This window comes from Perognathus longimembris, chromosome 21 (assembly GCF_023159225.1).
Source record: "Perognathus longimembris pacificus isolate PPM17 chromosome 21, ASM2315922v1, whole genome shotgun sequence".
Lineage (NCBI taxonomy): Eukaryota > Metazoa > Chordata > Mammalia > Rodentia > Heteromyidae > Perognathus > Perognathus longimembris.
The window spans coordinates 19,359,177-19,431,265 of NC_063181.1; the positions used below are offsets into that span (position 1 = coordinate 19,359,177).

The 72,089-nt window shown below is 35.3% G+C and overlaps 1 protein-coding gene across 1 annotated transcript; it reads right to left on the reverse strand.

Moving 5' to 3' along the window:
- Positions 1–11,996: 11,996 nt before the first annotated feature.
- Aga (aspartylglucosaminidase) lies at positions 11,997–21,666 on the reverse strand. The gene is made up of 9 exons (XM_048330710.1): positions 21,473–21,666; positions 19,540–19,693; positions 18,880–18,992; positions 17,898–18,010; positions 17,577–17,691; positions 16,460–16,535; positions 14,970–15,077; positions 13,766–13,899; positions 11,997–12,229 (listed from the first exon to the last, which is right to left on the reverse strand). Exons 1-9 carry the CDS (start codon positions 21,597–21,599, stop codon positions 12,129–12,131), a joined length of 1,041 nt encoding a protein of 346 aa, XP_048186667.1. The 5' UTR covers positions 21,600–21,666; the 3' UTR covers positions 11,997–12,128.
- Between the last annotated feature and the right edge of the window lie 50,423 nt (positions 21,667–72,089).

Sequence of the window (72,089 nt, forward strand, 5' to 3'; positions counted from 1 at the left end):
AGGCCATAGATATATCCCCAGCCTCTCAGTTGACTTTTTAAGCTTTCAACCCAAGATGCCATGTAAAATTTTGCCTATGTTTTACTTTAGAATGGAGGCTTGATTTTGAATGCTGGCTTTACTTTAAATTGAGTTTACAAACCAGCAGTGTAAAACTTCCCTGGCATGTATAACAGCAGAGAAAATATTTAGACTTGAAATAATAATAGTTTCCTCTGTTATGCCCAAGTCATGAGAAGACCACCAAGAAGACCACCGAGAGCCAGACGTTCCGAAATGCAAAAGCAAGGCTTTATTCCGGCGAGCTGCAGATTGAGCCTTGTCCTACCCACCCACACAGCGGAGGTTAGGAGGAAGGCCCCGAGCTGAGATTTCACAGGGCTTATAAAGGCAAAAAACCAAAGTTACAGCCATCAGGTGTTCTCAGGGCTAGAGATATTCCGGGGTGATTAGAGTTAAGCATTCCCAGGCAGTTAGAGTTAAGCAGGGAGTTTCCTGACTAGCTGGGTCCTAATAAGCTCGTTCTGCTAGCCAGGATAATTGGTGGCCTGGGTTTGCTCACAGGGCCTGCTTATCTCAGGTTCACGTAGTAAAGTGGGGCCTGACTTCAAAATGGCTTTAGTCTGGCTCTTCACCTCCATATCATATGTGAGTTTTGTGCAAGTTTTAGAAATGTCTTTCTTTTAGTAATGATTAAGTAAAATTCATATTAGCAAATGGGGCCTTTTGAGGATGCATGGTAAAGTCCAAGAATTAGTGGCTCCTGTTCTGAAAGCAGTATTGAGAAAGGATTGAGAAACTACTTATAAATGTGATAGGGATGAAAGAGAGTTCAAGAAGTGATTTTAAACTAGGTCAATATAAACTTATCCACAAATTCTCTGAGTCTGACAAATATCTGGAGCTGAGGAAAAAATTGTGTCCATATGACAACTATGTGTGTGTTTATTCTTTCATATTGGTGAAATAAATTGTTGCATAAATTTGTAAGATGACAGAGGAAATCCATTGGTGGCTCTTGAACATGATACCCTCTATTGGTTGATGTCCTGCTAAATGACTAGGAGAATTATTTTGATTTCTTTATATGTATTTATTATAATTTTAAGTAGTTATATGAAGGTGTTTCAACTCAATTTATCATCTTGTGAGTACAATATATCTTGATTAATCTCACCCCTTTTATCATTCCTCCCCAACTCTGCCAACCCCAGGAGAATTAGTTTGTTAAGCAAAGATCTCCAATTGTCTTTCATCTACCAGTTTTGTTAGAATTATAAGAAAAAAATTCAGTTTTATAAAACTAACCTGTTCTAGAATATGACTACTAATGGGATACTTGAAAGCCCCTCTTGTTTTGACAAGCCAAGTTCAAAGAGTATTTGTGGGTATGAGAACATCGTTTGTTTTCATCTCTATCCAGACACCTCTTTCCTTAGAAAAGTTTTGAGCCATGAGTTTTTTTTTTTTTTTAAAACGAAATACTGTCTGGAGTTTTGACAGTGTTTTCTGCTGATAATCCTTAACCAATTAAAGAGGACCCACCAGGGATCTTGTTCATAAAAGATTTACAGAAAAGTCACAGTGTAGTGAATTCAAAATGAAGAGTGTAAAGATAAGTGAGCAATTTTTGTATAATAACGTATTCAGTAAAAGACAAAACCTATCACCTCAAAATACAATGGAGGAACATTGAAAAAGATATCTTGGGAGATGTTTCTCTCCCTTAACAACTCTTTAGAATAAATAGATTACTTCAGGGTTACTTTGAAACACTATAGCACTTAATAGGTAATTGGGTCGACAATTGCCCTGTTTTGAGACAACACTCCAGGGACCCACACATCTTGCCACCAAGCAACAGCATCATTTTGATAATCTGCAAAACAAAATGTTTCTTTGATTGTCTCTAGCTAAACTGACAGTAGTAGAAGCAACTAGTTTATTTATTTATGAAGGGTTTGAACATCAAAGTCTGGATTCATTCCCTCTGTTGCTACCAAAATGTGATTCGTTGTATTTTTTTAAGCAATGTGATGTTACTTTTGCAAGATTTGTACTTTATGCATATTTTCTTCTTAAACTAGGGACATCTGCAATAGGAAATGAGGTCTGTAACAGGAAATGAAAGTTATCAAGTTATAGACTATTGGTCATACAAGAAAGAGGGAGCAAGGGAATAGAATTAAAATGTACTCAATTTCTATTGTATAGCATGCATGGTGTGTAGGAGATTCATTATTTGCAAGCACAATATCAGCCTTATAAAGCATATATTAATATTCCTCCTTTGGCCAATGTGAAAAATGGCAAAAAGGAAAAAGAAAATGCATGTACTTGTCCAATGGCCCCCAAACAATGCAGTAGAGTCAAACGTGTATTTATTTAAACTACTTTTGTGCAAAACACTGACTCCTTACTGGGCCCATAACTAAAAACGAGAGAAAAGCTTCACAGCCCTGATGCCATTTCATGTCTGTCTTTGCTCTAAGCCACTCACTTTGTAGCCACCAGGAAAGTCAAAATAACATCTTTATAAGAGGGGGTAAAAGATATTGTCCCCACAGAGAGGAAGAACAGAATTCCTCCTCAGGACAGCATAGTTGCCAGGCAATAATGACTCATTCATTCGGACCAGTGAGGACAGGATAACTTCTCTGACTACCTCGATGGGAGTAATTTAATAATTATGCATATTAATATCACTCTGTCTCCAATTCCTTGTCTACTTAAACCTAAATCTCATGTCTGTATCCCTGAAGATGTCTGAGGCTGGGTGGAAATGCTACTTTGTCTCTTCCCATGGCTGCCTGTGCCATCCTTATTTTTCCTGCCTTTCACACATGACCCATCTCTTTATTTGGTATGTTGGGAAGAGTAGCCTGCCCTGGCAGAACCCTAGGACTTTGGCCTATTGTCCAAAACTCCAGATTCAGTAGCATAAAAAGTATTCCCGGTGATGTCTGTCAAATTCTACCACTGTGCTCTCTGGAATTCACAAGGCTGATTCCTCAGGAGGACAGCCTGACAGCTTGTGGGTCAGTGCTACTCAAATTCTCAGGAGTATGTGCATGATCTGAGGGATTTTGTGAAAATGTATTTATATTATTTTATAAAGGTAAATTCTTCCCCACATTTCTTAGTGGGGTGGTAAGTACAGGGTCTCTCTGTTATGCAACCCAGACTGACTTTGGATTGAATGCTCTGATTGCCATTGTGTGCCTCTCCGTCTTGCTGAAAATGTACACTCCAACTCTGGATTTGGAAAAGGCTGAGATCTTGCATTTTTAATAAGCCCCCAGATGATATCAGTGATGATTTGGTAATTTAGAAGAATTGACAGACCCAGGCATACCCTTTTGTACTGAATTGTAGAAGCCTAAGATCAGAACAAAAAGAGAGGAAGATCCTTTAACTAGTAAGTGGTGGTGCTGAGTCTGAGCTAGGGTCAATGCCAGAGGATGCTCTATTAATCCCCCAAGCAGACCTATGAAAATATGCATGTACTTCCTATGCAAACTCAGTTACAAGAATTCCCTGGGCCTTTTTCTCACTCAAATTGCTATCCTCTTTCATCTGAAATGCTGAAATTGCCAGGACTGTGATCCTTAGGCTCTGATTTCCATTCATAGCTCTTTCTACTATTGGTCAAACATCACATCTAAAGCAGGAGGTATAAAGGAGTAAGGGATGAAGCCATTACCATTCCTCCTCTGCCAGGGCACCAAACTTCATTGTTCGTGGCCAAGCAAGAAATGTGAAGGAGTAAAGCAGGATTGATCACAGCTCTGGATGATCCCCAGTGTATGAAACCTAATGTCAATGGACTGATCTTCCAGGTGTCCAGGGAAGTTGGAAATGTGCTTTAGTTTGTTTCCTAGTCAAAAGACTTTTGTTTTAGACATGGTTTTCATTTCATGCTAACATTGGGCAGAAGGTACAAACTATTCCCATACTGCCTCATTGTCTCATTTTGTCTCTTCCACAGTCAATATCTCATACCAAGTAGAACTTCTGCTGTGATCTAGGAATTGAAAATGATAATTCATAGCACCTGAAGTTCATAATTCACATGAAGGCTAACTTTGGTAATGTGTATGGTATAGATTTTAGCAAGTGTATAATGGATGGCATGTATTCCTTGATGCCAGAGAGTAAAAATGGTTTCAATGCCATCAAAGTGGTCTGTATTTTGCATAGCCATGTCTCCCACCATTAACCACTGGCAAACATTGATCTTTTTACTGTCTCTACAATTTTGATTTCCCAAAATATTATGCAGTTGGGATTATATGGCATTTAACCTTTTTAGATGGTCTTCTTTTACTTAGTAATATGCATTTAAAATTCTACCATGTCTCCCCATGCCTTGAAAAGTCATATCTTTTGGCCCCTTGAGAACAGTTCATTGTCTAGCAGGACTATGGTGTATTTAACCATTCATTCACTGAAAGACATCTTGGTTGCTTCCAGTTTGTGACAACTATAAATGAAGTGGCTATAAGCACCCATGTGTTGCAATTAACTAATTTGCCAAACTATTTTTAGCCATGATTAGGGTAATAGTAAAGTCGTTTATATTCAGGTATTTGCTACACTGAAATGGCTAAGGTTATGACTATAGTGTGGGCACTATTTTAGTCCAATACAGCCTTTTAGTAGCTAACTTTGGTGGTAAGATGCAGTACAAATGGATCTTTATAAATGTGAGGTTTTCAGAAACTACTGATATTGTAATAAATGATATAGGCAGCTCAATGCCATACATAGTAGAAGAGAGGAACATGGGATATGGCCCTAATCAACGATTATTACTTGGAAATTGTTATAAGAAACAGACTTTTAGTTTCTGGCTCACATTTTCTCTTTCTCCTCCTCTTGCTCCTTGTCCTTCTCTTCCTTTTGCATTCTTCCTTTTTTCTCTCTCCTCCTTCCCTTCTTTCCCTGGTATAATACATATAACCTAGAATTCATTCAATAAATGAACACTTAACTGTTATTAAACTACGATCCACAATAAGTATTAACCATTTAAAAATATTATGCCTATTAAACAACTAGTCTTCCTCCCCACAGACTTTAAATACTCCTCTGGCTTTATGAACTTGACTATTTTTCTAGGTACCTCATATTATATAAAATATTTGTCTTTTAGAGACTGGTTTAGCCCACTTACTATGCTTATTTCAGATTTTCCTCTGTGTGTGTGTGTGTGTGTGTGTGTGTGTGTTCATGCACACATGCTTGCACCAGCTCTGGGGCTTTATTCACTCATAGCCAGTATTCTTTCACTTGAGCATGTTTCCGGATTTAACATTTTGCTGGTTAAGTGAAGGCAAGAGAGTTACTCCCCTCCTTTCCTGCCTACCTCCCTCCCTCCATCCATCCTATCTGGCTGTATCCATCCTGAAGCTTTCATATCTCAGCCTATTGAATAGCTGGTATTAAGATACAATTTAATTTCCAATGAAAGTGCTTAGGAAACACAATGATACTACAGAAGCCTGGCTTTCTTTTCTTGCCAAGGAGATAGTGAGCAAAGCTTACATGCATGTACTAATGCACAGGTAGAGCTGAACTACCACAAGAAGTGGTATGCTAATGCAGTTTCCCATAGACTGGTGAACTGGGAGAAGAAAGATTCAATATGATACAAATGGTGGCTATCAAAATATACAATATACCACATTACCTCACTCAAAGGCCATATTTAGGTTCTGATTTTCTTTCTTCAGTCTAAATATTACTAGCTAGCATTTCCTTAGCATCTACTGTGTACCACATACTGGTCTAAATTATTTAGGCATGTATCCTAAAAGGCAGTTTGTTGTGTTAGTCTTTTTGGGCTGCTGTAGCCAAAATACTTCGGATTCCAAAATTATAGACAATAGAAATATATTGCTTAAAGTCTGCAGGCTAGGAAGTCCAAGATCAGGTTGATCTGTCTTGTGGAGATTTATCTTTCTTTTCTCTTAAACAAATGTATATTTTGTGCATTCCCACATGGCAGAAATGGGCAGAGGAAGGAAGGGAGCTCATTTGACCCCTCCTTTCAAGTGACCTTAAGCCTACTAAGGGGGGATGGGGCGGGGAGGGGGGGAAGAACCCTCTAACTTAATCACCACCCAAAGTGATTTATAATCAATACTATAGCAAAGGGTATTATATTCTATGTGAATTTAGTGGTGGGAAATGACATCAATACAATAATATCATTTTGCAGAAAACTGAGCTATTTCTCCAAGTCACATAGCTAATAGCTGATAGGGTTTGAAATCAAGTGACTAAGTTCTAAAATTCCTGTTAAGTTAGAAGGGTGTGTGTGTGTGTGTGTGTGTGTGTGTGTGTGTGTGTGTGTGTATAAAACATACATTATATTTTCAAAACTAATTCCAAAGAAAAATAATTCCTAATTCATGTTTGCTGATAATGTGCTGGGTAAGTACTTCACCATGGATGATTTTGCGGGATTACCAGATAAGTTAATTGGCTCTGTTGGTATAGGCTCCATACAACACTGCTTTAATCTCTAACTACTGAGTTAGCTTTGCTTTTCTGATATTTCTTTTATTCCAAACTTTTTTTTGGCTTTATCATCAACCAGTTTTAATTACAATGACTAGAACAAATAAAGAAAGCAAATAATGTTGGTTTCATTTAGGCATTTAGGATGCTCTAGGGTCTTGAATAGGTTAAAAAGAAATGAGATCAATTATTAGAAATTAGAAAGGAATTTCAATTTGTATGTTTACTTTACCATCTGATTTTCTTATAAAGATTATGTCACCATTCACATTATAGGAATCAGATTTTAATGAAAGAAAATATATGAACAAATACATCTAATGCACTGCTTCGGAAGGTCATAAGTTTAAATCAGTTGACCAAAGTTTTATTTCACTCTTCATGCATTAAAACTATACATAACTTCCCTATCTCTGTAACTCAGAAATAAACAAGTTGATCACAAAAGCTTTAACTGAGATTAAGGTCATTATGAACATTTTATCCTTCAAATGGATGTATTATTTGAAATAACTAAAATATGATACACCTTTACTCACTGACCCTTGACTAATTCATCATATAGTGTGACATATCCCAGGAAAATAAACAATTCATATTTGTGTGGACTTCATTATCTTTTAAAGGTAACATAAATAAGTCTTAATTATTATTAAATTAGGAAATATATTTATGTCACCTGTAGTCTTTACTCAAACAAATTTAATTACACTATTAGAAATTCCAAATGAGCAATTATGTCCTTTAGTGTTAAATTCCATTAAGCATCAAAAGGAATGGCATTTTAAAAAGAAGTTATTTAAAAATTATTGGCTTTGGGGGCTGGGAATATGGCCTAGTGGCAAGCGTGCTTGCCTCCTATACATGAAGCCCTGGGTTCAATTCCCCAGCACCACATATACAGAAAACAGCCAGAAGTGGTGCTGTGGCTCAAGTGGCAGAGTGCTAGCCTTGAGCAAAAAGAAGCCAGGGACAGTGCTCAGGCCCTGAGTCCAAGCCCCAGGACTGGCAAAAAAAGAAAAAAGAAAAAAAATTATTGGCTTTAAAAGTATATCAAGTATAATCCTAGCTACTCAGGAAGCTGAAATTTGAAGATCATAGTTCCGAGCTAGCCATGAAGGTCTTATCTCCAACTAATCACCGAAATGCCAGAAATATGGTGCTCTGGCACCAAGGATGGATAGAGCACTAGCCCTGAGCGAAAAAGCTCAGGAACAGTGCCCAGGCCAGAGTTCAAGTCTCAAGGCCAGCCAAACTAAATATAAAAAAGAAAAAGGAAATATTTTATGTCCTGTACAATTTATCAATTAACCATATATTATATCTCAATTGATATTTTTATTTCTGTGTATATAGCAGAAATAAATATTTAAAAGCACTTCATCAGAATTTTATAGAATATATCAAGCTCTACTAAAAATAATCCAACATAAAGGTCTTGCATCTAAAATAAACTTAAGAGATATAAAATTTAAGCCCTTCCAAATATACCTTCCACAAACGACCTAATTAATAAATTGGCTAAAGCCTTGAAGAGAGACTTCTCAGTAGTATCAATGGGAAATAGAAACATGAAGAAACGTTCAACATCTGTGGCCAAAAAAGACATGTAAATCGAAACAACACTGAGATTCTACCTCACACCAGTTAGAATGAATATTATCAAAAACACTGACAATAATATGCTGGCAGGATGTGGCCCAAAGGGAACTCTACTATATTGCTGATAGGAATGTAAACTTGTTCAAGCACTCTGGAAAGCAGTATGGAGGTTCCTCAAAAGATAGGATTCAGTATTCCACACCTGGGCATCTATCCATCTGACCACAAACAAGGCCACACTAAAGCTACCAGCACAACTATGTTCATAGCAGCATTGTTTACCATAACTAAGATATGTAATCAGTCCAGATGCCCCTCCATGGACAACTGGATCAAGGAAATGTGGTATATATACACAACAAAATTCTATTACTCCATTAGAAAGAATGATATTGCACTACTCATAAGGAAGGGGACTTGGAAAAATACATATTAAGCATACTAAATTAGACTCAAAATACATAGGTTGCATGCTTTCCCTCATTTGTTGTAACTTGAATGTGCCTATACAACTACAAGTAAATACATTGGATGGTTAAAGACAAGAAATACACTGGAATAAGATAAATTATGCACAATTCTAGACATTCACAAAGTGAGACAAAATGAGGATATTTTTTAGGAGAGGATCACAAGGGATCAATAACTAGGTACACATGATCACATAAAATAATTATTGAAATGAAGTCCAATGGAAACAAGGTTTTATTTTCTTTGTTGCTGTTTTTGTTTTCTGTACCTTTTGTCTTGACTGCAAGTTGATCTGTTTTGGGGAGGATATATGGGGGCATAGAAATGGTGAGATAAAGTGTGAACAAGTACAGCAGTAATACTAGATAATATGTTGAAAATGCACTATTCAACTTGTGATTGGGGATGGGAGGGAAAAACTAGGAATGAGCGAGAGAAGAAGTGACACGGCTCAAAATGAAATGTACTCATTACCTGACTTATGTAACTATAACCCCTCAGAACACATCACCTTTACAACCACAATAAAAATATAAATTAAAAAATCTAGCAGATTGGGGCTGGGGATATAGCCTAGTGGCAAGAGTGCCTGCCTCGGATACACGAGGCCCTAGGTTCGATTCCCCAGCACCACATATACAGAAAACGGCCAGAAGCGGCGCTGTGGCTCAAGTGGCAGAGTGCTAGCCTTGAGCGGGAAGAAGCCAGGGACAGTGCTCAGGCCCTGAGTCCAAGGCCCAGGACTGGCCAAAAAAACAAACAAACAAACAAACAAAAATCTAGCAGATTAAATGTTATTACATATATTTATTGTTATGCAGTATTTTATGTGCTATCTATAAAGCTTGAGTTGCATTAGCGACTATGTGACTATATCATTCAAAGAAATGAAGTTAACATTAGATGTTTTAGATATTCCTAAAGAAATATTTTGACATTTTATCTAATTCGAATTTTATCCTAATTTAAAAGTTTTTGTTGGAGCTATGTATGAGAAAATCTCAGAAAACCGTTCTTGGGCTTGGTCAAACTGCTCTTTAGATTTTAACTTATAAAAAGATAATTTTCATTTTTGTCTTTGACTTAGTTACAGGTCTGCAATGTTTTACCACAAATATGTAAATTTTATTTCAAATATAACATACAAAATAAAATATATATCTGTGGTAAATATATATGTACATATCATATGTATTATATCCAACAATGTGGAGCAAACCTGCTATTATCTGCCACGAAACACTAGAACTTGAATACATTTGTTAAGGTTCTCTGCTCAAGTTGCTTTCTTGCATTCTCCAAGTCTTACTGAATCATTTGAAAGTTCAATTTATTTGTGATTGGCTTTTATCAATTCCTATACTGTGCTATTTCACTAGTTTCCTAGGTCTTCCCTACAACTTCAAAGAACACAGATACTAAAATATCTGAGACATCAGTTCCCTTTAGATGTATCATCACCGAGAACAAAGTAATTTTATTTTTGAAAATTAAATGACAATACAGGCAGCATTTAAACTGCAGTATTTAAAATACTATATTCAAACCTAGAACCTTAAAAATATATTTCCAAAGCTAATTCTATCCTTCCTTCATTCCTCCCTTTTCCTATTTTCTTCCTTCCTTCTCCTCCCTCCTCTCTATTCTTTATCATCATCATCATCATCATCATCATCATCATCATCATCATTTTGGCACAATGTCTCATTATGTGGCTCAGGATGGCTTCAATCTCGTGATATCCTGCTTTTGTCCCAACTACTAAGATGGCAGGTGTATGCCAACACACCTGGCTTTCATTTCATCTTTGCCGATCTACTTAGATCTGGAGGAACATTATTTCCATCAGGATGGATGTGAGTAAAGAGGATATGTTTAAAAAGACTGTATGTGAATTGCAAAGCACAGTGATTCATGCCTGTAATCCTAGCTATATTGGTGGCTGAAATCAGGAGAATTGTGATTCAAAGTCAGCTTGGACAAAAAAATTCCCAAGACTCCGTCTCAATCAACAAAACCTGTTATCACAGATATACAGCAGCACAGATAGAAGGATTAAAAAGCAAGTTGGCCCAGGCAAAAAGAGACCCTGTTTGAAAAATAATGAAAGCAAAAAGAGTTGATTGGAGATATGACTAAAGTGGTAGAACAGCTGTTCATTAAGTGCAAGGCCCAAAGTCTCTAGTACTGCCAAAAAATATAACAAAGAACCTAAAATTATGTGGGTTATCTTGTCAGATTCCCCATTTGTGGGAATGTGACTTGATAGGATATAGGATATTTTAGAGGCTCTTCCGACAATACTGAAACACAGCTTCTATGTAGAAGGTGACCTTCATCATTCTCAAAACTAAAGCTGTCTATTCTAAATTATAAAGATCAGTAAACATCAAGGAGAAAGAACACAGCAGAGTACTAATGTTTGTAGGCAATATTGAACATTTAGCTTTACTAATGATGCCAATTTTCAAAACGCATTATTTTGAAGTAAAGATGATGCTGAGAAATGAGACACAACTTTCTTATTATACTTGTCAGTCAGAGATAGGTAATTCAGAAGTTAGGAAAAAAATACCAAGCTAGATAAGACTTTTGACTTTCTAGTTGCTATCCCAGCCTCTGCAATAGAGGGTAAAACTACAGTACAAATGAAGTTACTCAAATGAATTAAAAAAAAAAAAAAGATCACTACTGAATATCAGTAGCCAAATGCTCCAAGATTTTTGTGCTTTAGGAACTTTCACATATTGAGAGGGCTGGGAATGTAGCTTAGCAGTAGGGTGCTTGCCTAGCATACACGAAGCCCTGGGTTCCATCTCTCAGCACCACATAAACAGAAAAAGCCAGAAGTGGCTCTGTGACTCAAGTGGTAGAGTGCTAGCCTTGAGCAAAAAGAAGCCAAGGACAGTGCTCAGGCCCTGAGTTCAAGCCCAGGACTGGCACAAAAATAAAACAAAACAAGAACCTTCACATATGGAGGACCGCACCAGAGAGAAAACAAATATACATGATAGCTCATCAGAACATTGCTTAGTTTGTAAAATGTACAAGATAAAAAGCATCTATATTAATAGCATTCTTTCTGCTCTGAGCTATTAGGGAACAAGATAAGAACCCAATAATCAGTGATAAGAGACATATCACTGTAACAGGCTAAAATTTAATCAGGACTAATATGCTGAGACTTCGTGTTACATTTTCTCTGGATTTAAAAAGCTTGTAAACTCTAATTATTTTAGGTGCTCAAATACAGACTATTCCCCCAATAGCAATTTCTTGTAACATTTATTAGAGATTTAAATATAAACTTAAATTTAAAATACACACTGCACAGATATTCATATTCATTTTGGGGGGTATGTAATGCTTAGATAAAATAATAACAATTTCAAATATAGAAAGTACCATTTCAGCATAATTTATTTTTGTGCTTATTTTACAGAAGAATTTTAAATACATGACAATGAGTATGTTTTACAACCTCCATTGCTTTCTTCTTTAAATGCAGATATCGGCAGAAAAAAAATGGTTTAGATGCAGTTTACTTTCTCCATAGTTGGCTTATTTTTTAGAGAATTATAAACCATGAAAGTAAAATGAGTAAATGTTGGGAGTTTATTGCAAGCAGCACCTTGGGAAAGAAATGAAAGAGAAAGTTGTGTGGTTATAGGATATATACATTTACAATCAATACACATACTGCTATTTGCCCGGATACTAGCCATTCTTTACCTATGTCCAAATAAGTCACATAGAAGCTAATAGTATAAGACAATAGTATATAGAAGTTAATAGTATAAGACAAGAAAGAAAGAGGTAGTTAGATAAACTCTCTCTTTGGATTAAGACAACTGGCTCATTTTTGGACTTATAAGAATGCCATAACTTCTATTATTTTAATCTGCTTTTGTTTTCCTTTAAAATATATGGCAAACCCTAAACTCTGTGTAGTCACCAGAAAATTGTCTCATGTTCCCTAAAGCCCTGTTTCCTATTAACTCCTACTATTTTGCTTTCAGACAGGGAGACAAAAAGACAGAGGGAGAGGGAGACAGAGAAAAGGAGTGAGTGAAAGAGGAGAACAGAAAGGAAGAGGAGGAGGAGGAGGAGGAGGAGGAGGAGGAGGAGGAGGAGGAGGAGGAGGAGGAGGAGGAGGAGGAGGAGGAAGAGAGAGAGACAGAAAGAGAGATAGAGCCATGTACCAAGATGTTTTCTGTATCGTCTAGTTCATTTTCTACTCAAACAATAGGGGAGGTAGTCCCATTTCCTTCTACTGGTATTATCCCAAATATAAGAAATTAGTCAACTTTAAATTCATTTACAATTATATAATTAGCATTTTTCATCCTGTTAAATCCAACTTTGAGTCTTCTATGGGTTTATATCTTAAGAATCAATGAAACTGGCTTATTTTATACATTAAGCCTCCCCTCCCCATAACTTTCATTGACTTTTATATCTTAGTACTTTAAAAAGAATAAGGAATTCCTGAAACAAGTTTTTCAAATACGGAAGTGTGGGAAGTAAAAGATCAAAGAACAATAATAAGCAGTCTAACCTAATAAGTCATATTGATCAGTAAGCCGTATATCTTCCCTATCTGAAATCTCACTAATGAGAATCAGCAGTGGTTGATCTTAAAATGCTTTGAAACTGTGATAGGCTCATGTGGAAAGTAAATGAAGCAAAAGACATGCCTCAAATACAGAGCAAAAATAATTCTGCTAACTTATTCAGTTTACTAACTAATAATACACTTTGTTCTTTGGAACACCAAAAAGTTTTGAATGGCTAAAATATTTAACTATTGAATAGAAAAGCAATATAGGAGAATTTTATCTCCAGTACTACTCTCAATCAGTAAAAGCATTTTACTACATTAGCCCATCAACATATAATGGAGCATTAGCTAAACCTGTTAGGACAGCTGTAACAGATAAGAACTAATAGCTAAAGACTAGATCTTATGATCTCCTAATAGTCAACTACAAAGCATTTTGGGTGTCATTTTGTTTTAAACATTTTATAGATCTTGGAAGATCACAGCCTACTCAGTTATAGTCCCCATTCCTACTGAAAATAATGTAATATATGTCAAATATTTAAGGCAGTATGATTTATAACCATTTAGACATTTACAGAAATACAAAACACAAATACAGCTTACCATAACTTCCCATCACACTGGCACATATAACAGCCCCAAAGAAGTTTGGATAATACTTCTGAATTCTTAAAATCACTCTTTGGCAGGCTTCAGTTGGCTCCTCTCCATTTCTCATGTACTCTACAGCTTGGTAACTGAGTTAAACAAAAGTAAAGCCTTTAGTATCACAGAATAAATAGTAACTTCTAATTGTGTTGTATGAAGCTAAAATTTAAAACCCCCAAACTGTCTCATTTTCCCCATATATAGGTATGAGTAGAGGTCAGTAATGTCTCAAGTTATAAATCAAGGCATGAAAACTTTGCTACAGTGTCATGTATTCAACTAACCCACCATTAATTTCATTTTTGGTTTTGGCTGAATAAATATTACTTAGTAATAATAGCCCATAGTCACAGAGGATAAAAAACACATTTGTATAAGAAAGGGAGATACAATACATGGAGAAAACACTTTACAGGACAAAGTATGCAGTTATAGGAATTAATCATATACAGTAATTCTTTCTACATTTATCAGTTATCATAGTTTCTTTTTTTTTTTTTTTTGCCAGTCCTAGGCTTGGATTCAGGGCCTGAGCACTGTCCCTGGCTTCTTTTTGCTCAAGGCTAGCACTCTGACACTTGAGCCACAGCGCCACTTCTGGCCATTTTCTGTATATGTGGTGCTGGGGAATTGAACCTAGGGCTTCATGTATGCGAGGTGAGCACTCTTGCCACTAGGCCATATTCCCAGCCCCATCATAGTTTCTTTTTTTTTTTTTTGGCCAGTCCTGGGCTTGGACTCAGGGCCTGAGCACTGTCCCTGGCTTCTTCCCGCTCAAGGCTAGCACTCTGCCACTTGAGCCACAGCGCCACTTCTGGCCATTTTCTGTATACGTGGTGCTGGGGAATCGAACCCAGGGCCTCATGTATACGAGGCAAGCACTCTAGCCACTAGGCCATATCCCCAGCCCCCCATCATAGTTTCTTAACACAGTAGCTTTATATGAATTATTTAAATAGATCATACATATTTTCATCTGTGAAGTATTCCACAGGATTATGATTATTAATCTAAAAATTGACTAAGCTGCTGGTAAGAAGTTTGTATAAACAATTTCTAAAAAGTACTTATGCATAACAATTCAAATTATGTGATTATTAAATTTTGTCCTAAAAAATAATTTTCAAGCTCTAGAGTTCAGGAAGGTGAGCAGTCACACCTTGGTAGAAAGCGTAGCAGTATGTCACCATCCCCGGTGGCAGCAGCTGCGCCTACCATATCATCAGCGTAGGCCCCGGCTCCAGGAATTGGAGAATCTCCTACACGTCTGTAAATAGACAGAAGAATAATTTAGGACAGAAAAATCAATTGTAAACTAAACCATGTGAAAAGGTGTTTCAAAATAGGGGATTTCCACATAGCCACTGATTATTATACTAAGTGAATTCTTCACCAGAACACAAAGAGAAAATCTTCCCCAAATCTAAATTAATTGTGTAATAATTTGCTTCCTATATGTGCAATGTCACAGAATGGAATATACAGAACTACATTAAAATGGTACTAGCCAGATGCTAGGAAGTACGATATTTGGGGAGATGTTGGTCAAAAGACACAAAATTTCAGTTTGAGAGGAGAAGAACACTTATTACAAATATGACAATTAATAACAATATATTGTATATTTGAAAACTGCTAACACAGATGTTCATTGTTCTCACCACAAAACAACTAGAATGTGAATGAATAAGCTAAACAGTTTGATTTCCAACAGATTTATCTGTATTTTATTATACACATGAAAATATCATGTTGTGCTCCATAAAGCTACTTGTCAATTTCAAAGAAATTGATTAAAAATCACAGTTACTTTTTGTTGTTGTTGTTGCCAGTCCTGGGCCTTGAACTCAGGGCCTGAGCACTGTCCCTGGCTTCTTTTTGCTCAAGGCTAGCACTCTGCCACTTGAGCTACAGCACCACTTCTGGCCATTTTCTATGTATGTGGTACTGGGGAATCGAACCTAGGGGCTTCATGTATACAAGGCAAGCACTCTTGCCACTAGGCCATATTCCCAGCCCCTAAATTATAGTTACTATTCTACTATCAAAATTCTCTTTCACTTCATTGCTAGATGAACTCAAAAGGTCCAAAATTGATTCATTGTAGCTATAATCTATTTCTGATTTCTATGTAATGCTTTTACTTGTAATAAGATACTTAACATTTTTCCACTACTTCACAATAAAATGAAGAGCTCCTTAGGATGACCTAAAAATCTCTTGTCATCTATGTCAACTTCCTTGAAGCTTTGTCTTTCACTATGTATACTATGTGTACTTCCTACACACCCTCACAGTTTCTTTTTCGGCCAGCTGAAGTTAGGAAATTGAAATGTGCATTACTTGTATCTGTTAGTGCTGTTGCCTGTATGTTTCCCTTCCCTTTCAGTGGACTCATGTCTCACATCTTAGTACTACTTCTCTGGCATTTGTCAACAACTTAGCTTAAATATATCATCACTGATATCCCGAAATATAAGCACTGCTGTGACTCTTCCTTTGGCTCTTAGCAGGTACTAATGATTTTCTTCTAGGCTGATGTTCCTCAGCTAGAGGTGTGCTTTGTATTTTGCTCTGCAAAGCACCTCATATACATCATTGTTATTTGCAGTATGTATTTGAGAGAGCTGTTCTATTGGAAACACTAACCCATGTATTTTGAATTTTATACCATTTGTAGATGTACCAGCAGCAGTCTGTCCTGATTTATGAATTACAACCATGCCTAGAAGTAAAAAGAAAAAGAGAAGCTAAGTACATAATATTTATGACAAATATAAACAGATAATTGAGCATAGTGATTGTTATGGTGTGGATGTCTGTATGTCCAAGTTTGTGTATACAAAATGAAGGACTTAGGAGATGGACCTTTGAGAGGTGAGGCATGATGGCAAAACCCCATGAGTGGACTTAGTACCTCTATAACAGAGACTATCCTCTTTTACTTAGGGAGACCTGGCAAGAAGGTGCCATCTGTGTATCAGAAAGTGGGCTCTCATGCCAGACGCTCAACCTGTCAGTGCTTAGATCACAAGAGGTCAGCTTTCACAATTGTGAGGGGGTAAATTTTTGTTGTTTTTAAGTCTGTGGTATGGTGTTTGAAAGCCTGAATTGACTAAAGAAATATATAAAAACACTCTCTCACTAAGGTAAAAGAGAAGAGATTTGAGAATGCTGAAAACTATACTAGTGATATCAATCTCTGTATTTTAATGACTTGGCTTCATAGCATCAGTGGAAAGACATTCCATATCCTCATTCTTTAACTTGGTCAGTTATAATCACCAATTTAAACTAATATAGACTGTTAACATTACAGTCTGGAAAGAACTATTGAAAACTAATATGGCCAACAAACTGGAACCATCAAAGCACTAAATATTCAATATTGTAAAATCTGCATGTACTAGATTTTGACGGTCTTGTATAAAATATTTACCAAAGTGTGTGTGTATGTATATATATATACTAAGGCAAATAGACAAATGTTATATATGTATGCCTATATGTTATGTTGTACTCATATAAATACATGTACAAATACATAGATATATATATACACATAAATTTTATGTATATTATGAATACATATATATGTGTGCATGTATATATGTATAGAGAGAGAGAAAGAGGGAAAGGGTAAGGAAGAGGGATAGAAAGAAAATCTGTAGTTAATATAATCAAAATCAAGTTCTGGCATTTGAATAAAAATAAAGATAATGGACTAAATATTAATCCTGTAAAACGAATAAAAGACTAGAATTACCAATAGTATCGTGACCATGATCATCTCCTGTTACTTTATGGGTGGGATCATTCTGCTTTGAAATACCAGGTGGTTTGTATGGTCCACAGTGTTTTGAAGGATCGGGAATAACATTCTGTAAATAAGATTCAAGTGAGTTTATATAAAAATGTGTGTAAAATTTGGCAAATGTTTGTTAATCGCTATACAAAAGTAAGATCCCAAAAGACATCTAGTATCTCAAAGCTTCTAGATTAGTTCACTGAAAATGTGAAAATTGATTAATATATATACTGTTATCCAAAACAAAAACATAAAAGCAAATCTAATATGTATACATACTCTCCAGTGATTTGGCTGGCAGTTCTTAGCAAGCCAGTTTGAGTGAAGAGCTTCAGAAGCACTGGTAGATAAATCCTCATTGATAAATCCCATACTTTCAGCAAACATGGTGGCTGGAGATTAGAAAGAAAAATGTAAATTAGCCAAGCATGGTCTTTTAAACAAAATATGTATACTACAGGCATTTTAGCTCAGCTGTCTCTTAAATGTGATACCCAGACATTTATTGCAGAATACAAAAAGACATTTTTGGACAAGAAAAGTTTTAGGAGACTAGATTTTTGGATTTTCAATGCCCACATGTTCTTCCTGCTATTGAATGGCTGAGAACCCTGGGATATACTATGGTAGTCTCTTTGATTACTTTACCTTACAATCTCAGTCTTTACACTTTACTAAGGAAAGGTATACTTCTCACCAACACAGAATCCTACTGATCAAACTAGGATATAAGGCCCAGGGTACAGAAAGTTTGAGACACCAAATGAAGGGACAGTTGGATTCAATGAATGATAACATCCTTAGCTTTGTGCCTTGCAATTATGTACTTTCAACAAATGGAAGGAAGCCCACCAGAGCTGCTAGATAAATAATTAAAATAATTTTTGATCATAGGCTTGGAAATGACACTGCCATAGCGAACTCTTTTTTTTCTGTCCTATTTTGTTAATGTTAATAATGCTCTTTGGGTCTTAAACTTATAAAAATGTAATAGGGAGAGAAAACTAATGGGAAATCCTGCTTCAGTGGCAGCGATTGCTCATCTATAGATAATAGAGTATTTTTAAAAATTTAGTCCAAAAGACAAACAAAGCAAGACTTAGAAGTTAAGCAACTTATACAGGCACAAAGTATTAAGTAAAACAGATAGAATTTGAGCTTAGGTCTGCTTTTTTCCTTTTTCTTTTTTAAATAGTAAGCCCTATTTTTCAGCGAGTACTAGGAACAAAAGAAAGAAATGTTAATTATAGCTAAAAAATACCTGACTCTCCCACTAAAAGTGTGTGTGTTGTATGTTCCAGTACTTTCCGTGCGACACCAATTGCATTTTTAATTCGTCTAAGATCTCCTACTGCACCTACATTCATAACAGTGCTGTAAGAAAAAACAAAGCAGTAAATTTACTAAGATTTTCAGAGGATCAGTTTAGGTTAAAAAAAATATTACATGCTTCTAAACAATGTTTTGTAGGATAAACTTAATTAGCTTAACCCAAAAGTGAAAACATACCCACCGACAGAATGAAATTAAAAAAAAAAAAGTCAAATGACCATATATTCCAGGTGGTCAGTTTCTTCTAGCTCATTCTAAGTACAGAGCCTTATAGTTTCAGGTCAAAGAACTGATAGCATTTGCACCTGGTAGGATAATGACTGTTTATAAGGTCAGAGGCATATTTTGAAAGGATTTCACCCCAATTTAAGAAGACCACCTAGTTTTCTGAGATATTTCCACTTGTAGGTTATTTACTTGGAAGATAAACTCCTTGAGTTTGAAAGGTCAGTTAAATAAGCTAAGAGTCTTGAAGACCTGTGTAAAACTCACACATTTTTTCATCTTTGTTTTAGAAGGTTCCAGCTCCAAATGTAATTCACTATAAACTGAAGACACAGAGATGAGTAGGTATTAAGGGTGTTCTTACCCATCCATGATCAAGGCATCCAGTGTGGTCTCCCCAAGTTCATCAGGACTTCCTCCAAAGCCCACAGAGCCATCACACTGCTCTCTCTCACACACAGCACAGCCACTCTCAACTGCGTCCAGGGCAGAACCTCCAGATGTTAATGTCCGCCAGGCTGTTAAACCCAGTAATTCTTGTTTAACATTTCTTCCAATATCAACATGCAACACTTCAAAACCCTTTTCAGACTCTTATTTCTCTTCTTTTCATATTCTTACTCTCAAATTGAAGTTATAACAGACTATTTAATCAAATGGCACAAAAGTGCTACGAAAGACAGGGAAAGAGACAAAATTATATCACTAGTTACTATGAAACATTAAAGACTGGTTACTCGTGCAAAGCGAGTGCTTTTTCACTTACATAGATTTCTTCTGTAGAAATGAAGAAAGTATCCTGTTTTATTTTAAAAAGTACAACTGAAAATACTCAGGAAGTTAAATTGAAACACCTATTAAATCACAGTGATAAATATCTGTACAATTATGATTATCATCTTTTTTCTGATACATGTTTTTGCTATGTATATAGCTGAGACTAGCCTGGGACTCACTGTGTAGCCCAGGCTTGCCACTGGCCTGGAGTTCATCTGTCCTCCTGTGTGCTGGGATTACAGGCATGTGCCACTCAGTTCATTAAAATATGCATAATTGATACTTATAGTGAGGTAACACCCAACAAAGCAAGTTTCAGTGAAACTGTAAACAGCAAGTAAACAACTGCAATAAAGGCTTCATATGGATTCTAGTAATTTCTATAACATCTTTTGAGTTAATACTGTGCAATTACAATCTTCATCGTAAAAGAGGAAACAAGAGACCCCAAGGTTAAACACTAGAGTAGCCCTTCTTGCAGGTGCATGCTGTTCTGTGGATGGAAGGTCTTCTTCATGGACAGTTTCTTCAAAGGCAGATGCCATTGTCAGCAAGCACTATCAACAGGGTACCTACAAGGCTAGAAATGGATTCGTAGGCAGTTTCCAGCTTCAAAACAGGTAATTTTCAAGGAACTTCCACTATGCCCACGTTCCTGAGCTTTCTTTCAGTCTCCGTGCTCCGACTATGTCACAATTTGATTCCTCATTTTCGGGGTTGTTTATGGGCAGCATACATGCCTATCACATATACAATCTGGAGTACCTTCTATGCTCAAAGAGTCAATATATCAACAGACTTGGACATAGGTGGTTTTGATAATTGTCCTGTAGTAGTAGTATGAATTGAAGAGAATTAAAGAAACAAGCATAAGACTACACTAAAATGTATGAGAGGGGTAATATCAAAGCACAGAAGATGGTATGACTTAAGCTCGAATTGGGCTACTGAGGGCAATAAATCCGGGAATGCTTCCTAGAAGAGGTGATACTTTAATGATTCATAAACCTCCCTGACTGCAGACTGCAAACAAGAATTACTTGGGGAGCTCTAAAACAATCACACCAACAAACCAAGAACAGATGCCAACATCTTGATTCAATACAAAGGAGTCTAGAAGAGAAGAGACATATTAAAGGAGACAGTGGAGAAGCAGACATCCTGTGAAATGACGGGGTGTTCCCTCCAAACAGCAGCATAGGCCCTTCTATTAGAGTACCAAGAGAGCGGCCCTAAGAGTTGAGGTCGGTGGGCAGGTGGCGTGGGCAGGGTAAAGTTCAGCAGTAGCTGGGAACTGAGTGGGGTGGGGAGGGGGAAGGACAGGGTAAAGATCACTTTCAGAGACTGCCAGAGTCTAGCGCCCATCCCAGTCCCCCTACAACTTCTTGGTGCCCGCGGCCTGGCGCCTCCCCCAACCCCCTCGGCCCTGAAAACTTCCCAGGGCCCGGCAGCCCGCCAGGTCTTCTCAGACCTGCGAGCTGTGGAAGCATAGCCACCAGCCCCGGTCCGCCGCTCCGCACCTGCTAGGGTTGCATTCTTAAAAGGCCAAGTGTTGAGGACCAGAGGGAGGGAGCCAGAGCCGCGCACCAGGGCCGGGCCGAGCAGCAACGGCACGAGAAGCAGCGGTATATTCGACTTCCGCGCCATCGCTGCCGGCGCGACCGAGGTCGTAGGCTGTGAGGTCAGAAGCCAACCAGGCAGTCGGAGAGCTCCGCTGACCTCGTGACTTACAGGCCACGCCCTCTGGGTGGCCACGCCCACCCCGCTAGCCCGGAATGGGGAGGGCAGGGTCCAGTGCGCTCCTTCAGGTCTCGCGAGACGTGGCCCTCTCGTGGTCCTTGAACTGCGGAGGAATATTGGGCGTTCCGCACGGGGTTCTATCCCGCGTTGGTGTAGGTTTTGCTTAAATGCTGCGCAGATTTTGTTTTATTATTTTTTTAAATAGCTAACCAGATTGCGGCGTTCCCTGATTTTAAAGGCAGATGAAGCTTCATCTTAGAAAATAAGTGTGAAATAATGTCATTATACTCTCCACACTAGTGTGAAAGTGTGAATCATAGTGAGTGGTGCGGCCCTAGGAACTTAATCGAGTTGCTTGGTACTGTTATTCCAAGGTTACAGATTTGTACTCAGAAGATGGAGTTGAAAAATTTGCCAAGCCAAAAGGAAGAAAAAGAAGAAAATATGTACCCTAGAATTCCTCAGAGCTTTGTAATGTCTTTGGGGAGTACAGATGAATTGTGTCTTGCTAAGACCGCATCCATTTCAGATGTTTGCTCCTCGCAGTTCCTGTGGTTTCTCCCCACAGCTTTTTGTAGGACGTCCTCTGAACGGAAATCCCTGAGCTGGAAGAAAAAAGAGCCTGGGAAAATAGAAATGTACCTACCCTCTCCACAGCCCACTGAAGTGCATGTTCCTTGCCTGCAGGCAAGAAAGGCCACCTCAGTTCTTTTCCTTTTTTCTTTTTAATGTATTTTACCTTTTTGCCTGGCACCATTAAATACTGAATAAATGTTTGAATAAAAGAGGGATGGAGACTTTACATGCATGATAGAGGATGCTCATTTTGATAATTTAGTTGCTTGCAGAGGTGTGCAAGTATGAACCAGTAAATCCCTTTGGGACTGGAGTGCTTGTCCATGTAGCTGAAGGAAGACAAATACTTTTACAAAACATCCAAAAATCTATTCAGACTTATAAAATATGATCTAGATGGGAGTTGTGAGGATTACACATAAACCTTCAAGGTTCTTATTGCTAGGAAACTGAATACATAATTTAAACAACATGAGATAGTGTACAAGAATTATCCCAAGGCAGGAAATGCTGTTAAAGAATAACATGAAATTAAAGGGAATTGACACAAGTTCCTTCTAAGGGATTTCGGATTTCGGAGTGGGAACACAGTATTTGTATTTAGCTTAATGAATATAAAACTAAAACCAAGTGAAATGGGAAAAGTTCATGAAGCCAGGCAAAAAAGCAGGGAAAATAACATAGTCCTCCTTTGAATTAGTTTTTCTTAGGCATTTAGTTTAGTATTATACAGCCTAAGGAAGTAGCCTTTAGGGAAAACTGCAAGATACAATACATAGAAAATTGGTCTCAATTTTTGTTTTTTGTTTGTTTTTGTTTTTTTTCACTTTTGTATTTGTTTGTTTCCTGCCTGTTCTGGGGCTAGAACTCAGGGTCTAGGCACTGTCCCTGAGTTTTTCTGCTCAATGCTAGCACTCTGTCACTTTGACCCACAGCTCCAGCTTTTTGGTAGTTAATTGGGTAAAAGAATATGATAGACTTTCCTGCCCAGGCTGGCTTTGAACTGTGGTACTCAAATCTCAGCCTCCTGAGTAGCTAGCATTGTGCCATTTGTAAAAATGTAAACTAATCTACTGTGAAGTCCGTTCTTTTCTCCGATATTCTCTCTCCTTACTTGAAATAAAAATATTGGCAGGGAAGTTTACCTCATCTGCAGGTTGGAAATTACCTTATAGTGTGAATGTTTGAGACAAAGTCTTAATATTTCATTTTTCTTAAGGATAGTTGTATTTAATTAAAATAATCAACAAGCAGGACTATAGCCTATTTGTGGGTTTTTAGAAGCCATTAAGCCACTTGGTGGATTCAGTTTGATTAAATGTAGTCTCATCTCTATAGCTAGGTCTCAATCAAACTTGTTTGGGTATTTTGGTTTCTTCTAGAATATTATATGTATTTTAACTAATACTTGAAGAATTGTTCCAAATTTGTACTGGGAAGTTACATTATGTTACACTCAGATTTTGATTTAGGCCTCAAAGTAACTGGGTTCTTTTGTTGAAGTACAAGTAAATGAAAATGGTTATCTTTTATTAATAAGATTAGTATACTTTAAAAAGGATCTAAGATTTCTTAGCATCCGTTTTAATTTTTATTTATGCAAATCATTAATTTTACAACAAATAGATGTAGCATTACTACTAAATAAAACTAGTATAACATAATTTGTGTATAATTTTAGAATTTATTATAGTTTGCTTATTAAAATGTCTATTCTTCTAAGGAAAAATTATTTATAACTAATAAGGTGATTTGCAACGCCTGCATTTAAAACATAGAACACTATATGCTATCATCTGTGTTTAATATGTGTAATCTTTCTGAGCCAGCCTCCCTCATCTCTTCTATAAAATGGAGATACTTATAATGTTCTTTCTTATTTTATGAAGTTTTGTGAATGATATAGGAGATATTTAGCAATATTAAACTACTAGTGTTCTTTGTAATTTCCAATTACAAATATTCATCAGTGGGCATCAGAGAAGAAACAGTCTATACAAAACAGCAAAAATTAATCAATTTGAGAGAAAAAATGTCCATAGAAGTAATAAAGAGTTGAATGCAACACCAGAATTCATCTTAAAGTCACCATTTAGAATTCCTTTGACTCTATGAAATGAGAGTTAAAAAGTGTTTCTTGTCTTCTTTGAGCTGTCTACAAATTTTCATTTAAATGTTTATAGAGATGGGACATGACAGGACTGTGAGATTTCTAGATGTCTTAAGAACAGTATCTTCAAATTTTACCCAGGACAAACTCTCAAATGGAATTCTTAAAAGGTGTTACAATCTCAGCTCTGTGTGTGTGTGTGTGTGTGTGTGTGTGTGTGTGTGTGTGTGTGTGTATCTGTGTGTGTGTGTGTGTGTGTTGGAACTTAAGGGAGAGTAGTTTCATGCAGCTATAGGCTCCCCTCCATTTCTTCTAAAACTTCATGGCTTTCAATTTATCAGTCTCAGAAGGATGAAGAGTTGAGTCTCTCCTGATAGCATTTGAAGCTGTGGTTCCACAGAGGATTTACCACTATAGTTGCAGGGAGTCAAGGTATTTCAAATCTGAGGCTTAAAAATCTAAGCCATTGCCTCCAGCTTTTGCACTGATGCTGTGAAATCCGTTTGAGAAACATGACCATGTTTTACTACTTGTTCAAAGCTGTGAGCGTGACTTGGCATTGAAATAATAATTTCTTTAAAAAAAAAACTCCCCACTGAACTATTATGTGGGTTATCTAAATACAGTTTTATTATTTGATTGGCATTTGCTCGTCAGTTTCGCAAACCATAGGTAATAATTTTTTTGATGTTAGAGCATTTTGATATAGTGTTTCTAATTTAGGTCCATTTTTCACATTAATCTAGGAACACTTGCTTTAACTACCTAAAGGTACACTCTGGATATAATTAGAGTCATAGAGAAGTGTCAGTATTCTCTAAATTAGAAAACACAGTATTTTTTTTTAATTTAATTTTATTGTCAAGGTGATGTACAGAAGTATCACAGTTACATATGTAAGGTACTGAGTACATTTCTTCTCGGTTATGTCCTCATCTCCCTAAACCATTTATCTAACCAGTAGCAGATTCGAAAAGCAAACTTATTTTTTAACTTTTTATACTTTCAAAGTCATCTTAGTGACATATGAAGACCATGATTGTTTAGTAGAATGTTCGCCTTTTAATTGATATTTTTCCCCTCAAACTACGCTATGTGCAATGTGTTCCCAATTTATACTTGTGATGTTAGGGCATTACTATTATAAAGTTTACATAAGATAGAGATAGGACCTTGCTTTTTATGACAGTTGTTTAAGAAATTATTATGTTTTTATAAAGGAGATCCATTACTGTAGTAAAGGCCTACAAGAACAGAACAAACCTCACACTGTCTTCCTACCACTTTAAAGATCACTTTGATATTGTTACCTAGTATCCCCAGTGTATTTTAATTAAAAAATTCAACAATATGAGCAGATTCCCAAGGTAACAATCATTTATATAGTATTTTGAAAAATTGAAACATCATATCAATTGCTTGATTTAAACAAAAAAGTGTTCTAATCGTAAATCATGGATTTTCTTTGTAACTGTGTAGATAGTCTATTTCCCAGTGGTGTATATAAAGATTTGAAAGTAAAGATTATTTTACAAATAATCTTTTGTAGAAATAATGTATGTGGTATGTGATATATATATATGTATATACCTACATATGGATACAAATGTCTCAAATATCTGTTGTTCAGCCCTGATAGGAAGATGCCAAATTGATAGTTAATTGTTACATTTAATGTTATTTAAACATTAATAAGAATATCTAATTAATATGACTACTAATAATGAATAGTTTGACATATAAACATTTGGTATTATATGCAGTTATATAACACACTTTCTAATTAAATATATTTTAACCTCCTCAGATATCATTAAAATTTGTGGTTTTTATGTTTTTATTGCAAAATCTAAATATGAAGAAGAGCTCAGATCACGTTACAGATTCAAGGTTTTTTAAATAAAATGAATACTCAAGTATTCTCACCATTTATAGCAGCAAGTGTTACTTACAGATTCTAAAACCTACAACATATTATCTTAAAGCCTTTATTTTATAAGTTTTGTTCAAAGAAAATTTGAGCAGGGGGGCTGGAGATATGGCCTAGTGGCAAGAGTGCTTGCCTCATATACATGAGGCCCTGGGTTCAATTCCCCAGCACCACATATACAGAAAATGGCCAGAAGTGGTGCTGTGGCTCAAGTGTCAGAGTGCTAGCCTTGAGCAAAAAGAAGCCAGGGACAGTGCTCAAGCCTTGAGTCCAAGGCCCAGGACAGGCAAAAAAAAAAAAAAAAAAAAGAAAATTTGAGCAGGAAGTACAAAGCTATTCCCATTTTTTTTTTTTTTGGCCAGTTCTGGGCCTTGGACTCAGGGCCTGAGCACTGTCCCTGGCTTCTTTTGGTTCAAGGCTAGCACTCTGCCATGTGGTGCTGGGGAATCAAACCCAGGGCTTCATGTATACGAGGCAAGCACTCTTGCCACTAGGCCATATCCCCAGCCTAGCTATTCCCATCTTCTCTTCTCATTGCATATAACAGCACCTTCTCCTTATCAATAACCCCTATGGTATATCCTTTACAGTTGATGAGCCTTCATTGACAACTGAAGCCCACAGTTCACTTTAAGGTTTGCCCTGGGTCACATGTAGTCAATAGGTTTGATGACTGTACAATGACATGGTCCTATCATTATGCTATTCTACACAATAGTTTTTTTTTTTTTTTTTTTTTTTTTTTGCCAGTCCTGGGGCTTGGACTCAGGGCCTGAGCACTGTCCCTGGCTTCTTCTTGCTCAAGGCTAGCACTCTGCCACTTGAGCCACAGCGCCACTTCTGGCCATTTTCTGTATATGTGGTGCTGGGGAATTGATCCTAGGGCCTCATGTATTCGAGGCAAGCACTCTTGCCACTAGGCCATATCCCCAGCCCCACAATAGTTTTTTGCTGCACAAATTTGCTCTACTCTGCCTCAATATCCCTTTCTTCTTCCAAACCCTGGCAACTGCTGTTTCAGTGATGCCATAGTTTTACTTTTGCTAAAATGTCATGTTAGAATCCTATAGTCTATAGACTATATGTCTATAGACTATATATCTATAGATATATATATCTATATAGTCTATAGATTATATGTGGTGTTGAGGAATCGAACCCAGGGCTTATGTATACGAGTCAAGCACTCTTGCCACTAGGCCATATTCTCAGCCTCCCCATGTATTTTTTCTCTCTTTTCAATGAGAGTTAATTTCTTTTTAAGATATAATAATATTCCATCATCTTGATGTACAGCAGTCATCTCAGTTGCTTCCACGTTTTGGCAATTATGAATAAAGCTGCTCTAAACATCTGTGTATAGGCACGACAATTTTAAAGGATGTAGAAAACTCATTAATATCTGCACAAAAATTAGCTATTGACTTCTGTTGTTTTACAATTTCTGTTGAAATTTTTCAGAATTCATTGGTCAGACTGGTTTATATAACATGACAACATAATCTTTTAAATTATGTATATGGATTTTGGACACATACAGTGCTCATCTCTGAGTCTGTTACTGACTCTAGGTTTTCTGAAGAGTCAGGACAGATTTAGAGATTAAGCAGGTATCCAAATGCGGGGCAAATTCAGAATATCAGGTGGTTTGAGGTGAGCTCTAATTCAGAGGAAGGGAATTTTGAGTCCATCTTTTTACTTTTGGCCTGGTGCAGGATTGATTAGATTGTAAGCCTACTAGCTTTTAGTTTAAACCCAAAGGTCAGAAGATGCTTAATAGTATAGGAGCCTTACTTACCAGATAGCCCATAAAGGCCTAGATCATAAATCTTGAAAAGTTCTTGAAATCCATAGGTTATAGGCTATGGAAACTAACTCTGAAATTTTGTTCTTGCAGTTGCAAATACTAGTAAACTTAAAAGTGGCATTTTAAGGGATTTATTATGCATTTAATTTATTATGCAGTTGATAAGGTAGAGAGCTTCTCATATTAGTTCAATAGCTCTAAAATGTTAAAATTTACTTGGAACCTTCTTGTCCCTAGAGAGCTAGGGTTATTCCAGACAGCCATCCATATTCTACATCAGAAAAGGGCCACATCCCTGTTTCCCTTTATTAGGTAACAAAAGCATTCCTAGACCATCTCAACAGAATGCTACTTTGTGATCATTGGTTAGAAAGATGTTATTTGGCTTTGTTAGTAATGCTGTGATACAAACATATTTTCCATTCTACAATAATAATAATAATAATAATATTATTATTATTATTGCCATTACTACTACTAATACTACTATGACTAGAAATAGTAGTATTTTAATTTTGAAGGACCTCCATTTCATTTCTGGCTCAATGAAGTAGAACGTAGGAATATACATATAGAAACAGGAGCTCAGACACTTAGGAGGCCTACATGTTTATGTCTGTATATTTCTAAAATCTTTATAAAGGACACTGAACTTCATGTGTATTGCAGTCTGAACCAATCTTATTTATACTTCAGGGATCAAAGAAATTCCATTCAGTATCAGAATTATGACTGTGCTCAGTAGGACATTGAAATGAAAACGGTACTTCTCTCTCCAGGATAAAAAGATAGTTATTTTTGAGAGTAAGAGATTAAAGAGAAAATCAAAGAATGAATGCCTGTGAATTTTGATCTTCTCTCAGAACAGTAAAGGTCACCTGCCAAGATTATAGTAGTTTAGGATTAGAATTGGCAAGTAGAACTTGGGCAAGAAGTGAACAAATACACCATGGAACATGAAAGAAGAGCCATTTGGAATAAAGTAGCCTGGTATCAGTCCTGACTAATCATTGTCTTTTGCTTTTTCTCAGTATCATTGCAAAATATTTGTTACAACATAAAAGATGAAAAATTAGCTTGCTGAGAGAGGGCCTAATTGTTTGATGTGAAATACATTGGTGTTTCAGACAATGGCCAAGCCCAGATTAGAGAGTGAGAAAGTAGGAGGTTGTACTAAGTGATAAGAGCCTTTTTTCAGACTGTTGATCATTGCTTCCTAGGTTCCAAAAGCAGGGTTCTCAATTGAGGAGGATTTTACAATTGAATATAGTCTTAGGAACTGTTGGCTTCATGCCCCCCACCCTTTCCTTCTTTTTTGCTTTCCACCTCACTCCCAGTTCCTTCTTCCCTTTCTTCCTTTGTTACTTCTACCTACTACCTTGCCTTTCTTCTCCTCTCCTTTCCTTTTCTTTGTTACTCAATTACTTCCAGAGTATTTGTTGGTTACCTGTTTTGTTTTAGGAGTGGATATAATGGAAAAGCAGACAACTTTCCTTCTCGGATGGAGTTTATCTAAAGTACTAAGCCTGGAAAGAACCATGGATACAAACAAAGCAGCATCCGGGAATTACAGGGATGGAATGCACTATTCATACAGAGGCATTGAGGAGTCATTTTGAAAGAACACCCTGTGTCAATGACCTGCATGTGTGTTGTAAGAGAAGACATGAGTCTGACAATAAAGTTTGGTAGCAGATTGTACTGGACAATGTTACTACATATAATTCATATATATGAATACAATATATAAAATTAATATATATACTTATATAATGAATGATGAATAATATATGCACACATATGTAACGTATCCTATTTTTCCTCCTGAACTATATATATGTATATACACATATGTATGCTTTGGATACAATTATTATTAATGGAGCATCCCGACACATTCCTGAGCCTGGTGAAGTTAAAAAACGTACACTGCTCATAGCAATCATAGGAGGGTACTCACGGAAGTGATCATTAGTGTTGACTTGAATAACTTCATGAATGGAGCAACCCAACCTTCTGTCTCTTTTACTTATGTCTTTCTTCAAAGAAGAAAACCATATTTCTGGTTTAAGTTAGATGAAGTAAGAGAAGAATAACTTAAAAAATATTAGGGAAAGTCTTTTTCCCCATTCTTATATTTTCTGTCATATAGAAGGTATTCATTGACTACCCTTGGCTTTTCACTCCTTGACTCCATGGCGCCTTTGATGGATGAATTTGGACATACTGAAGTGGCTTGGAATGTTTATTAACCTTTAACCCCTGGAACCTCTTTGCCTCTGATTTGTCATGCCTGGCTGTACAAGTCTGTCTATTTTAGAGCCATGGATGATCTGACTAATTCAAGCTTCTGGCACTCTGGATTTCACATTTTTATTTACTGAGAATGCTGGTGAGGAAGAACAATATTATTTGATTAAATTATCTGACGGACACAGCAAAAGTAATAGCCCCACCTTGCCTTCTGTTTCAGAAACATATTCACACATAATTTCATTGAGGAAAAGTAATTTTACATTGGAAGGATTAAGTTAAATGTCATGATCAAACTTATAGCTATTAACAGTAGCAGTGAGATAATACACCCAGAGGTTCTAGGTGTTCTTCATACACAAGGCAATGTTTTCCTTTTATATATGTAACTGCTGTGTGTGTGTGTGTGTGTGAGAGAGAGAGAGAGAGAGAGAGAGAAAGAGAGAAAGAGAGGAAGGGAGAGAGAGAAAGAGAAAGAGAGATATTTTTTAATCACTGGGGGTAGTATTCAAATTCATTAATGTTTGAGCAGCCACATAGTGATCCACTGTCAGTGTGTAAAACAGAAAACTTGCCACTGTAATTTATTAAGGTCTTACACATTTACTAATCTATTTGAAATGTGTCAAGTTTTCATTCCTCTCTGAAATGTATTCAAATAAAATTTTCCTTGAGAGTTGCTTTTCACGAACCTTTTTACTTGACATGTTGAATTTTGGTTATTAATACTGTGAGGCTTTTGGAGCCAATGATAATTGTGATTCAACTAAGATATGAATACTAACATCCTCACACTCTGAAAGTAATTTTTACGGAGCTGCTTTCCTCCAAGTTCCTTTTAACTCCTCCATCTTGGCAGATTGCACTATTAAGTATTGCAAAAAATTTAAAAGTCTTCTGCCTCAAAATGGAAACTATATTGTGCTTCTTTTTATGTGAAAGAGAATTCTAACATGGTAAGTACCAAGAGAATCATTGTGGACAGATAGTAGCACAATATGAATGACACTGGAAGGTTTCCATGTGGCAATAAACTCTTATCTCCAGCCAAGACCCATCAACACAAATGGACAGAAAAGTGAATTAGCTGTTGAGGCTGTGAATATACTATTAAGAGCAACTGTGCAATCTACTTTTCAAGACCCATGCTTCCCACACACATTTTTCTACATTACATAATGTTATCATTTAAATATTGTCATTCAAATGTGAAGACCAGCTGTGCATATCAGGACACAGCTGTTAGGTTGAGGTGCAGATAAGCCATCTGGTGCTTGGTTCTGGGTGGTTAAATTCCAGCCGGGGATTTAACTTCATATCCAGCTGTGATAAAGTAAATTGAAGGCTGCATATTATTCCTAAGAAATCACTCCTTTGGGATATTTCTCAGAAATAAATTTCAACCAGAGGTGTCATTGATTGGTTTTTTACACTTTCAATTATAGCATTTGCCAAAATAAAATCAAACAGAAAACTGTTCAGTCATTTAATTTTCTTTTTGTATGAAATAAAACAGAACCCTTAGGGAGAATGAAGCTTTTCAGTCTTCCTCAAATTATACATGTACAGGGACCATCTGTAGTATAAAACTGGCTTCCTACATCTCAGAATGATGAAAAGAAAAACCAGGTGATCCATAAAGGCTGAGAAAGAGAGCAAAGGTGGTAATTAGCCTGATTTCCTCAATAATTGTGTCAGTAGGCATGCAAAATAAGAGAATTCAACAGAATTTTCATAAGTCATCTCTATGTGTAGATACCACCATTCTTAACTTTAAATGTTGCTAAGGGAAGAATTTTAGTATACTACATTGAATTCTTGTATGTCAAATCCTCAGAGAGAGAGAGAGCAAGACTTTGGGAAGTTAGTGGATCCCACTGTTTTAAGACATTTCTGTGTTACAGTTTCTTCTATGGGATTAATTTTACTTTTGAACATTAAAAAAGTAACTTATTTTACCTTATTAAAATACTTTAGCAAATGAATGACTATAAATATATTTATCTGAAGCAAATAACATGAGTGTATATCAGTTAATGGATGGGATGGTGTTATGTTATATTTTAGGAATGTTAACTTGTTTTCTTATAAGTTCTAGCCATTGTTATTTCCAATTTATCAATTTTTTTCAATTATATAGATCTTGCTAAATATGTTACATAGTAGCCAACTATATATTTTATAGAGTCATATGTTATATGTATGCATGCCTAAGTGCACAAATGTTAAGTGTATAATGTTAAGTGTTTAATGTTAAGTGAAGAATTATAATGTATAAATATTCACCCATATAATCACCACTTAAATGAAAGTACATACTATTTTCAAATAGCTCTCCTGAGTCAATATCTGTCTTTTTCTGAATAATAAAAACTCTACCTTGATCTTCATTAATACAGAATAATGTGCCTAAACTTCATGTAAATTAAGCAATATAGTGTATGTACTTTTGTGTCTGACTTCTTTTGTTCAACACTCAGGTGCTATCACTACAAATTTCTGTAGAAACTGCTCCATAATTTACATCTCTATTGTAATACTGATAGTAATACCAATATTATAATACTGGTTTCCAATTTGAGACTAGTTGCTACCATGTTAGCATATGTTTTTGATACAGTTTAGTACTTATTTCTGTAGTACATATGCTTGTAATTGAATGCTCTTAAACATGGCATGGCAAGTAAATGTGTCACAAATATACATGTGTGATGTGTGTTAAACTAGCATTAGAAAATCAAGTGCTTAATGAGTTTAAGAAGTATTTCTTCACTTATCTTAAATGTAACTCAATCTCTATATTAAACATGTTGCCACATTACTTATTAGCTAATGCTCACTTACTATTAAAAGACAGACAAAAGAAAAGGACAAAAGAAGTAAGCCTGACCCAGAGAAACAGAAGTTGCCTGCTTTTCCTAGAATGTGCCTACAAACGTGTTGCCAAGAAAGTAAAATAAAGTAGGTGTATTTAAGCATGACAGCCTAACAGGACTAACCCATAAACAAAAATCATTAAAGTTAGTTCCACTAGAAGCCAACTACATAAAATTTTCTGATTCAGAAAATATAATACAAATAGTTTCAAATACCACTGTCACTATCTTCAGGATATACAACTATCCTTATAATAAAGCAGAAAGAACATGCAAAACTTCTATCCAACAGTACACTAAGCACTGAGAGAGAGATGTGAGATGTGCTTTCCTCTGGCTCTCATGACCTGTCCCATCAGACAGGGAAGGAAAAGCAGTGAGACTACTGTTTACATATGCTAGAAAAGGAAATTGATGAGGTCTAATGAGTTAGCAATATTTTATTGGTCTCTATTTCAAAACAGATCTAGTTCTAAGTATAGAAAACTTCCAAATGGAGTCTGTTAGCTCAGAATAAAAACCTAGAACTCATCCTTGATTTTTTATCCAAGCCCATTTTTTTTTTTTTTTTTTTGGCCAGTCGTGGGCCTTGGACTCAGGGCCTGAGCACTGTCCCTGGCTTCTTCCTGCTCAAGGCTAGCACTCTGCCACTTGAGCCACAGCGCCGCTTCTGGCCGTTTTCTGTATATGTGGTGCTGGGGAATCGAACCTAGGGCCTCGTGTATCCGAGGCAGGCACTCTTGCCACTAGGCTATATCCCCAGCCCCCAAGCCCATTTTTTAATCTATTAAGAAATGTTATTGGGTCTGAATGAAACTTCCAAAGGCAGCTACTTCTCAATGTCTGTGCATTTGCCTGAATTCTCAATACATCATAATATCAAGGCCATAAGAGTCCATTACAAGGGTTTCTGCTTCTCTTTTTGGCGAACTGAAATGATTTTTGTGAATACTTAGTAGTTAATGCTGATTTATTTTTAAAAAGAAAGAAAAAGTAAAAAGACAAAAGAAGTAAGCCAGACCCAGAGAAACCCAGGTTGTCTGGTTTTCCTCATTTGTGGTGGCTAGAATGTGCCTATGAATCTATAAGCAAACATTCTGAGTGTCATGCAAGTGTTTGCAAATGAATTAACTGATGTTTAATAAACTCTATGGAGAGCTCAAATTGTATAATTCTTTAGAATGACTAACAAAATAAATATTACGAAATGGTTATTTGCCAAGGAAGGGGAAAAGGGAAAGGGGCAGATGAATGACAGGGGAAATAGGGGAGAATGCAGCAGTTAAGAATTCATTGGTATATACCATAAAATTAAGAAAAAGGAAAGGTATGAAAATTTTGAAGGAACGACACTAATTAAGATGCATTGTGAACATAAACTGCTTTGTTAAGATGGCAAAAATATCAACACATATCCTAAAAAAGGAAAAGAAGTTGGTGAGAATGTTGAAGGGATGCTAGAATGTTGAAGGGGTTGACTAATCAAGACACACATTCACAAACTGCTTTGTTAAATGGCAATTCCATAGTACAACTACTTAAAGACAATAAAATATTTTTTAAATGTTTGGGTGATCTCTTATTACACACCAGTCAAAATCTATGACTGTCATGCTCTTAGTCTCTTCACTACTCATCCAGAGTCACCTGAGAACTTTAAAAACACTGATGTATAGCTGAGCATGTAGAATTTTAAAGCTTCCTTTAAGATGCAGGAAGACTAAAAAGCATATACACATGAACTAAAGTAAAACCCATGCCTTGGAAATAACCGAATGAAAAAAATGCTGAGCAATTTGTCATCGCTAAAATATGGAACCAAGCCAGATGCCCCTCAGTAGATGAGTGGATCAAAAAAAGGTGGTACATATACACAACGGAATTCTACGCCTCTATCAGAAAGAATGACATTGCCTCATTGGTAAGGAAGTGGAAGGACTTGGAAAAAATTATACTAAGTGAAGTGAGCCAGACCCAAAGAAACATGGACTCTATTGTTTCCCTCATCGGGACTAATTAGTACATGGCTAGGATTATCTTTGCGGAAGAGTACAATATCTCAATAGCTATATACATATGAACACACAAGATGATGCTAAGTGAAATGAACTCCATTGTATGGAAACAAGTGGTTTAACACTGTTGTTATTTTGAACATATCATGTGAAATTAAGCCCTTTTTCTTTTGTCTTTCTTTCCCGTGGATTAACCCCTGATGTCACTGTAACTGATTTTGACACACGTATATTGTATATACATGTATTGGAACTAGGGAAGGGAAAAGGAATATCAAAATCGAGAGACAAAGAGTAAAATGACAAACCAAGGCAACAGTAGTACTTACAAAATGATATGGTGTAAACTAACTGCACAATTCGAGGGGGGAGGGAAACAGGAGGAGGAAGATGAGGAAAAAATGAGAGAGGAGGAAACAAGTTGGATAAGAAATGTTCATACTTCCCTCTGTAGGACACTGTACCCCCCCTTTACATCAGTCTGACAATAAAGAAATAAAAAAAAAATTCTCATTAAAAAAAAAAGTGCTGAGAAACATCAGATGTGTTAGGACTAAATCCTTTGTTGATTTGAATACGTCATATATGTATACAATATTATAACTGCTCAACCATAGTGTATTGCTTACCCATAAAGAAGAATAACATTAGGAAATTATGAATTAAATTATATCATTTGCAGGAAGATTAATGAAACTAGGTATTATCATGTTGTGTGAGATAAGGCAGTTTTCAAAAAGCAATTACCATATGTTCTTTCTCACTTGTGGACTATAGACAGAAATGATGATGATGATGATGACGATGATGATGATGATGATAAGTAATGAGACATGAATGTAAAAGATGATATAATAAAATGCTATCTGAGACAAGGGATAGGAGGAAGGATTCAGAATATTGTGAAAGGGGTGAACTGGTTGAAAAATGTGCATGTTTGGGAATATGTAATAGCCCTTCATATTACAAAGGTATTCTAATGAGTAAGAAATGATTAACTCTGTGTTAGATTAAGATTAAATGTATTAATATCCTCTAGATTTTTTTCTGCATAGAAAAGTTGGTAGGAACACTATCCTATGCTTGTTCAGGAAAATCATAGACTAGGTATATATGACATGAAAGTGCTAACTGAAAGAACAGTTTCTACAGTAAGCTGCAAGTGTTTACTATACTCACATGCCTTTTCTTCTTTCTTTATTGAAGAGCAGCTGGTGATGGAGGAAGCCAGAATCAATAACTGGCAAGCAGATTCCAGATGCACCCGAGACATACTATGGCGAGTGGTCCCTGTCTGACCTCATTCTGTTAGGCCAAGTGGATACTTTGCAAACATAAAAGAAGAAAGTAAATTACTATTTCTGTAAAATCATGTAACAGGTCTGGCTGAAGGAAAAGTACACTGTATAAAGATAACAACAACAACAAAAATACGCAAACCAGTTTCTGTATTGAATGCTATCAGGAAAGTTAAGACCTTTAGGTCAAACAGCAGAAATTAAATATAGCTAACTTTTATTGGGATTGTTTAAAGTTGCAAGATAAAAGGTAGAAGCAAGATAGTAGGACTTCAAAAAGTCACTTAAGAGAATTATTGGTAGAAATGCAAAAATGGGATAATTAAATCCTTATGTATGTACGAATAAAAGAACTCGGAACAACCAAATTATCTTTTTGCTATTTTATTAGTTACCTCTAAAATAAGTTAATGAGCATTTTTCTGAAGAAAAAGGAAATGTTTAATTAGTAAGATGACGAGCTTTTTAGGGCTAGATATTATCATAAAATCTAGCAAAGATTTACATACATGATGGTGTTTTCTTTTTTTTTTTTTTTTTTTTTTTTTTTTTTTTGCCAGTCCTGGGCCTTGGACTCAGGGCCTGAACACTGTTCCCTGGCTTCCTTTTTGCTCAAGGCTAGCACTCTGCCACTTGAGCCACAGCGCTGCTTCTGGCCGTTTTCTGTATATGTGGTGCTGGGGAATCGAACCTAGGGCCTCGTGTATCCGAGGCAGGCACTCTTGCCGCTAGGCTATATCCCCAGCCCCAATGATGGTGTTTTCTAAATGTAAATAAAACAGAAGGAAAAACATTTTAAAAATTGAAATGCCTGGCATAATTTTCATAAGATCAACAAAGCCCTCATTTTACTTATTATATGTATTATTTTGCTTATTGAAGCAAGATGCTAGTATATTTAATTTCTGAATTTGTTTAATGTTTTCCAGTTTGTATTGCTATTTTACCATTTCAGGAATGTTCTGCTTCCTAGTCCGATATAATTTCAAGTTTTGTTTTGTGATTGAATATTTAAAATATTTGCTTTAAGTTTTCTTTTCTTTCTTTTTTTTTTTTTTTTGGCCAGTCCTGGGCCTTGAACTCAGGGCCTGAGCACTGTCCCTGGCTTCTTCCCGCTCAAGGCTAGCACTCTGCCACTTGAGCCACAACGCCGCTTCTTGCCGTTTTCTGTATATGTGGTGCTGGGGAATCGAACCTAGGGCCTCGTGTATCCGAGGCAGGCACTCTTGCCACTAGGCTATATCCCCAGCCCCTGCTTTAAGTTTTCTATATTCCATTTGTATGCTACTTTAAATAGAATATTTATTATCAACGTTTCTGAAATCCCAAATCCAAATAAAACAATTCTTATAATTCTGAACAAGTTTATTTCTTAAACATCTTACAGTGCTTCATTTTGGGAGTTTTAGCATATACTATCATTACTATCACATAGTAATGGCACAGGCAGAACAGGAAACACCAGCTTAACGATACTTCTGGAAAAAATTCTCCAAATAATCCTGTTCAGATGGCTACATTATTTTTTTTTTTATCATCCCAGGAGAGAGCTTTGCTACAATAGGTCTCCAAAACTGGCTTTAATCCAAACTAATCTAGCCCAAGCTGTGCTTAGCAAATCTGTATTACAGTTGGGGTTCTTGCTTTCTTCTCTTTCTTTGATGAAAAGTTTTATTCTTGCTAATCTGGTAAGTGGTAGTGCTATTTTTTTTTTTTTGACATCATGCCCTGTAATCGTGTGCTAGTTCGAACTGTAGAGTGTGTTCACTTTACTTAATATAAAGCATATAGTTTAACTTAATAACCAAGTCTACATCTCTACTAACTGATTTTTAGTGAGACCCTTGCATATTTTATCTTGTGTAAAGAATATGATCTTTGCCTCATTGACTGAAGGAAGGGAAAATGGAAAGTGGGAGCTTTAAAATATATAAGAATAATTAAAATTCCAGATTTTATAATTAAAGCAATTGTGAGTCAATTTGGTGAAATGAGCTAGTTATGGTTCTGTTAAACATATATTTTGTCCTGCTTGGTTTTAATTTTCATAAAGTACCAATGAAAATTTATTTGTATTTGAATGTAGTTTCACTGGTATACAATTGAAAGAAAATGGCTCTGCTTTTCTTTTTAAAAAGAGACATAGTAAACAGCAAAAGCAAAGGCATCTAAATTGAAAAAATAGGACTTTAGTTTAAAAGCATCTTTTTCTTATGTTAGCAGAAAATAAAACCATGGTTTTAATCTCATATTGTATTAAAGAGGTGTTTGTACATTGTATATAACATATATTGTATATTACTGCTATTTTTATTGTACAACATAAAGTAAAAATACAAACAAAATCCCATGTATAATTAGTGCATGCTAATAAAATTTAAGCAAGAGTAAAACTGGTAGATTATAGTTAATACTAAACACTAATCCATGTTTTTTTTTGACTGCTGATTTTTCTAGTGATGGCTATATAACACATGAATATGCTTCTCTTTACATAAATTCATCTAAGGGAAAACAAAAACCTCATTAGCCAAATGTTATTAGTTCTATGACCTTATTTATTACTGTATTTTTTGTATTTTAATGAATTAAGAAGTTGTACATGTTTGCAAACAGCACTATGAATCAATATGTGCTAAAGTTGATATTGTTTAGTTTATGTTATTTGCAGTGCTAATAAGTAATAATGCTACTACCTGTGTTAAGTTGCAACACCGCCACATATTTTCAATGTGACCTCGTGCAAATTATTACTCTTTTTGTATTATATAGTATATAGTGCTTCTGTTTATGTGTATATAAACAGGCAAAGAATAGCCTTTTCTGATGATTAACTATGTAATTCACATGAAACATCTAAGACCTGTAAATGCAGCACCTGATTTTACATTTCTCTTCAATAGAAATTATACTTTGAGCCAATTCCTCTTCCCTAGAAAACACATCATCTCAGTAATCACGAGGCTCCTCCTTCCTTCATCCTTGGTGTCTGTATTTCAGGACCTTAGAGAGCAATAGGGCTTCAGTGTGTATCCTTAAAGAGAACAGAGCTTTCTCATACAATTGAGAGGAGCTGCTGAGATGAACTCTCTATCATCCTAAGTAGTCTTTAGTCTAGGTCCTTTCTAACACATACTTGTATATCCATTTTCCATCGGTTCTAGAACACAACGCAGATAAATTACAATGGGACTTGCGGCCCATCTGCTATGATTGCGATAAATTTGTTCTTCCCATAACATTGAGTTGGATAGGTAAACTCTCTTCTTTTCAATCTCATTACATAACCAGTTCACCTAATCTCAAGGATGAAATAGTTCCCCTGGAGTACAGGTGAAAAGTATCATGAATTTAAGAGATGGTGGAAGCCAACAGAATTACTTATTCTCTCTGTTATGCAGGCGATCCTGGAATGTATATCACACACAAATGTGAATAGATTCACATCTATAGGTGGACTTATAGCCATGGTAATATTGGAGATAACAGGTGGTTTGGGGTGGAAAAAATTAAACCAATAGATACACTGACAACAAGAATTCAGAACAATGCCTCAGTCAGGTTTTTAATTTAAAGCAATTCTTTGTAATGATTGTGTCCAGCTATACACATGAAACTAGTCTGAAATCTCAACATAGCATTTTGGTATTATTAATGATAAATGAAAAGCAACTTTTAGTATAGATAGGGGTACTTGTAATATAGCAAGTAATTGTATCTGGTTAAATTACTCATTAAATATGTGTGCTCAGTACAGCAGAGAGTTGGCTGTAATAGGTTTTAATGAAAAAAGAAAATGATGTGTGAGCTTATTTTTGACTTCGTCATTATCCTAAATCCCTTAGATCTATTTCTATCATCTTTCAAAAATGTTAGCTATTCAGCTTACTATTATTTTCTGTTGGTGTCATTTGACCTGACTTCTATCATGTATTTCTTATAACTGAATTCTCACCCCCACGCCAGCATATTTAAAAGTCTGGAGTAGGAGATAATATTAACCATTCCCGTTTTTAAGTTTTCTCATATATGAACACTTCGAGGAACCAATTTATTTTTGTGTAAATAGTTTTTTGCTCTCCTGGTTTACATTTCATTCTGAGTTATTTACCTTAGCATTGTTTTGTTGTCTATTCCTTGCTTGAGAACATTGAATTCAAAGAGTTATTTCCTACTGTAGTGTGTATTTATTTCTCTGGTCTATTTTGCTTTATCTTTTAATTTGACATAATATTCTTCTAAGCCATTTCCTTTCTTTGGAACCGTTTAGATTTCAACCTACTTTTAAATAAGAGGTAGGTTTTAGAATCCTTGCGTGCTTCCAATTTTTCATGGCACATTAATAGTTTGTAAAAGTCAGTAGTGCCAAATACTTCCAGAATTTACACTTATTTTACTAGAAGTTAGCCATCAGGCTTATGTATGAAATAATATACTATCATGTTTTATTTTACTATAATCACATCTGTATTTATCATTTCATTCTTATTTCATCTACATCTCCTTTCTCCCTTTCTATTTACAGGCACTAAATCTTATTCCTCTGCACCTCTTAAAGCTAAAGTCATCAAAACATATTTCATAGGTGAAACTTGGCCAGTAAATTGTGTTTGTAAGATTATGTTGATTTTGTTTGTTTTAAGTTGATTTTGTACTTGTAAGTGATTGAAAAAAGCTGAAAGGTAGATACAATTAAAATTTGAGTCCATATATAAACTTTTATGGAAGCACTGACGTGTTCATTCATTTACATGTTGTCTGTGGTTACTTTCACATGGTAAAGCATAATTGAAATAGTGTAGCAGTTGTGTGTTAGCCTAAAGCATTTATTATCCTCTCCTATACAGAAAAAAAAAGGTAAGGTTCCCTACAAGCTTAGAACAGTGCTTTTAATAAGAATGTTCTAGAATGACAAAGTAAATGCATATTAAATAGGAAGTTGTTAATAAAATCATTCACAATATATTATATTACATAAAAGCAGTATAAACAATATAAAATTAGGGATTTGTTTTTTGAGGTTACAAGCTAGGACTTAGCATCAGATATTATACCGTTTTTTTTTTCTGTTTTCATTATTCCTAAATAAAGCTTAATAACCAGAGGACATAGTCCATAAGAAGATGATCCAATCTTTGTGATAATTTTGGACAATTCTAAAACCTTCTTTTGTGAAAATGAAATTAGTTTAAGAATTAAATGGATCAAGAAAATTCAATCTCTAACTTGGAGAATAAACTGGATTTTTAAACCCAATGGATTTCATTTACAAAAGATAAACTCTCTAGATTGCAAAAAATACAATTCTGAGTTGAAATAAAATAGACATTTTAATATAAAACTCACTTTCATGCCTATGGATTTGAAAAAGACTGTATGAGAATGAAAACTTTATACAGGTGTAAAAGATGAGGACAAGAAAACTTCCAAAGCACTCTGAGCGAAGGGAGTGTGTGATAAATCCTTTTTCTTACTGTGATACTAAAGAAGCAATGACAAAAACTGAATGAGAAATGAAAGATATTTCTTTTGCTGGTCCCCATAGCCATGGTCTTGTAAGATGAGGCATCACTGAGAAGGTGGGTTGCTAGAGATTCCAAACTATCATTATGTTTCATGTTGGCCAATAGTTTTCAGTATAGAGTTTTAAACTTGCTGGTGTTCAACAGTAATTCTTAATACAAACTTTCACATACAAGAAATATTCTTATTATTCAAATAGGAAATTCAGAGCAACAATGTTATATAACTGGAACTTCTCTTTACATTTTAGACCCACAAATTTTAACAAATGGCATTTAGCAAATAATGTATCTGAAAACTTAGACCTGTTCTTAGTTCCCAAGATAATGTGTTATTTACTATATGTATGTCACATACCTCCTGGTAATGAGAAAACATATCCTCTGTTTTCTTTTCCTTTACCATACCTACTGTAAGGAGTTTCAAAATGACCATTTGACTCAATATGTGGCAAATGCTGTAAATATGGCCCCAAAGGGTAGGAAAACCTAGAGTACAGGGATAATCATTACTTAGGTAGATAATCACTAATCAAGTTCTTCAAAGTCTTGCAATGAATAGAGACAAGAGATGAGAAAACTCATCGAGGCAGGGAAATAAAGAGATTATTCAGAAGAGAATATGTGACTGTATGTGTGAGTGTGTGTGTGTGTGTGGGGGGGGGTTGTATGAATGTGAGAGAGAGGGAGAGTGATACCAGTGCTTGAACTCAGGGGTTGGTTATTAACTCTTAGCTCTTTTGCTCCAGGCTGATGCTGTACTACTAGAACCACAGTTCTATTTCCAATGATATATAATTTTATGCATAATTTTGATTATGTACTCTGAAATGAAGGTGAATACAATACATGGTTATAAAAAATGACATAAAAGAAGATTAAATCTACATATATACAGTATAACATTAAAAGAAAAACTGAAATAAAATTTCATGGTAATTCTGATATGAAAATAACTTTATAGTACTTATATCAGAATTTTTTAAAGTGGTAATTTGGATGCAATGTTCTGTTAAGATCTGCTCAGTTATATTTACAAGGTGGAGGAAAAGCTATGTTATCCAGGGTAACATTATATCTCACTGTTTTTAGATTTTTCTCTTTAAAAGCAAAGGGATGTGGGAAACTCAGCATTAATCTGCAATTTAGGAGAAAATAATACTGCCACATAGGAAGAGCATAGCATTTCCTATAGGTTGATTATCACTTCTATAGTTTGATAATTGCTAGTAACTAGTTTTTTCTGTATAAGTAAGCTTGAGGTAGCAGAACAATTAATTCATTCATTTCTATTTTCAGTTTTAGGATTTTTTAGAAGTACAGAAGAGCAAAAAAGGCTGGGAATATGGCCTAGTGGCAAGAGTGCTTGCCTCGTATACATGAAGTCCTGGGTTCGATTCCCCAGCACACATATATAGAAAATGGTGCTGTGGCTCAAGTGGCATAGTGCTAGCCTTGAGCAAGAAGCCAGGGACAGTGCTCAGTTCCTGAGTCTAAGGCCAAGACTGGCAAAACCAAACCAAACAAAACAAAAAAACAGAAGTGCAAAAACTTTGGAGAAAATTTCCAATATGTTTGAAATTTCTTGACTATTAATTATGTTTTACTCATTAATGATGATCCATTTCAGCTTTGCTATAAAATACTTTCTTTTGTGAAAAACTCTCCACAGTCAGGCTGAAAGAACTCTGATAGTTTATTATTTCATTAAATCATAACTCCTAATCTCATTTGATGAAAAGAATTATAAAGGTTTTCACATAATAAATATTACTTCACATAGTTAAGGGAATGAAATGCTTCATTGTTTATGGCAAATAAAGCTTGTTTTAATAACTAACAATGCAGTGGGAAAATGCAGGAAAGTAGAAATTTTTCTGAACAGTTGAGTCAAATCCCCAAATACTGCATGACTTTATAACACAAAATGAAAACCATCTATTGTATTCAAACCATGTGTTCAGGCTAAAAGTTAATGTTAACTGGATTTCCTGAATCCAGCCTAGAAACTTTGATATCCTCCCGTGCTGTGGGAGGACTTAGATGCTTCTCTATAATAGTAAGCTGCCTGTGAGGATCAGACTGACTTTTACAGGTCTGAGTTACCGCTTATCCACTTTTTTTTGGTCCTGTTATCTTCTACTGCAACCCCTTTGGTCAAAGGACAGAAGTTAGATACTCTTTTCTTTTTTATTTCTTTCTTTGTTTCAGTGATTTCATTCTATCTATACCTAAGTAATGCAGGAATAAATGGATATTATGGACCAAGAAAAGAATAAGATGTTGACCTAGCTATTAGGAAGTATTGTTTCACTAGTCACTTGGTAGAACACCTGCTTCAATATTGTAGGATATGGAAGGCCTAGTTTGGAGACTTGACACATCCTGAAACATAATTCAGAGAATTTGAAAAAAATGCATACTAAAGCCTCTAAAGCTCTGTGCCTGAAGATTTTTTTAATTTTTTCCTGTTTAAAAAAATCTTAAAGTGATAGCCATTCTCTTATCTTTAAAGATGGCATAGAAGTTAATTGATATCTGTTCTTCCTGAATTGCATTCAGTCCTTTGGTGAAAATGGATATGTAATTGGTTTAGAAGCACAGTGAGTTTGAATATAGTGTGTCACAGATAGGCAGCCATACTTTAATTCATGCTTTTCTTTTTAAATCATATCCAAGTTACATTGCTTAATTGTCTGTCCACAGACAATTTTCCTTTAGGCATCCCATTGGAGACACACACACACACACACACACACACACACACACACACACACACACACACACACAGAGAGAAAAGAAATGAAAGATAGCTTATGACTATCCTTAACCCTTGAGAGTTTAAGCATGCAGAGGAGACTGATCAACCTATTTCTACTTGGAGATTCTTGCTGCCAGTTAGGTACTGGATTGATTGTTAGAGGTCCTAGTGATATGTTTTTGAAACACTGTGTGAATCCAAATGAGTTTCACGTTCCCTATTGTCCAAGCCCAATTTTGTTGAACTGGTTTTCATTTGTCCTGAACTCCTATTATAAATCACTATACCCTGTAGATTTTTTGAAGCACTTGTAAAATATATTTTCCCCAGGCAGATTCAGAATATCAGACCTGTCATTAAATTTAGGTCAAGACATAAGTGTCTTGCTTAATTTGTTTTCTTTCATAAGCAATGTACTTTTTCTCCTTGTGTGCAGTACACACAATTTAAAACTAACTTCTTTATAATCTTGCTATTTTAATATTCAGAATTTCTTTGTAAAATGCCCATCATAGAAACATGGTGTTGTAGCTCAAGTGGTAGAGTGCCTTACTGGCAAGGACAAGTTCTTGAGTACCTGAGTACCACTAAAAAACAAAACAAAAATGGGCATAGTTGATATAATTTTGTGTCAGAATATTTTCTATCCATGCTCCATTATAGATGGTTGCCTTGTAGCCCTAATTCCCCTTAATTTCTTGTTTGTGAAAGAAAGGATCAAACACCCTGCATTTTCTTTATAATATTAATTCTATTGTATAGGTTATTTTACTAAAATACTTGGAAATTTTGTTTATTTTATCTTCAAATTGTTTTACAAGGAACTTACAAACTAACTTGTCCTTTTATGCATACAGTACAGTGCATCTTGCTTGGAATCATCCCATCATCATTCTTCTTCAATATCATAATTGGTTGTTAAATATGTTTCTTGCCTATAAAAGTCTTATTATTAAATATTAGAGGAAATATAAATGCAGGCTGAAAACTATAGCTATTGAAAATATCATGTATAGTTCCCACACAGTAGAATACAACTTTTATAGACAAATTATTTAGCAACTAATTACGATGTCCAATTTGATGTACAAAATTCCATTCAACAGTTGTTTTTCCTTTTCAGCACTTTTACTTTCCCTATAAAATGTTCTTCTTTAAAATTTTTGGTTTAGTATCCCACTTATTTTGTTTAGTATAGTATTATTATAATTTATTGGAATGGAAAAGGTTTACAAATGACTTCTTGATAATATCATAGTAGAAAATCAAATTATTAATGTCCTTGTATACAGACAAAATATAGCAATCTGTATGGAAAATTGAAAGATCCACTGTTTAGGTCCCTTGGAAGTATTGCCTTCTGTAAATACATAACACTAAAAACAATTGCTGTGCTTTTCAACAGTCATAAACTATTAAAGACTGTGTTAGTATAACATACAATCCATTTGTAGATTTTTCTATAACAGTTCTTAAATACACATAGTATAGATTGGCTTTTGTTTTCAGGTGAAGAGCCATCTTTGACCTTACCTTTTTCTAGTTAAGGAATGGATGGGGTGATCCAATCATATTCCTCTACTGATTTCTTCCTGTTACTACTCTGTTTTGTTACATGACCCTTTTCCTCTGAGGAAAAGAAGCAGCTTTTCTTAGGAAATCAAGAATGAGCACCGTTAGCTTAATCAACCAAGTCCTTATACAGTTCAAAAGAATATCTAATCCACAGGACAATATACTTTTCCCTTGACGTGTTTGAAATCATAAGTTCCCTGAGTTTCTTGCTTCATTATATTTTCTTCCTGATCAAGTGGATTATTCTTCATTCTTTATTTTACAATGACGCCAGATTTATGTGTACTCTATTTTTGCTTAAATGGGGGAAAGTTGCTTCTGGGATGAAGCACTGAATTACACATATTATACATATATCCTGAAATTCTTACTCTAATCCTGAATTTTAACTATTGTGACTTTTTTCTATAAATGAAGCAATAATTCTCAAGGGAATCTATCTCAAACTCATTGTGTGCTTTTAAATGAGTTAATCCTAGTCCCATACATAGAATGGTAATTTGAGTTAAAATTACTTGAAAACTAATAAATACCTTTTATGTATTTGTAGCAAATACAGATATAGCACAGAGAAGGTATAGATTGCATCTGTCATTTATCATTGTATATATACTGACTCACAAACTTGTCTCAAGGTCACATGCAAGGTCATTATCTCCACTGTCAGCTGAGGCTTTAGTCTTTTTCCATACTGAATAGAGGATGCACTTTATGGCTACTGACAAGTCTCAGGTTCTCACAGCTATTAGAGAGTTGCAGGGACTCTTCAAAAGACATTTTGCAGTATGGCAGCTGGCTCTCCCAGGATAGGAGTTGAAAAGGAAATAAAGAGCACTAAAATGGAAGCCGCTATATGGAAATTGTATTCCATTACCCAACCTATTCTTTGTAATCAAGTTATCTGTCTGGGACAGGTGATAGTGGGATTTATACAAGGATGTAAATATCATGACATGGATTTCATAAGGAACCATGATAGAAGATTAGAGAACTAGAAGCCTCTTAAAAATCTCCAGAGATTTGGTAATCGTCAGGGGCACTTGATTTACTCAAGTAATAGCTTGTTTCAGATGCCAGGATGTTACTTAACTTTTTATTAACCTGCTATTGATATAAAGACCACTGGTGATTTTAAATGGTGCCTGTTGAATGTGCCAAGGCTAGATGGTAACAAGATTTCTTTTCTGCCTCTGTTTGTATAGGGTATGTTATTATTGTTGATCCTGTTATTCCTACTTGGATTTGTGAATTTGTCATATTGAAGTGAAGCCTATCACTTTTTAGAAGAAATTTCAGAGAACTCCAATATAATGGCTTCTTTATCTTCACAGCCCATATCACACAAAGAGGGAAATCATATTTTAAAACAGAGAAGGCTATAATTGTATTTGGTGTTAAAGCTTCTATATACATTGCTTTACTCAGATCAGTTCAATTAAACACACAAAATTGAGATTTTGTTGCAATTAACTCAAGCTGTGTGGACTTGGAGAAAAAGTCTCCTTGAACCACATACTTTCTGTGAACTGTTACTTCAAGTGTATTTGAAAGAGAAAAACACTTTTGTTTTTTTCCTTATGGTGTTTTTCAATTAGAATTCCTGTGCTTGTATTGTGCCTGACCTCTTTCCAACCCTAATTTAAATGAAAAGTAAAGAATTCAACATTCTTTTGCAAGGTCCATTCCATCTGTAAAGTTCTTCAGTTTTGTGTTTTAGAAAAGTACAGAGTTGTTCTGAATTGTAATTAGAATGGCACTGAACTCTTGTGCTCTGAGAATGTGAATGGTAAAGCACCCTTTCCTAACACCACTCTAACAACAACAACAACCAAAACAACAACAACAACAAAATGATGTTTCTGTTTTGCTTTGATGAGCAGAAACGTAGAGAAACACACTCATGGTAGAGTTATTGGTTAAGTACAATTTAAAACTTACCATCTATTCAATTTGTTTGTAGACAATAATTATTGCCCTTGTCTAATTAGCCTTAGGGTAAACTTAGCTTCTATTTTTGCTTCTTCTCTATCATGTCTGAATCCCTTTCATTAATTATTCTCTTCATTTTTCTCTCTTGGTTCATCAATTTCTCACCCTTTTTAGCCTCTTGTTCTCTGCCTACCCATGTGCTTCTAAATACTTCCCTTATGTAGAAGCAGAAAGTAAGATAGAAAATTTACCTTGGCCAAGCCATATCCTCAGTAAACTGCCCTGATAAATCTTTGTAGTTAACAATATAAATATTCTTCCCTAGTGCTTCTACTCTGCCCTTAACTCTCAATAATCTTTCTACTTTTAGCTCTGTAGAAGTGATCATATGCTTGTACAATTGTATAATAAACAACAGTATCTTCTCAGTTTATATCTTTTTCATAAGTCATTTGATATCTATCACCGATCCATCTAGGGATTTTTTTTTCTGAAATAAACTACATCTGCTTTTTGTTGATTTTATTTGGTTTAGCTCAGACAGATTTTTCACTGTATAGCCCTTGGTTGTCCCCCAACTTGAAATCCTCCTGGGTCTGCCTGGGGAGTGCTAGGTTTACAGGCATATGCCATTATTTGAAGTTTACCTTGGCTTCCTTGATGAAGCTTCCTTGATTAGCATGCTCCTATCTGTCACTGTTTTATCTCTTATTATCAATTCCTCTTCCCTTGCTAGGAACCAATGAGTCTATCCTGGGTCTTGATTCCAATTGCTGTAGCTTTTTTTTGGGGGGGGGGTAATATATTTACTTCCTAAACTAAGAATTTCTTTTGTCCTTTTCTTTTCTCATTTCTTTTCTCTTCGTTCTTTCTTTTCTTTCCCTTCCTTCCTTCCTTCCAACTCTCTCTTCCTTTTTCTTAGTGCTTGTCCTGGGGCTTGAACTCAGGGTCTGGGCACCATACCTCAGTTTTTTTGCTCAAGGTTAGCACTCTACTACATGAAGTACAGCTCTATTTTCAGCTGTTTTGATAACTAACTGGAGATAAGAATCTCACAGAATTTCATTCTTGGGCTGGTTTGAAACACTCATCCTTCGATCTCAGCATCCTTAGTAGTAGGCTTACATGTGTGAGGCATTGGCATCTGGCCTTTTTTTTTTCTTCTCTCTAATTCTCTGGTTCTAATATTTCTCCTAAATTACATACCTTCTATTGTTGCTTTACAGAAACCCTGACATGAAAAGTTTCTTAAATATAGTTATTACATTGCTAAGAACTTCTTTTTCCAAAAGGAGATGATAAAAAATTCCATGCGATTATATAAAGGTATTTGCTTCTTATCTGCATTTGCTGCTAACCCAATTGAGTAATTTCAGAGATCTCTTGCTCTCACTGTATCAGTAAAAGCTGAAGCAAAGAATGACACTTGCAAAAATGGCACAGCATAAATATGACTGTCTGAGGAAGCTGTTGCCCTTGCCAAACTAAATCAAGGAGATTTCAAAGTGGGGATCCATTTGAATGTAACTAGCACTCACCCAGAATGTATTGCTACCAATTCCAGCTTAATAAGCAGTAATCTACAGTAGTCTACAGGAATTTACATCAGGTAACAGGTGATCTGCACTGTTCAATGTAAGTCAGTTTCTGGGTAAAATCTTAAAGTTGTCATTTGGTTGGCAGAATTTATATGCCATTTCAAAGTGTGGATGAAAGATAATCTTTCTCTTTCTTCTTTCTTGTCTTCTTTCTTTCTTTTTTCTTGAATATTTTAGCTATTGTAATAGAGGAAGGAATGCTATGGATGGTAACAGGAAATTGTGAATAACATGTCAGTGAAATAGCAATTTCTGTGATTGCTTACACTCCTGGCCCAATTAATAGCTATAAAACCCCATTTCCTATTTTCAAACATCAGCCAATGAAAAATGTCCTTACCCGAATGAATTAAACTTTTCCCTATACAAACAACTAAACACTGTTTTCTTCAGCAGAAATATCCAATGGCTTCTAATATTCATTCCTACATCTCTTCCTTGATGATATTCACTCCTCTGCTCTGCTGTATATTGAAACATTACCTAGTCTAGCAGTGCTGGCAACAAGAAAATTCCATGTAGGATACACAGGGAAAAGAGTAAAAAAGTATAGCTTCACCCCAACTCAGAATTTAGAGTAGCTGCTTAGATTAGCTAAAAACTAAGTCCATTCAACCTGTTTCTCTTTATGTAATTTAAAGTTTTTAAGAAGTTGAGTTTGGGGCAGGGAATATGGCCCAGGGGCAAGAGTGCTTGCCTTGTATAAATGAAGCCCTGGATTCGATTCCTCAGCACCATATATATAGGAAAATCCGGAAGTGGTGCTGCAAGTGGTAGAGTGCTAGCCATTAGCAAAAAGAAGCCAGGGACAGTGCTCAGGCCCTGAGTTCAAGCCCCAAGACTGGGGGGAAAAAAAAAAAAAACCAAGTTGAGTTTCCCAGTCACATTGCCTACTTTAATACTTATGGGTTGTGTGATGTTGTATAGCCTGATTAACCTTTGTATAACTTAGTGTTCTTATCATTTTTTTTTTTTTTTTTTTGGCCAGTCCTGGGCCTTGGACTCAGGGCCTGAGCACTGTCCCTGGCTTCTTCCCGCTCAAGGCTGGCACTCTGCCACTTGAGCCACAGCGCCGCTTCTGGCCGTTTTCTGTATATGTGGTGCTGGGGAATCGAACCTAGGGCCTCGTGTATCCGAGGCAGGCACTCTTGCCACTAGGCTATATCCCCAGCCCCTAGTGTTCTTATCATTAACATAAAATTATTTTCCTATTTCTCTCAGAGTAATTGAGCCCAATTAAAATAGACTAGTATATGGCATAAATGTCCAATAAATTATTGCTAGGGTTTTTATTAAATAGGTCATTTTTTCTAGTTTTCCAATAGAATACTCCTCCTACCTTTACTGTTTTACTCTAACAATGATTTGTACTCTGGTTAAGCTGAATTTCATGTTATTTATGACAATTTTCTCATATATGTGTTTTTTAAAATAGTTATTTATTGTCAAAGTGATGTACAGAGGGGTTACAGTTTCATATGTAAGGCAGTGAATACATTTTTTGTTCTTTCTTTTATTTACTCCATCATTCCCCCCTCCCCCTTCACCTTTTCCCTCTCTTCCCATGAGTTGTTCAGTTGGTTTACACCAAATGGTTTTGCAAGCATTGCTTTTGGTGTTGTTTGTCTTTTTATCTGTTGTCTTTCAATTTTGATATTCCCTTTCACTTCCCTAGTTCTAATACCAGTATATACAGTATCCAGGGTACTCAGATGAGATACAACGATAGCATGGGGACAACCACAGGAAGGGGCTACAAGAGATTTGTCAACAAAAGAAGTTATGGTTTCACATGGCATGTTGAAAGTAATTACAAAAGCAATATAACACTAGTTTCCATGACATGGAGTTCATTTCACTTAGCATCACCTTATGTTTTTATAAGGGCATAGCTATTGGGCTCTTGTGATTCTCTGCTGTGACTAGCCTAAACCTGAGCTAATTATTCCCTATGAGGGAAACCATGAGAGTTCGTGTTTCTTTGGGTCTGGCTCATTTCACTTAGCATAATTTTTTTCCAAGTCCTTCCATTTCCTTATGAATCGGGCAATGTCATTCTTTCTGATAGAGGCATAAAATTCCATCATGTATATGTACCACATTTTTCTGATCCGTTCATGTAATGAGGGGCATCTGGGTTGGTTCCATATTTTAGTAAGGGCAAAGGACATAGCTTGTAAGATAAACAGAAAGCCCACAGATTGAGAAAAGATCTTTACCAGCCATACAACGGACTAAGGCCTCATATCTAAAATATATGCAGAACTAAAAAAAATTATTCTAAAACAAAACCTCAAAGAACCAACAGCCCCCTCAAAAAGTGGGCTAGAGACTTGAAAAGAGACTTCTCTGATGAGGAAATGAGAATAGCCAAGAAACATATGAAAACATGCTCTACATCACTGGCCATAAAAGAAATGTAAATCAAAACAATATTGAGATTCCACCTCACCCCAATAAGAATGTCCATTATTAGGAAAACTAACAATAACAAATATTGGAGGGGATGTGGCCAAAAGGGAACCCTACTTCATTGTTGGTGGGAATGTAAACTGGTTCAGCCACTCTGGCAAGCAGTATGGAGATTCCTCAGAAGGCTAAACATAGAACTCCCCTATGACCCAGCAGCCCCACTTTTGGGCATCTACCCAAAAGATTACAAGCAAGAACACACTAAAACCACTAGCACAACAATGTTCATCGCAGCACAATTTGTCATATATATGTTTTGAACTCTTTTTCTGATACATCTTTTCATGGACATTATTTGTTCTATTTTTCACACCTTTCAAAAATCATATCAAACAAATGCTGTCACTATTGTTATACCACTCATGCTATTTTCCTGCCTGAGTATGATCTTTTTACTCAAAAATATTCACTGCAGGTTATATTTCACTGGTACATTTTGAGAATATCTCTTTCATTATTTTGTGGTTAAAAATTAGACTTATTAAACTAGGCACTGGTGGCTCATGACTGCAAGCCTAGCTAGTCAATAGGGAGGCTGAGATATGAAGATCATGGTTTGATGCCATCCTGAGAAGGAAAGTTTATGAGACTGTAATCTCTAATTAACCACTAAAATAGCTGAAAGTAGAGCTGTATCTGTGATAGAGTGCTAGCCTTGAGCAAAGATGCTTTGGAACAGTACCCAGGCTGAGTTCAAGTCCCAGGGCTAGAACACACACACACACACACACACACACACACACGAACACACATGAGCTCATGCATACAGACTTATTTTGTGTGAATATCCAGGATATTTAAGGATATATTTTCACTCTGTGAAAGGAGCTTGTAAATTTGTTCATAAAATAGGCATGTATATCATTTAAATAGTGGTTTTAAGTTCTTAGGGTAAGAGCAAAGTATTCAGAAGAATAGGTTATTTAGCTCCAAAATGAGAAGCTAAGTCAATAGACTTCATAGAGGAATTGATGCCATACTCAAATCATGAAAATATTTTTAAATTAAGCTGATGGAGTTGTATTAGGAAACAACACAAATAAAAGTCACTAAGGGATGTTCAAATGAGGGAGGAGGTAACAAATTGTACAAGAAATGTACCAACTGCCTTACATATGAAACTGTAACCCCTCTGTACATCACTTTGTCAATAAATAAGTAATTGTTAAAAAAATAAAGTGAACTCATGATGTCGGAGGAAGATAGAAATACTGGAAAACAGTTACTGGAAAAAGCTCTGAGGAACTGTTCGGCAGAGTAAGGAGTTGAATAGATTCTTGCATTCCATGGAAGAATTTCATGTGGCTTTTAAATTCATATAACTCATCTTGGTTATAGTACAGAGTGTGGTTATGGGGCAGAGAGAGAGAGAGAGATCATTTTAAAGTATATTGTCTTTATCCATGTGAGATATTAAAAATGTTAAAAATAATAAATATGCATAGAAAAGAAAAATTAGAAATTTTTTGGTAAGAAAAGTTAATATGACTTAATAATTACATCTTGGAGATGAGGCAAATGTATCATTTCGGTTCATTGAAGGCATCAGGATTTCTCAATGTTAGCAAAGAGAAGATAAAAGATAAAAAGACAAAGAAAAAGGAAGTGTGAAGTTGAATTTTTTTGGATATAAAATTTGACAAAAGTTGGAGGTAACAGCTATTATAAATATGAAAACAGATTGCCTATTAGATAAAACATCACTTTGAAAAAAGTCTACTAATCTTCAACTTTTATTTAATTTTTAAAAAGAAGTAATATAAATGATTCCATTTTTCTGTTAGAGAAACATTGATAGCACTAAAGAATAATGGGTTGAAAATCCCAGGAACCTATGACTAAAATTCCAGGAACCTAGGCTTTAGCATTTCCCTACTGCTGCTTCATCTATTATCTTCATCAAATAAATATATTGGTTGTGGTCTCCAGAATATTTTTCTGTTCTGTAGTGAGGTCTGAAGTTCCTTTATTCTTTTTCCCTTTAGTTAATTTTTATTTAAAGTATTTTGACATTCATTGTTTGATTTGATATGGTGCTAAAAAATTTGCCCTCTATAAAAGTGCAAGGAAAAAATGGGGCACATAGGATGGGCATCGACATGAAGTTATTTATCAGTAGTATAAACTGATATGGGTGTTAACTTCCAGTTGTGGAAAAGATAATCTTCATCTGTGTTATCATTAAAGGAATGATAACACAAGCAATAGCTTAAAATACCAGAAGTCTGTAAAAACATCAAATTAACAGTCTCTAAGCATTAAGACTTGATACAGATATTAACACAATAGTCAACTTTAAAGAGCAGAATGAGATAGAATGGAAATCAATTTTTAGGACAATGTCATTAGATGTTACTAGTTACATTAGATTTGGCCAGTGTTGTGCAACCTAGAGATTAATTTTCAATTGATTTTTTACTTCATGTGAATATTGAAAATGCTATTGAATTTGTTTTTTGAAAAGAGAAAAGCTTTTCTTTGTAGAGGAAACTTACTTTTGGGGGGATGAACATGTGGATTATACTATGATTTTCAGCACAAAATATTACAAATAGCAGTTAGCTGTTTTTTTTTTTAGAACTCACTAAATTCTATGTTAACCTATATGATATTGAATGTAGGGTAACCTCAGGAGGAAATGATGTAGATTTTCTATTTTGCAGGATGTTTTTTTAACAAACTTCTTTCGTATGCTATGAGTATACGTGTGTGTGCATAGCTATATCCATATCTATCTATCTATCTATCTATCTATCTATCTATCTATCTATCTATCTATCTATCTATCTATATGTGTGTGTAAGTGTGTGTGTGTGTAGAAATAGATTGCTCAGGAAACTTATTCATTCAGTGGGAGTAGTCATTAGATTTTGAAGTTTTTTAGTTCCTAAATAACTTTCCCCTTTTTAGACTGCCATGTCCTTGAAAAGTTAATATTGTTTTATCTCTGGATACAGGAGGCTTCATATGACAATAGGAGTTGAAAGCGTCCCAGGTAAAATCCTTCAAAGAATAAGGGAGTCAGGCTAGGAAGGGATAAAAGTCAACAGTTTATACCACTCAATTGCTTTTAAGATTTTCATCAAATGCATCCCCTGCAGTTGAAATTTACTAGAGAAGCTTCCCAGCAGAGTTAAAATCATAAAACAATGACAATGTTACCTTTGTTTCTCTGAGCTTTCAGACAGAAAAGACAGCAAGCGAACTATGTATCAACTCACTTTCTTCCTCTTTTGGTGTAGGAAACAAAAAGGAGAAGAAAACCTATTACCCAGAGATGCAAGGCAGTAGCAACAATTTAAGGGAAATATACTTAGCTATCTTTAGGTATTAGCATGAAAAAGTGCAACTTCATTGTAACAGTGTAGGTATTTTATTGATTCTGATAAGGGTATGCTATGTATTTTACTCAAGGGAAAATTCATAGAAAACACAGAAAAGGAGTTCACTGCAACTGTAAAAGTAATGTTAGCTTGTGATAATTTTTTTTACTAATATACTTTCATAATGCCTAGAATTTCACCTTTAGTGTTGTATACATCATGATTATTGCATATTTAAGCATAAGTACTCCTAAATATTAAGGGGGTGCATTTTCTTAGTTATGAGATATTGCCAATCTATAACCTTACATGGACCATTGCTCCAGTCAGTAGTTACTGCCAAGTAGAAGTCTTCCTTTCATTCCTGCTTGTTTATTACAGTATCTGTCTTGAGGTGTAACGGTATGAAGAGTGGTCCGTATGGCAAATACAGATGCAATGTACAATTTCAAGTTGAAAATTTTTTATTAATATCTACATTGTTAGCTAATTCTCCAAGACTAGATCCATCTTACATTACAAACTAATGAAAGTTGAAATGAATTCCATATTTTGCACATTGAGTAGAAGTTTTTCAGTTAAATTGCCTTTTTAAGATTTAATTAAAAAATTCCTTGATGTTGGCACTGAGAAAATATTACCATCAGGTATTCTGGGGCAAACTATATTCGTCTGGCTATATTTCAACTGGGTTAATTGCATTTTGTCTATTCAAAGTTTCCTAAATATCATATTTTCCTTATTCATATACATTGGTGTAGTACTGGATGATACTGAACATCTGTTGCACTTCAATTTTAAAAGTTTCTGAATTTTTGCTTTCTTATCACATCAGTTTCTGTGTAGAAGGTCTTGATTATAATTAAAATTGGAATAAATTAGTATTTTAGGATTGTCTTTACAGCATGGATTAATTCATCTAAGACAAGTATATTCTACTATGGTTGAAAGAACACTGGAGCTAAGGTTAAAAATTTCATGTAGAAGGAAAATGGCTAATGTATTTAGCAGATGTATTGAGAGAGGTAAAATCTAACACTGGTATACTGGGTATTGTGAATTAAAGGTACATTAAAATCAAATAACAGGTGCAAGAAAGCCATTCTGACTATTTTTCTCATGAACAAGAGATGTCATTACTATATGATGCACCCATTCCCTATACCAGAAGGAATAACATTTTTATCCTCAAAAGACAAACAGATGAAAAGATTTTTTTTCTACACAGACCTTGTTAAAACCACTTGTCATTCATGCTTTCCCACATAATTTAGCTGCATCTTCTTAACTATTCTTGCTTTATGTAATTCCACATGTAAGTAACTGACTGCTATTTGGAGACTTCCTTTCATCATGAGGGCTTCTTTGCTATCGAAAACTTGAATTAAGCAAATTTGTATGTATTTCTTCTGTAATTGTATCTTATGTCAACTTAATATCAGGTTCAGCCAGCACCACAAGGGATGAAGGTGAAATATTCAATGTATTTTTTAACTTCTGTGTTACATAAGGCATATGCAAGTGTTTACTGATTTTTCTTGGCCTCTCATGCTCCTGAGGTCAGTTCATATTTGAGAAAGCTAACATACTCCTCAAGAGGGAGAAAAGATTCAGCACATTGAAGGGTCTATCAATTCTTTTCATTGTCATCTGTTGAAATGAAATACTGGGCACACTTTTACAGTTTCTGTGATAGATAAGAGCATAAGCTTAACTCTAAGTGCTTTTTTATTGTTTCCTGGTGAAGATTGTCAGGTTCCAAAATTTTTTCCTCTTCATGATGATTAGATTATATCAACCTTCTTTTCATAGTTACTCGAATTCATGTGACTTCTAGGTAGGCAAAAGTAAAAGTATGTGAAAGCATATCTGGATACCTTGCTATTATTTAAAATCTATTGCATATAAAACATACAAAACAGCCACATGCTCATCTAAAACATACCTCACAACAAATCTTCTTTTACAATTTCCCATTTAGTCTTCTGATCTAGGCTTTGCCAGCTGAAAGTTGTGTAGTTCTCAGTCATCTCCCAAGTGCTCAAAGTCAGCAGACATAACCAACAGTCACAAGGTAGCTAGTAGCAGGATGCTTCTTGGAGACTAATATATATATATATATATATGTTATTTTCTATAATTTATATCAAAGAACTATAAAATAACTGGAAAATTAGGATCAGCTAACCAAGGAATGGAAACATGCAGAGATGGACTTGAGTTTTATAGAACTAAGCAAAGAAAGAAAACTTGTCCCATAACATAATTGGATAACGTAATAACTTTAAAGATGAAATTCAAATTCCATCCATCCAGTCCAATGGAAATAGAAATTTGGAATTCAGTGTTGGTTGGAACTATGGACGAACATTGTTCCATATAAAGCAATTTTTATGAAAAGTCACACACAGAAAATGAACCATGTCTGCGGGGGCAGGCTAGACTTTCAATACACGATTATTGACTTTGAAATGTGTTTTGTTAAGACCATTCACTAATTATTTTTCAGCAAACAAGAGGGCTCTCATAATTCCTATGCGGATTTCTTTTTGTTACGAGGCAAGCTGCTACTAATTGTGATTAATAGGCTTTTTACTTGAGTGACCCAGGCAGAAAGAATTCTAATAAATCATAAATCTGCAGAGAAATATAAGTTCAGCTTGATCTCAGAGACAGAGAAAAAAGTGAGAGGGGCAGAGAGAGAAATAGAAAGAAGAGAAAGCAAAAGAGAAAGAGAAGTGTCAACTTTGCCTTAAGTTGCAGTTTCCACACTATGTTTTGGAAGAGAAAGACATTGTCAAAGGCCACGTATGGAAAGTTCCAAAGTTCACTCACAGAACAAACCTTTCTTCAAGTAGCTGTATAGGACAAGACTACTTGCCAAGCAATGGACAGGGAACTGAATAAGACATGCTGGTTACATTTAAAAACTACCAAGTTTTAATTAGTATAGCAAAGAAACTAAAATGCAGCAGTATTGTCTTATTTGTAAGCCGAATTTGCAAGATGAAAATTTCTTGAAGTTCCTGGGTCCAAACAGAAAACATGCATAAATAGACAGTATGACCAGGACAACAATAATGCTTCTGTAGACAGTGGAATACTTTTTACATTTCAGATTATATAATTCTGGGTAGGTCCAGCCACAATTGAATTCACTACTATTACTGAAAATAACTGGCAGATAACCACTTTATAGCTCAAATATACACCAAAAATTTTGATGTGTTCTAAATAATATTTAAATGTGCCAGATGAAGTGGTAAGAAACTTTTCTAAAATAGAAGTCACATTGCAAAACGAAACTGGCATTCGTTGCTAAAGGATTCCTTACATTTCTTGTAAGGAGCTCATGCAGGGTGGATGCTTGCGCCTGGGAATAGACAGGATGAGTTGTTAGTCAAATGAGCCAAGTAACCTCTGATTGGAACAGTGTAGCTAGCTGCCTTGGGAAAAAAGAAATAGATGACATAAATAGATAATTCTTGTCCTGTTATTTTTTTAATAGACTTTTGTATACAGGGTACATATACCAGTTAGAAGTATGCTACACTGTTCTAAGTGAATGGATAAACAATGTTTTTACGTCTGGTAAGTCATCATTATTGAATGATTTTAGAAGAAAGTATATTTTAAAATGTTAAAATACTCATCATGCCATAAATTTCGCTATTTTCATAACATATAACAATGAATAAACACATCTCAAAGAAATGCAATGCTTATAATACCCATTCCTTCTTTTCCCCATGATCTCTGAGCGCAAGTAGATCATTTACCCCTTCCCAGGGGTGTGGCTGAAATGCTTGAGAAGCACTGCTATGCTACTTCCTTCCGCCTTCACAGAGACTCTGAGATTAGGATTAATATTTGTTGGCTTTTAGAGTTAAGAATCCAACTTATCTGTAACTCTTCTTCAGATCTGCTGCCTTCTGGGATTTTGGAAGGGCTTTCATTTCCGTAGTTTAAGTGTCATCAGTACTATTGAGTAGGAAGTGTAACCACTTCTGTCTTATAAAAGATAAACCATTGCTCAATCATATATGACTCACTCACAGAAGTAATAAGTATCAAGTGTGAAATCAAACTCAGGATACTGGATGTTGAGGTCAGGACTTTTCTGCCATATAGAGATATCAGCTAACTTTCACCATTTCAGTTTTATGATTTCGGGAGGGTGGATCCTTGTAAACTGACCAGATAATCTAATTCTTTTGGTAATAATACTCACTGATATCAGTATGTTGCTCACTTTTTCCAAAGCTCTTTTTGTTCATTCAATACTTCTAATAACTCCATTGACAAAGTTAGTCCCCTTAACATACAACATGGAGAATGAATCCTTGTTTAGTTTCTACTAAGCATATTTTAAGATAGGTAATCTTATTCTATATTCATAACCTCATCATATTGTCATCCTAACAGTCTTTGTGGAGGGAATTCACATTCTAATGAGATAAATGGACATCATTGTTGAATCTAGTGAACCTATTAAGACTAAAAACTAGGAAAAGTGTGAAAAAATTTGCTAAGGCAAATATAAACCTATTTTTAACTACATAAAAGTCATCACATAACATCTGGTTATATCTTTTATTCTGACTTGATATTTTACACAGGTATTTTTGAAATAGATATATCCTTATTTATTCAGCCACTCCCAGGTGTGCAATACATCCTATGTCTCTTATTCAAGGTTGAATTGCCTCCTTAGGGAGAACAATTAGAATTACTTGCTCATAAGTAATTTATAATGTTTACCTGTTTTACATATCACCATATATCTTCTGGGTATAGGAATATAATAGGAAGTTTAGTATCCTCAAATATTTGTTAATACAAATAAATTTCTGCTGCAATTCAAGTAACAAAAGCAAAAACCAAAAACCTTTGCATTCTGGTGAGTTTTTCTATCCTCTAACATGGTTATTGGATGAACATCAGATGATATATATTTTTTTCTTTTGGAGGTGCATGTGTGCATACCTGTGTGTGAGTGTGTAGTACTTGTAACTCATCCCGGGGTAATATGCTTGGTGGTCAAATGCTATAAAATTTGAGGGACAGACAGTCCAGATCATGTAGTTTCTGAGTAAAAATAGTTATGAAGGAAAATCCAGTCAATTTTCTTAACCTTATATTCTTTTTGCCAAAAGAGGAAGAACAGGAATTTTTTTCCAAAGAAGGAAGAACAGGAATAGCCACATACTAAATGTATCAACACTTTGATTAACTGAAAACAATTCAGGTAAGACAGGCTTGAGATTCTGGGGTGTGTGTGTGTGTGTGTGTGTGTGTGTGTGTGTGTGTGTGTGTGTGTGTGTAGTACTAGGGTTTTAATTACAAGCTTTGAGCTTGCTAGATATTCATTCTACTTCTTGAATTGTATTTACAATCCTTGTTCCACCTTATTAGTCTTGAGATAGGGTCTTGCATTATGCCTATATACCCTGGACTGTGATCATTCTATTTAAACTCTGTACTATATAACACAGAGGCAATTGAACAGAGGCAAAATCCACTACACCCAGCTTTCTCTGATGAATTGAATCTTTTGAACTTTTACTGGTCAGGCTGGCTTGAAATTGTGATATCCTGATCTCAGCTTCCCACGCACGCAACTATTGGTTGAGAAAGGAATGTCATAAAATCTTGCCCAGGCTGGACTTGAACTGTGATTCTCTTCATCTTAGACAACTGACTAGATAGGATTAGAGTTGTGATCCACACTGCTGGTTAGTCCTACCTTTTATGATCATACAACTTACAAAAAAAAAGATACTTGGGTTTGAACCCTGGGTCCTGTGTTTTCTAAGCTGGCACTCATTACTGGCACTCTTATGGCAGATTCATGCTTCTAGCACCAGATTTTATTGGTTATTTTTATATATGGCCTCATTTCCTACCTGTGCACGAACTGGGCGTGGCCTGCCTATATTAGGTTTCCTGGTAGCTAACAAATAGGTGTGTGCCAATACATCCAGGTTTTCATTGTGAAGGAATTTGAGGGGCTTATTTTTCTTTGTGGGTTAGCTTTGAACCACAATTACAACAATCTCAAACAAGGCAGATAGAATTACTGGTATGATTATCAGCACTTGGTGTTCCGACAACTTCTTAATATCATCTCAGTGATGTTACCTGTTACCTAACATGATGGACACCCAGAATACAAAAACCTGATATAGAGAATGAGAATTGAAAACAAACGATTTCAAATTCCATTACCATTCATTAATGGTGTGATTTGGGGAAGCAGGAAGTTTTAGACATCCTGAAAACACATTACATCACATTCTAGAAAAATATAGATATGAAAACTAGAAAAAATATTGTATGTTTCTTTAAATAAAAAGTGACTGATGAATTTGTAGTAGGACCAAAGAAGTATGCATAATGAACACATTTAAAAGAAGCAATAAAGTAGAAGATGGATGCAGCAAATTGCTAAGAGGGGGTCATGAAACTGATTGCCGCTTGTCCAGTGAGAGGCATGTAATGTATGAAACAGTAGTGAACGATCAACTTCTCCTCATTGTAAAACCTAACCACAGACCCGGTGTAAGCCATATTTAAATATTTCAGGAACTTGACCAAAATATGTCCAGCCCTAACTGCTAAATTGTCAGCCTGCAATGAGTATATGCTTGGAGCTGTCAGACTGATCCATACACTAACTACAGCTGACCTAGAAAAACCCAGACACAGAGACCCATGCTCAAACCTGAGAATTAAACTTGGGGCTGGATTAATAAAAAAAGAGAGCAAACAAGAAGGGTATAAAGGAAGTTAGAAGTCAAAAGCAGTAGAAGGTAAAAACGATGTGATTTCTCAAAAGTTGAGAAGGAACAATCTGAAGACCAGAGGACATAAGTGAGGGGAAACATGGAAACAGAGGCAAGTATGATACTCATCGAAAGCTTACATTTGTGGGGACTCATGAAGAGGTGTGACAATATTATCATCATGGTTATTGCATTTGTAGATGAATGGGAGCAAGGGGTTTGTAATGCCTGTGATCTTCTAACCTCTGTAGGAATTAGATTAATAAAACAAATTAAAATATAAATATTAAACCAATCTCTACTTTTACTGAATTTTTATTTTAATACTTCATATACAATATCCACTTACCTTAAATTGAATTTATTTTTCTTCCAATCAAATATTTTAAGTGAAGGAATATTAAAGTTAGCCATCTAGAGTACATATAGGTGCCAAATACTTCATATAGTTTACTTTGTCAAGTAAATTAAAATTTAGCTTATCCTTATTTTAGAGTAGGAAATATTAACTATTTTTCCCAAGTTGTATTATTAGCAAATTGTTGAATTTTGGATGTCTTATTTCTTATATTTCTCCCTCTAAAAAGGAATCTATATAAAGTTGGTACATACACAAATACATAGCTCTACATAGTTTTTGAATTCTACAGTCTGGATTTAATGTATTTTGCAAAGGAGAATTGATTTGCTCTTCAACTCGGGTCTGAACACTGTGTGTGTGTGTGTGTGTGTGTGTGTGTGTGTGTGTGTGTGTGTGTGTGTGTGTGTGCCAGTCCTGGAGCTTGAACTCAGAGCTTGGTTGCTTTCCTTGAGTTCTCTCTCTCTCTCTCTTCTCTCTCTTTCCTTCAATACTAGCATTCTATCACTTGAGCCATAGCTCCATTTTTGTTGTTCACTGACTTTCTTGCTTAGGCTTGCTTTGAACTGCAATCCTCAGATGTTAGCCCCCTGAATAGTTAGGATTGTAGGCATGAGCCATTGGCACCCAGCTCAGCAACACAATATGTTAGAAGATTGGCTATGGTTTTATATGTTAAACAGGTAGAAATTAGGCCACCCATATTCAAGGAAACCTGAAAGGAGAAACACGTAACTTGTATCCTAGTTTCAGTGATTGAGAAAAAATATTTAAGTCCTCAGTCACTTGGTTTCTGTGCATGAAGGTTTGTTGGGGTTGGGGAAGTGGATGGTGGAAGAGGTGTACCTTACAGATAGGTAGATGTTGCTCTCGCCATTGCTGTTCATAACTCAATTCAGATTAGGTTATGTTTCTTGTGAGAAATGGCTCTTGTTATTTTAAATATCCTAATTCATTATACCAGATTCTCCATAATAACAATCCATGTTACATTAGGGAGAGGTGATGAGATTTCCTTGGTTCAGTAAAACTTGGCTTAAATATTTATTAGAGGATTTGCTACTATTAACTAATATTATATTGTATGAAATTCTCTTGTGCAGTTCAGGAACAGGTTTGACCTACACTTTCTAGTGGCATAGCACAGAGCAGGGACAGACACTTCTATATACTGCCAGATTTCCTGTCTTATTCCTCTCCATGCTCACCTGTAGTCAAATGCCAACATAATATAGCCATGTCTAGTATCCATATTTTTGCAGATGTTTTCTGACCTGATTTTGTAGGAAAAGAATGAAACTGTAGTCAATTTATCTTTTATTGTAAACTAAAGTCAGTGAGTATGGGAATTCACATTTCTTTGGAATAGGAATGTTCTGTAATAGCAGATATTGGAGGAGAAGAAAGGATGCATACTTCTCCTAGTTCCTTTCCATTAGTATTACCCCTAAGGCAGCCATAAAACTTGCTTCATTATCACAAATATTCCACTTCTCCATCTCTCTAATAGTAACTTCATTCAGAGGAAGGAAATTTGTTCAGAATCCATTTGATACATTTCGACATCGAATCTTGGTGTGTTTGAAAATAAATTTCCCTTTACTTTGTATCTTGTATTCTCACAATTATCTTCGAACTAACTGTCCATTCTGTTTATTTTTATCATCTTGAAATGTCTTCTCCTAATTTATTTTGTCCTACTAAATAAGAGCTGAAATATATTTTTTTCTTTAGATTTTGAGAAATAAATTCAAAGCCTGGCATTGTTTTATGATCTTGATTTACAATGTGCTTTCTCCCATTATAAATTATATTCTATTATAACAGAAGTCAGATTTTTTTCTATGAACAGGTTTTGTGCCATTCCTTGTCCCACAATAGTTATTGGGGTAAAGAAGTTTCCACTTGCCACTTGCAAATATGTTTCTCCTTGCTATTTCTACATTACTGTTGCCTTTGGAAGCGGGTGAATGTCTTCCTTTGTCAAAATGGCAATGGGAGGCACGAATGACAATCCCTTTTCCTTGAGATTGGGGACTGCACAAAGCTGTCAGTTTTAAAAATGACACTGTGGCACAGCCTTTCTTTAAGATGGTGCCTTTCATTCATGACTCCTGCTGTTCCTGACAGTTGAAATGGCAGCAGGAGGTAGAAAATAAAGTAAGTTCTCTTGGCATTTACCCTTAGGTAGAAATTAATAATAGAAGAAGCAGGCATGTGCTTAAAAACAGTTAGTGTCAGATGTCAGGAAATGCAATGTGACCAATCCCCTAATGAGATGACCCATACTGTCCATAATTTTCCAAAGATAGACTTAATTCTCACACTTGCTTGAAAAGTTAATCTGTGTTCTTCTATTTGCAGAGCATTTGATATGTTCTGCAATATTAGGTTCAAGAACTATTCTATACTTCAAGAACTATGCCAAAAATGGGACTGTATTTCTCACTTAATTCTAAATTACATGACTTCTTTGAAAGTGATACATTGTGCATTTTAATTTTGCATTTACACTTGACTGCCTCTCTGATCTCTGATTCACTTCCAATTTCACATATTTTTTTCATATGATAGCATTATGTGACCTCTGTTGAGTAAAATCTAAGCATTAGTACCATGACCTTACAGATAAAATGAAACTGTATGTCCCACTCTAGCTTAGTAGTTCATTTATGGGTTACTCCATTTTATTCTTTCTCTCCCTGTCTCTCTTTCTTTTTGTGTTATACTTTCTAGTTCTGCATCATCAGCTAGTTTGTATATAACATTTCAGTCCCCCTCCCTGCCTTGTTTTTGCTGAATGTTGCTCTATTCCCAGGCTTGGGATCTAGGTACACAATTGAATTTAAATGATCCTTTCCCAAACCCCACTTTGATAGTTGAATTCTCATATTCAGCTCTGGGAATAAGCTAGGGTACTTAACCATGTGGTTATGTATGAGATATATATTCTGTGTTTTTGCTTAATAAATTTTTATATCGGTTCCTGTGGTACCTGAAACATGCTGTAGTATTTTAGACTCCTGTACAAACTCTCTGTCTTTGCCTAAGCTGATGTGTATTGATTTATTTATCTCTTCCTTATCCTTCACTTTATTATCTTTTCAAATGTCCCAAAGGAAAGTTTCAAATTCAGTTGCTTCTTGTTTTTCTTATCCCTTTTAGTCCATTTTATTCAGATTTTTTTCCTTCTTGGATAATTGTCCTAACATTGGCAAGAGTAATTGTTCTTCAACAATTTCCATTTCCCTTGGTTTTGTATAGATTATTGATTGCATATATTTGATTTTACCCACTTAGAATCATTTTCAAATTTTGTTTATCCAAAATGTTGTTTTGATAATAATTGATTTGGTCAGGTAACTATTCTACTTTGTGTTCCTAATTTATCACTAATATTAATAGAAACTCAGTTGGATGTTGCTCTATAGTTACCGTAGCCTACCAAGAAGCAACATTTTGCTCATTAACACAATTTACTCATTGTTGTATTTTTAAAATTAGGTATATATGACCCCTGATATTTTGGTTTATAGGAATACACTGATGTAGACATTTCACTAATATGTGCTTGCTTGCTTTTCTTTTTTTCTGTGTGACTTTTTTTTTTTACAGAGAGCAAAGGGTATTTCTTTATTCTAATGCAGGAGGAGTATAACTTGGTATCATAATCATAGAAATAACTTTGAAAAGTACAAATGTTCTGGGATCATTACAGATTAGAGATATAATTTCTTGGCAAAGAGCACAAGAACTTATAATGAACAAGGCCCCAATGAAAATCTTAGATGAGTCAGTCAACATTATTTCTTGGCCTATGTGAGAAGCAATACTGAATATATTCCCACTTGGGAGTAATTTCATTTAAATTACCTAAGTAAAATGAGTTATTGAAGATAGGAAGCCTGCTTACACATATGAGGATCTTGTAATAACCCTCTGTTTGCCATTCAGTCTAGTCTGGTGGAACTACTGTTTTTTAGTAATACTTGTTTTGCTATACTACTCTTCTTTGATTTATCTTTGTCAAATACAGAACTTATTTGAAATATTTCTCATCAATGACTGTAGCTCCATGAAAATCAGTCAAGACAAGTTTGAAGCATTCTTTCACTTCTTCTTTTCCAGAGGAACATATCTTTAGATAAGCAGAAGTGAACAGAAAGAAAACAGACCAAATGGTGTAGAAATAGATAAAAGTTTGAAGTATGCAGGAACTGATTTTCAGATAAAAAATGAACATGCAGCAGCAAACTATCCTTCAAGTTCACAGAATCAGTAACTGAAGAAGATGCACTGTACACATAGTGGAAATGTTAAATTGTAACTTCCTTTTGCAATTATTTGAAAATAAGAGTAAAAAGAAAATAAAGTATCTATGTGTTGACCAGTAGAATTGTTAAAACTAGTCATGATTCTTTCTGTTGGTACTTTGCTCAGAATAAATGTAACTTTAAAAAATGATGACAAATATAGACGGGAAAAAGTTATTTTTTTCCATGTGTTTATAGAGGAAAACAACCACTACATTTAATTTATTTATTTACTTATTTATGGTGCATCTAGGGATTTAAAACTTAGAGCCTCACACTTGCTTGACTGACTTGCTTTAGCTGGATCTTTGATACTTGAACTATTACAAAAGAACTGCTTTTTGTAGGTTATTTTGGGGATACAATCAGAGGAACTTTTTAAATTTCCATTATCTGTGACTCAGCTTTCCAAGTAGATAGGATTACAGGCCTGAGTCATTAGCACCCATCCAAGAATAAACATCTTTGCCTAAGATTAAAACTCTATTATAAAATTTAGCAACACAATACAATAATTTTTAACGAAGTATATAAACAATTTATGTAATGACCATAGACATATACAATTATAATTTGTTGTGAAAAGACAATATGGATTTTAAAAAGTAAAATTCTGTAAGACTTTAGAGTGCTCTCTTTTAATGCACAATGTAGGTATAAAGTTCCCTAAGAATTGCCTTCCTATTCTGTATATATTTGGTAAGTAGGTAATGAAATATCTTTTTGAGTCAGCAAATACTATTGGTGAAAATTATAATTGTTAGGTAAAACTTCCTTCAATTTGAGCAAAATTATTTTCTCAAAGGTAAGGTTCTATTCTACTGGGAAATTGGTTTCTGAGTCAGCCAATTCTAGTGCTGGGCCAACCATAATTACTAGGTAGAATTTTTTCTTAAGTAGATATATTTAGCAATTTTTCTCTTACTTACTTTTACAAGTTCTACCCTCAAGAAAAGTTTAGGTTAAATTGATACCATAGTTCACTGCCAATTTTTAAAAAATATTTGGAGATGGCTCTCTTGTCCTTCCAAATTGTACTAATGTTAGCCATAAATATTGTTTGTACAAGCTCTCAATAGGTAATCATTCTTCTCTGATCTCCTAATTTATAAATGCCTATTCTAACTAGCAATCAGAAGAACAAAAGAAAATTCCAGATGGGTTATGTTAACTTCACAGTATGTGAGGATATTGTTAGATATTATGATTCTGGTTCTACAATTTGGGATTGCTTTAGCTTTTTGTAGACGTTGAATCAAGATTATATAAATCAATTCTGTGCTATCATACTGAAGTTTCTTTTCTCTTTCTCTTATGTAGTAGGTTTCAGGAAGACAACTTGGGACTTCTTTTATTTGAAATACCTTGAAAATGGTTTTTCAGAAGCAAACATCTCTTTAATTCATTCCATGGAGTTACAACTTTAATTAACCATTCAAGCTTGACTCTGCACTGATAAATTAATATTATTGATAGGTGGAAAGTTTCCTTGATTTATTAGATTTTTTTAGGATGACAGATTTCAGTAAGTTTTAACTATGCAATAATCTCTGATATTCTTACTGCAAGTAGATCAAAAGTTAAATGTATCATTTGTATTATGTGAATTATTCATTCATAGAGATTTTCTATCCAACTCGTTACTTTCAAAAATAATATGCTCAAATGAAAATTAGCTTAAATATTAATCAACATGAATAGTAAAATGTATAATAAAAGGAAAATTTTAGTGAATGTTATATGAAGTGCAAAACTAGGTAGAAGCAAACCTTTTAAATCATTTCCTAAATGCTACTCTTGGCTGGGATAGCTAGTAACTGGAAATTGAGAGACTACTTCCTGGATACTGTTAATGCTTGTTTCTTTCTTTGGGGGAGGAGGGTGGTGAGGTGTTAAGAATTAGTACATGATTGGCAAAGTCACTCAAATATTTGTTTGCAATACATACGTGTTACTGATTTTATCTCATACTTCTATAGAAATTTATTAAATATTGAATATTTTCCTACTGAGAATTATAATCATATTTCTCCATAAACTACTGACATACATTCAGTAGACTAGTTAAAAGGTAAAATCTAATTTTAGACTCTGATTTGGTGATAATATTATTTGATTTTCAGTATGCTCCTTATTTTTGTTGCCTGTAAATTATTTTGTAGTGACTACACTTCTAATGTGCTGAAGCAGTGCCTCATAAGAAATGTTTGTTAGATGGGTAGAACCTTTCACATGTGATGAGGTCAAATGGAAACCAAATTGTTTTGGGAAGGTGGTTATGAATGGGTAGTGAGACTTCCCTCCTCTCCCCACGCCCTTCCTTTAGTCTTCATGTCAGAAAGAATAAAACTTCTTTACATTACAGAATTTCTTGATTCTATTGACTACAGACCTTTGTGTGGTGCCTCTGAACTTCAGTATTGAAATCTGCTGAAAGTGACAGAACGTGCCCATTGAAAACAATCTATCACCACTTGGCTTCAAGATACTTTGCCAAACCATAATTAATGGTAAGTTACAAAGAATAAAACCAGATGAATAGAGGTAGAAATAATCAATAAAGAGAAGCAATGAGACACAATAGAGGAAGTAGGCAGAAGGCATTGAAACAAAAAAAAATGGAGAAATAAATAGACCCAGAAGAAAAATGAGAAACGCAGAGGCATAAAGACAAAATGAGAGAAAAAATAAACTGTAATATGTGTGCGTTCCCAACCTCCCCATTCCTTCTGTACCTCAGCCTTGTCTCTCTTTCTTACTTCCTTATATTTAAGCTGTTAGATCTTAGTTTTACCTTTTAAATTGTTAAAACAAATTAAGCTTTTCTTATATTATAGGTGGCATTTGTAGGTCTAGATAGACTTAATTTTGCTGGTATTGCATTTCTTTGTTATGAAAAATTCAGACAGAATGCTAATCTCATGGTATCAACTAGAACTGAAAAGAAAAACTTTTTTTTTTTTTTTTTTTTTTTTTTTTTTTTTTTTTTTTGCCAGTCCTGGGCTTGGACTCAGGGCCTGAGCACTGTCCCTGGGTTTTTTTTTTTTTTTTTTTCCGCTCAAGGCTAGCACTCTGCCAGTTGAGCCACAGCGCCACTTCTGGCCGTTTTCTGTATATGTGGTGCTGGGGAATTGAACCCAGGGCCTCATGTATACAAGGCAAGCACTCTTGCCACTAGACCATATCCCCACCCCCTAAAAAGAAAAACTTTACAAATAAGTTTCAGAGTGCAAATAAACTGAGCAGCATTTCTGGGTGTGTCACATAACAAATGCACATGTACCTACAGTGCAGTTGTAGATTTCCCTCACTTCCCAACAGCTGCACTACCTTAGTTTTAAGAGCAGAGCTGAGCATTTTGGGAGCACATCAAGTCCTCTTAATTGTGTTTTCTGACTTCTCTGAGGATCCCATGTGATGTTCTGACTACTTTAGAGGCCAGAGCAACCAAACTCCATTCATCATCATCATAACAGGAAAAAGAAATCGACATAATACATCCAGTTAAGGGGTTTCTTTTTGTTCCATTTCATGTTGTAATTTAAATCATGGGCCAACATGATATGTTTTTACTGCATTTTAGATATGTGTAATTTCCGTCACTAATGAAGGATAAAAATTTGATTCCTAAAAATAACGATGAATACCTTAGAGATATCTAGGATTTGAGTGGCATTCTATTACAATGAACTACTTGGTAATTTTAATTATTCTCCCTTATATCACAGATATTTTAAGGGGTGTAGAATCAACTGCAGAAAAACATTGTAAAAATTAGTTAATACTAAGTAACAAATTATGATACTTATTGGGTGGAATACTGTATTTACTGAAAAATTTGATTTGTTTTATTTTTTGCCAGTCCTGGGGCTTGAACTCAGGGCCTAAGCACTGTCCCTGGCTTCTTCTTCTTCTTCTTTTTTTTTTTTTTTGCCAGTCCTGGGCCTTAGACTCAGGGCCTGAGCACTGTCCCTGGCTTCCTTTTGCTCAAGGCTAGCACTCTGCCACTTGAGCTACAGCCACTTCTGGCCGTTTTCTATATATGTGGTGCTGAGGAATCGAACCCTGGACTTCATGTACACGAGGCAAGCACTCTTGCCACTAGGCCATATTCCCAGCCCCCTGGCTTCTTTTTTCTCAATGCCACCACTCTACCACTTGAGCCACATCACCAGTTCTGGATTTTTCTATATATGTGGTGCCGATTAATCGAACCCAGGGCTTCATGTATAGGAAACAAGCACTTTACCACTAGGCCATATTCCCAGCCTCTTCCTGAAAATTTTTAGAGGAGTGAAGGATAAATATGTAACTTACTTCCTCTCTTTAAACATAAAGGCAATTATAAAAGAACATAAAATTAAGTAACTAATATGGTCCTGAGAACATTTGCTCCAGCTGTTAGTACAACAGAAATGAGGAACTGATCCAATAAGCTTAGATCAGATTTCATTGGTGGACAAAACCATGAAAGACATTTTAAGCAAGGACCAAATCTAGGTTTGAGTGTAGAGTTTGGAGAGAGAATACTTGGTTAGTGTAACTGTTGGGAAATGTTGAAGTGTCATAGAAAATAGTATAGAATGGTAAATAGAGTCAAATTATAAAGAGCCTTGAAGTTCAAAAAGACTAACAGGAGTAAGAAGAAAATAAGATGAAGAGAGGAATTAGTAGTTATCAATCATATATGACAAATTATAAATAACAAATTATAATTAACTTGTCTTACATCAAAATGTGTTTTAATAAAGTATATGATTTAAGTTCCATGGAACTTGGGCCAGTTTGTGAAAACTATCTATGATGTGATGAGATTTGTTCCTGAACGTGATTTCATCTCCACTGTGATGAGATTAAGAGGGACATCTAGGTCCTGCTTCCTGTCTGGCTGTTCGG

What these genes read in the sequence shown, in the direction of transcription:
- Aga (XM_048330710.1), bottom strand. Translation starts at nt 21,599, where the DNA reads ATGGCGCGGAAGTCGAATATACCGCTGCTTCTCGTGCCGTTGCTGCTC. An exon ending in TAAGAATGCAACCCTAGCAG is followed by an intron (nt 19,694 to 21,472) that starts GTGCGGAGCGGC and finishes TGGGTTTAACAG; the next exon opens with CCTGGCGGACATTAACATCT. An exon ending in TCATGGTCACGATACTATTG is followed by an intron (nt 16,536 to 17,576) that starts GTAATTCTAGTC and finishes TTTTACTTCTAG; the next exon opens with GCATGGTTGTAATTCATAAA.